At 47.0% G+C, this 72,089-nt stretch overlaps 1 protein-coding gene across 3 annotated transcripts; it reads left to right on the forward strand.

The window, feature by feature from the left end:
- Nucleotides 1-4,437: 4,437 nt before the first annotated feature.
- LOC119963747 (small integral membrane protein 31-like) lies at nt 4,438-54,858 on the forward strand. Of its 3 annotated transcripts, none has more exons than XM_038793052.1 (3): nt 4,438-4,454; nt 38,137-38,269; nt 54,127-54,858. In XM_038793052.1, exons 2-3 carry the CDS (start codon nt 38,158-38,160, stop codon nt 54,288-54,290), a joined length of 276 nt encoding a protein of 91 aa, XP_038648980.1. In that variant the 5' UTR covers nt 4,438-4,454; nt 38,137-38,157; the 3' UTR covers nt 54,291-54,858. The 3 variants fall into 3 exon arrangements, with proteins under 3 accessions (XP_038648980.1, XP_038648978.1, XP_038648979.1); XM_038793050.1 differs by lacking the exon at nt 4,438-4,454 and adding an exon at nt 16,343-16,566; XM_038793051.1 differs by lacking the exon at nt 4,438-4,454 and adding an exon at nt 16,343-16,561.
- Nucleotides 54,859-72,089: the final 17,231 nt, after the last annotated feature.

Consider the following 72,089-nt stretch of genomic DNA (forward strand, 5'->3'; position numbering starts at 1 on the left):
ATGTTCTATGTTCTAAATTGCCCCTTACTTGGAAAAAAAATTGGTTACTTTAAATTTATAAAAAATTAAATATTATTTTTTTTTTAAATTCGTGTTTAAAGAGAGTGCTAACAAACATGTCAGAGTTTGCACACACTTCCAAATGTACAACTGTGCAACAAGATGAATCCACTCAAATTAGTTGTGCAGCACCAAGCTTACCTCCAGGCAACAAATGATTTAATTCACCAATACTCCACACTTCCATGTTTCTTTCCAAGCTACTGCACCTCTTCACGTGAATCCATAGTTGGGGAGGTACAGATTGGAACCCTGTAGCACAGAAGCACCCTAGTTCAATTAAAGTAACTATGACTTTAGAGAGTTAGTTAACTCACTAACCATAACATCCCCACCCCAATACCATTATATTTACAATGGACATTTAAAGTCTATACACAAATACAGAAACAGGCAGAGACGTGCTGCCTGTCCGAAATATCTTTAATAAATTTCCGCAGCCTGGTGGACCAGAGGAAGCTACATTAAGTTCCTAAACTTAGGTTTGACAAAAAGACATCTTTGAATTCATAATGGCTTTTATCTTTAAATCAAAGACACAGCTGTGGGTAAGAAATGTGCCCCAGTCTATGAAACAAGTGGAAAGAGAATGTATTTAAAAAGTGTCCCAGGCTTCCTCTGTATTACTATACACATAAACAGAATTAGAAGAATTCATAATTTTCCTCACTAATCACCAGCCCTCCACTAAACTTTAAACCACCAACACACAAGGAACATGTTAATTTCCTCGACATCACTGTACTTAAATTGGCACAAGGAAGGACAGGCATAAGTTAACAATAAACATTTTTGTTTCAAAATAACTGACACACACATTGCTTTACAAACACACACACACACACCTCTACACACACCTTTACAAACACGCACACACCTTTACAAACACGCAAACATACACATTTACAGACACACACACCTTTACAAACACACACACAGATTTACACATACATTTACAGACACACACACCATTATAGACACACTCATGCACACACACCTTTAACATGCACTCTTACGCACACAAATACACACACAGATTTACACAGACACACACACACATGCAAACACACCTTTATACACAAGCACACACTCAATTTTACACACACACAAATGCACACCTTTACACATCACACACACCTTTATATACACATGCATACATTTATACACACAGACCTTTATGCACACACACACCTTTATGCACATGTTTACACACACATCAACACACACCTTTATGCATCACACACATACCTTTATACATCACGCACATACCTTTATACATTACACACACACACCTTTATACAAAGACAGAGCTTTACACACACAGATTAATATACATGCACACACCCCACCTTTACACACACAAACGCACATCTTTACACACACCTTTACATATCATATACCTTTACACATCACATGCCTTTATGTACACACATATTTATATACACACATCTTTATATACACACATAGCTTTACACACACATTTACACCATTACATATTGCACACACACGCCTTTATACATCACACACACATTTATACACACACTGCTTTACACACATGCACAAACCTTTACATATAAACACCTTTATACACACAGATCTTTATACACACCTTTGCACATGATTGCACACATACACACCTTTCAGTACACACCCACACACACAAACCTTCACGCACACAAAGAAAATCACCCTGAACACACTTCCCACAGACTGGTTGGATCACTGGGCATTGGGAAGGGAAGAGGTGAAGGTGCAGGTGTAGATTATAAATTCTGTATTTCCACAATTAAACGTGCTGCAGAAAGGATCTGCTACATGACTGACTAATTGACAGGCATTCCATTTTCACCATCTACAGATACATTTAAATTGCTGCCAGCTACCTAAGTGTTCCTTCTCCCTTGACAAGCTGGCTTAAAAATGTAGCATTTGACAGGGTTCATAGGAAGTCCCCTGATAGTTATTTTAGGCCACCATCAAATAAAGACAACTTCTAATATTCTATGTCAAATCAAACCCTTTCAGGATAAAAATGAGATTTGTTGCAATTATCATCATGGATTGAACACATTCCATTTGTTAGTTCCCTGTACCCTACTTGCTCATCATCCCCATCTTTGCAGACCTCGCTGTATCCCAAACCTTTGGCCGAAAACGAATGGCCTCGACGCTCCCGACTCGGGACCATGCCTCGCGAGGTCTAATGGGATCTTGCGAGACGTCACGATCTGGATCCTGGCCACAATGGCCGGAACCTAAATTTGCATATTTGAGTGTGCAGTTAGGCACACTTTAAAAAAAAATTTAGAGTACCCAATTACAATTTTTCCCAATTAAGGGGCAATTTAGTGTGGCCAATCCAGCTCAGCTGCACATCTTTGGGTTATGGGGGTGAGACCCACGCAGACACAGGGAGAATGTGCAAACTCCACACAGATAGTGACCAGGGACCGGGATCGAACCCGGGTCCTCAGCGGCGTAGGCAGCAATGCTACCAACTGTGCCACCGTGCTGCCCTCAGTTAGGCACACTTGATTGAATATGCACTAGCTGGATCTAACCAGTGCCCGGGATCAAATCCCCTTGCTGAGGAGACCCCAGCCGGGCTCCGGTTAGCGCCGGTCTTTACAAATGGGGACCTGGTGGAACGGCACTTGGTGGGGTCTTCCAGGCAATCAGAGACCCCCAGGTGGTCAGCATCTGGACAGGGTGGCACCCTTGTATTGCTGATGCTATCTGGGCACCTTGACACTGCAACCCGGGCACCCTGGCAGTGCCACCTGGGTGCCAGCCTGGTACTGCCAGGGTGTCCAGGTGGCACGGCCATGGTGACAGGCTGGCACCCAGGTGGCACTGCCAGGGTGACAGACTGGAACTGCCAAGATGCCATTTTGCCCATGTTGGGGATCAGGCCCGGGGTGCCCTGCCCTTAGGTGGGTGTGGGGGGGCTTGAGGACTCCCTAACAGGTACGTTGGTGTATGTGGGGGGGGGGGGGGGGGGGGGGTTGGTCTGGAGGTCATGTTGGGGGATCAAGAGATCGAGGTGCCAGTTTTAAATGGCGCTCTGATCACTTCCTGCACCGGCGAGTGGAGCTTTTCAGGTCAGGAAATGAAGGTAAGTGTGGCTTCGGCAGGGCACCCTAAAAAAAACAGAATCCCGTTCGATAGTGGGGTCATTCCCAGAAACACCCTGCTAAACCTGGCCACAATGGGATACATGGTTTTGTTAAATCTCTCCCCTTGTCTTTGTTTCAATCGCTTTAAGGCTTCTCCCCACCTGAATTCCACAATCTCCCCTAATCTAACAGCCCTTTCTGTAAACCTAATTCTTTCCCTTTCAGTCTTTTTGTGTACGCTTTTTCCTTTTGTTCCACTTTAGGTTTTTGAGCCTTCAGCTGTTTCAATTTTTTTTTATTTAAAAAAAAATTTAGAGTACCCAATTAACTTTTTCCAATTAAGGGGCAATTTAGCGTGTTCAATCCACCTACCTTGTACATCTTTGGGTTGTGGGGGCGAAACCCACGCAAACACGGGGAGAATGTGCAAACTCCACACGGACAGTGACCCAGAGCCGGGATCGAACCTGGGACCTCAGCGCCGTGAGACTGCAATGCTAACCACTGTGCCACCGTTCTGCCCAGCTGTTTCAATATTAATCTCCGGAACTCCTCTACTAACACCTTCCTGCTTTACACTAAAAGGAGTGATCAACCTTGTTAAAAATATAACTTACTTTAAAATCTGATAAATCTTTTTGTAAAGTGACTCCGGTCAAATAAATCTGATTTGATCCAGTGGCATTTTACATGACAGTCACAATGTAGCCAGTTTTATACAGATTTTTCTGATGTGGCTTCCAGCATCACTGCGCCATCTATTGTTTTTGTCTAAGCTACAGACCACTTCGGCCCAATACAGGAGGGAATCCTCTTCAAATCCAAATTCCTACCAGGGGTTGGCACTAGACAGGTTTGTAGTTTGATTCAAAGTCAGAGGTGAACCATAGGCTGTAAAATCCAGGTCATTATTGTTTGCAGAGGAACTAATTTCCTTTTGGATAATGTGAAAACAGGTAGAGCAGGAACATTTTGTAAATTGGTGACAATTTGTTTATATTAGGGCTTGGCTTGGAGTGCTTTTGCATATGTACAAGATGTGAATATATCTGGCGCATTTGTCTATTGCAAAGAGAGGATCATCTTCTGGGTCATCACAAAGTCATTGACCTCACGTTAATTCTTTTTTTCTCTCAGTGGGTACTGCATTTACAGCTGTTTTATTCCTGGAGTTGTGTTAAGATCTGAATGATAACCCTGCTTGACAGCAATTTTGTCCAATGCCAGACCTTCATATGAAACGTTGCTGCAGTGCATGTTTGTCTTCCTATTAAAAAGGTAAGGGCTGTTAAATTATTCAAACATTAATCACTCAGGGTTGGGCCTATACTTTTGGAATTGATTACTCAGGCAAAAGTCCAAATGCATCAGAATTCCAGCTGTTGGACTTTGTGCATTGCACCTTTATTAATGCTTCAATTTCTTTTTACTACGGCTTGCTTTTGATTTAATCGCACCATAGGACTGTCAAAGCTCTTCATTTTCTCAATAAATCTTGTGCAACTTATTTCTCCTGACGCCCGCACTTCCAGCGTGTCAACGGGGATAATGAGTTACTGATCGCTCTCCTGTCCAAAAATATGTCAAAGAAGTAAAAGGAAGCTCCATTCCATCTGTAAGTATGTTTAGGAAGAAATAGCAGTTACAAGCATCTACTTAATATCTTCACAACAGAACATAATAGCTAGGAATTATGAAAGCTCCTTCATCTGTGTCAACACAAAAGAATTGTTACCTGCATGACATTTCAAACAGGTGAGTCTGGTGGAATTTAAGTTCTTGTCACTTCTTGACTGACGTCCCAAATGATTCATTATGGTACTGGGTATATTCAATAGTGAATCAATTTCCTACCCTTTTTGCTCTTCCCTCTTGAGAAGGTGTTCTTTATCTTGTATTGAATCGTCAATATTTACTGCAAAAAATATATATATTATGTTCGTCTCTAATCACATTAAGGATTTAATTCCGTGTGCCTGGTTATTCAACTTTTGTTCCAGGTAAGGCTAATTTTTTTTTTCTTATATTATAATTTTGATAATTTGTGATAAAGAAATTTTCAACAAACCGGGCTGTCTCTTTTTCTAAGGGTCACCCAAAATGACCACTATGACTAGTATCAAATGAAAAACTGACACAAATCAAGTATCAGCATTTTGAGAATGAACTCAAATCAAACAGGAGTGTTAAACAGTAGATTTTTGTTTTATTCATCGCTAGCTGGGCAAACATTTATTGCCCATCACTCATTAACCTTGAACTGATCAACTGTGGGTCTGGCATCACATGTAAGCCAGACCGAGTAAGGATGGCAGATTTCCTTCCCTAAAGGACATTAGTGAACCAGATGGGTTTTCATGACAATCAACAATGGTTTCATGGTCATCACTAAATTTTTAATTCCATTTTGAAAAATTGAATTAACGTTTCACTATCTGCAGTGGTGGGATGCAAAACCATACTCCAGAGCCTTATCCTGGATCACTATTCCACTGCCTCCCCAATATACCGGCAGCATGGTAGCACAGTGGTTAGCACTGCTGCTTCCCAGCTCCAGGATCCCAGGTTTGATTCCCGGCTTGGATCACTGTCTGTGCGGAGTCTGCACGTTCTCCCCGTGTCTGCGTGGGTTTCCTCCGGGTGCTCTGGTTTCCTCTCACAGTCTAAAGATGTGCAGGTTAGGTGAATTGGCCATGATAAATTGCCCTCAGTGTCCAAAAAGGTTGGGTGAGGTAACGGGGATAGAGTGGAGTTGTGGGTTTAGGTAGGGTGCTCTTTCCAAGGGCTGGCATAGAGTCGATGGACCTAATGGCCTCCTTCTGCACTGTCAATTATATGATTCTATACCTTAAAAGTTGTTCTGGTGCTCTTTGCTAATATCGAAGGTAAGAAAGTGGAGTAAAGTGGAGCAGGATAGGAAGTTCAAGACAGTTCTTAGTTTGATTTATTGCCTGTGCCTAGTTATTTAATAGGAATTGTTACTATAATATCCAAGCAATGCAATCTAAATAACCAAGTAAGAGCATATAGAAAATTAAGTCTAGTAAATAGCAATTATTCTGTCTTGGGGGTGCAGAGTGTTGTGCAGGGGGTGGGGTGTGGGTGGTATAATTGTACAAGTGTGTGATCTTAATTCTCTGCTGTTTGTGAATGATTTGGTGGAGCATACTTTGGCAAAATGTATCTCTCGCTTGCAGTTAAACTACACCTTCCATGCATAAAAAAGCCTCTTTGAGCTGAAGTCTGCACCTTTATTCTCTGTTCTGAATGAGTTAACATAGCCCAAATGTTCAAATCAATTATGTATTGCTTTCTTAAGAATATTCTCTAACATTACCTTTGAAGTGTGAAAAATACCACATTGTTAGACCCCTATGTATAGACTATGGTGCTGTCCACACTTACTCAAAGAAAAATTTACATTAAAAAGTGTAAGGACAAGCAAGATTTAATTTAACATCAAAATCATCAAAATTGAAGGGCTGCACGGTGGCACAGTGGTAAGCACTGATGCCTCACGACGCCGAGGTTCCAGGTTCGCTCCCGGCCCTAGATGACTGTCCATGTGGACTTTGCACATTCTCCCCGTGTGTGCGTAGGTCTCACCCCCACAACCCAAAAGATGTGCAGGGTGGGTGGATTGGCCACGCTAAATTGCTCCTTAATTGTAAAAAAATAATTGGATTCTCTAAATTTATATTAAAACAAAGAAAACCAAATTAACACTTGGATAAAGTGCTTCAGCTGCTTAAAACAGCAACATCGATAAACCTTGTAGAATCTCCAGTTATCATCTGAGAAAAATAGTTTTGATGTTGATTATGTGAGGTAAATTTTCACTAGAAGCTGACCAGAAGAGCATTGGTATAATCAATCCTGGTTCTAAAATAAGTGTGGATGAAGACTACAAAAGCGGATATTCCTCCATTACAATAATCACTACATGTTAAAAGTACTGCATTGACTGTAAATTACTTTGGGACGTTCTGAGATGAAAGGCATTGTATAAACACAAGTATTTATAAGCTGAGACAGGAGCAGTGATGAGTGATATTATGTGGAAGTATGCAGTCTTAATGATAAACAGAACACGTGGTTGGAAGTTCAACTCAGGATAAGATAGAGTCCCAAATTAACAGGCTCAAGTCTGGAGTGGCTGCCAAAATATGTGCACAAAAGAACACATGGGAAATTCAGGCTACACAGGCATGACAAAAGTAAGACCAGCTATGGTCTGGTTTCAAATAAGTGGGAGATAGAGAAGATCGAAAGTTAAAATCATTGGCTGAAGTTGAATTGTAGATTGGGTGGGATCAGCTTGGAGCACTAATGAACTGGTTTTCAAGTTTGAAGGAGGGTGAGTGATTCCGAGTGGTGTTTCAGGACCAGACTATGGCCTGATTTCTTTCTGCGGAGGTAGTTCAGAAGCAGCAATTATGCTCTTGTGGGCAGAGTGTTGGTTTCCCAATGTGTAGCCCCTTCGGCGTGATTTTTCTGGAGGTAGCGTCGCAAGGAAAACAGCCACCTTGCTGGTAAGAATGAGCAGCCAATTATAATAATTTATCAGATAATTAAGAGCTACTTACCGGCAGGATACCAATTTTATTAGAGGTATGTGCCCCATGCTGTGTCAGTACCTTCACATAAGGCGCTTGCACAATGGGAACTAATTGACTAAAGAGGCAGCCATTAAAAACTCTGTATGAAAGGAGGGAGATCATGCACAGGTGCTGATTCGTCATGCTTCAAGCAGAGCTGTAGGATGGGACAGCAGGTCTTGGAGAAGAGCTCACTCGTCAAGGTCCAAAGGAAATCTTGGTTCCTGAGATCCTAATGCCCGAAACTCTCTCTGATTACTGGGCCCACATACTCAGCAGTGGGGATCATCAGCGACCCCAGCAAATGAGGGCCAACAAGAGAACAGGCTCATGCGGCGTCACACTCCCAGGATGGCAGGAAAGCCCAAGATGCCTGGATCCAGGATCGGTGTTCCTGAGAATGGCAGCTACTCCAGTGAAATAATCTGCTGGTTTATACATAGTGACCGCAGTCCAGTGTACAAAGACAGATCGTAGGCTTTAGCACTGATGGCGTAAGGAGTCTTTTGCAAGTACACATGGCCACCCACGTTATTCTCTCAGACCTCACACATAGGCAGGGCCGAGTGACGACATCACAGTTTCCCAAAACAAATGGCATGAGATAGGTTGGTTTTCGGCCATAGCCATCTCACTCACATTAAAGTGCACGCATTGAACAGAAGATCGTTCAACGACAGTGAAAGCAATAAGGTAGTCAGTAGAGACAATTCTTTTTTTAAAATAAATTTAGAGTACCCAATTAATTTTTTCCAATTAAGGGGCAAATTAGCGTGGCCAATCCACCTACTGTGTATATCTTTTTTGGGTTGTCGAGGCAAACACGGGGAGAATGTGCAAACTCCACATGGACAGTGATCCAGAGCCGGGATAGAACCTGGTACCTCGGCGCCGTGAGGCAGCAATGCTAACCACTGTGCACCGTGCTGCCTTAGCAGAGACAGTTCTGAGCTAGCTCAGCGTGGTGAAAAATATCTGCCAGAAGAACAGAAAACTAAGGATACAGCAGAAAGGCAGATAGTAGAGTCCAGGCAACTCTTGCCGAAAATGGCAGTGATGTTGGAGGTTACTATGATCCAGCCCTAAAGGAGTAGTGGATTCTCCCCCAGGACCCATACAGCAGCAAAGTAAAGCCCCTCCCCCTTTATTGCCTCTGCTGACAGTTTAGCTTTCTCCAAAGAAGTCAATAAACGACTGCCATCTCCAGACGAACCCCAACGTTGACCCTCTCAGGGCGAACTTAATTTTCTCAAGTCTGAGAAACCCAGCCATGTCGCTAACCCAGACCTCTGATTTTGGGTGCTTCGAGTCCCTCCACGCTAACAATCAATTGATGTGTTGGGTAAGCTGGGTCTAGGTGGACTGTGTTTGATGTAGTGTAGCGACAGACAGACTTCCAACACTTGATGAGATGCAACACGATTTTATTTAACATCTAACTATTTTACACATCCAACTGTGGGTTGACACTATGCTGACTTGACTGGAGACCTGCGCTAGTCTGACCAGACTTACTAGCTACCACATGGTGTTTGCACTGGCTATGCTCACGAGCTCTGACTGTATCAGAGGCTGGATCCCGAGAGAGCGGGAAAACTGGTGCCCTCTGGCTTTATAGTGGTCGTGTCCTGTCTGGTGATTGGCTGCTGTGTTCTGTGTGCTCACTGGTCATCCTGCGTGTCAATCACTGCCTGTCTGCACTCCATTATATACATGGATGTATATTATGACATCCATATCCGGTCTATCATGGAGGCAAAGGCCAAAATGTCAGCCTCTTTTGCCCCCTTGACTCCCGGATCTTCCAACACTCCAAAGATCACCACCTCTGGACTCAGCGCCACCCTTGTTTTAAGTACCGTGGACATGACATCCACAAATCCCTGCCAGTATCCTCTAAGCTTCGGGCATGCCCAAAACATATGGTTATGGTTTGCTGGCCCTCCCGCGCAGCCCGCACACTTGTCCTCTATCCCGAAAAACTTGCTCATCCGGGCCACCGTCATATGTGCCCGGTGAACCCCCTTGAATTGTATCAGGCTGAGCCTGGCACATGATGAGGACATGTTGACTCTGCTGATAGCATCCGCCCACAGGCAAGTCTCTATCACCCCCCCCCCCCCAACCCCCCCCCCCCCCCCCCCCCCCCCCCCCGCTCATCTTCCCATTTACCCTTTACCTCATCTATCTGGGTTTCCTCCCATTCCATAAGCACTTTGTAGATATCCAAAATCTTCCCCTCCCCCACATCCACTCTAGCAATTACCCTGTCCTGTATGGTAGGGGTGGAAAGGTCGAAACCTGCCTTCGCACAAAATCACTTATCTGCAGATATCGAAACCCATTCCCTCCCGGCAATTGAACTTCTCCTCCAAACAGGGAAAACTCCCATCAATAAATGGATCTCCCATCCTCTCAATCCCTGCTCTCTGCCATCTCCGAAAGCCCCCATCTAGCCTCCCCGGACGGTGATTAGAACAGATTGGAGCCCACACCAATGCTCCCTCCACTCTCATATGCTTCCTCCACTGCCCCCCAGACTCTCAGGGTCGCCACTACCACCGGGCTTGTGGAGTACCGGGCCGGCGAGAACGGCAGAGGAGCCGTTACCAATGCCCCCAAACTTGTACCCTTACACAATGCTGCCTCTACTTGCTCCCGCACCGTCACCACTGCGTGGCCTGGATAGAGTGGACGTGGCGAGAATGTTTCCACTTGTAAGAAAAACTAGAAGCAGAGGACATAATCTCAGACTAAAGGGACGATCCTTTAAAACAAAGATGAGGAGGAATTTCTTCAGCCAGAGGGTGGTGAATCTGTGGAACTCTTTTCCGCAGAAGGCTGTGATGGCCAAATCAGTGAGTGTCTTTAAAACAGAGATAGATAGGTTTTTGATCAATAAGGGGATCAGGGGTTATGGGGAGAAGGCAGGAGAATGGGGATGAGAAAAATATGATTGAATGGCAGAGCAGACTCGATGGGCCGAGTGGCCTAATTCTGCTCCTATGTCTTATGGTCTTATGGTCATATGGACCCCCCCCCCCCACTACCCACTTGCTAATCATGGCTGTATTTGCCGCCCAGTAGTACAGTAGTTACTAAAGTTCAGCAGTGACAGCCCACCTACCCCTCAACTCCACTCCAGCAGCCCATCCTTTACTCGCTGGGTTTTACCCGCCCATACAAAACCAAAGATCACCCTTTCACCCGTTTAAAAAAGGCCTTTGGTATAAAAATAGGGAGGCAATGAAAACAAACAAAAATCTCGGGAGGACCGTAATTTTCACGGTCTGTACCCTCCCCGCGCGTGACAGCGGGAGCATGTTCCACCTCCGGAAGTCCTCCTTCATTTGTTCAACTAACCAGGTCAAGTTTAACTTATGTAGCTGCTCCCATCCCCGTGCCACCTGAATTCCCAAATAACGGAAAGTCCCTCCCACCACTCTGAACGGCAGCTCCCCCAATCTCCTATCCTTTCCCCTTGTCTGGATTGCAAACACTTCACTTTTTTTTTAAAGTAATTTTTATTAAAGGTTTTGCAGAATTTTTCATAATAAAACAGTAATAACCATAATAACAAAACAAACTAGAGTGAACATTAACATAGTGCAAAAAGAGAACATACAATAACAATTAAATAGACATTACCCCACGCGACCCAGTCTTCCCACACCATCCCAATGAAGCACTCACCACCCCCCCCCCCCCCCCCCCCCCCCCCCACCCCCAGCGGATTGCTGCTGTAGCTGACATTTTAATTTTCCCCGAGAAAGTCGACGAACGCTGCCACCTCCGAGAGATCCCTAGCATAGACCCTCTTAAGGCAAACTTTATTTTCTCGAGGCTGAGAAACACAGCCATGTCGGTAATCCAAGTCTCGACACTCAGGGGCTTCGAATCCCTCCACATTAATAAAATCCGTCTCCGGGCTACTAGGGAGGCAAAGGCCAAGACGTCGGCCTCTTTCGCCCCCTGAACCCCCGGGTCTTCTGGCACTCCAAAGATCGCTATCTCTGGACTCGGCACCACCCGTGTGTTAAGCACCTTGGACATTGCCCTTGTGAACCCTTGCCAGAACTCTCTAATCTCCGGGCATGCCCAAAACATGTGGACATGGTTTGCAGTGCTGCCCTTGCACCTCATACAAGTGTCTTCTACACCAAAAAACTTGCTCATTCTCGCTGCCGTCATGTGTGCCCGGTGGACCACCTTAAATTGAATTAGACTGAGCCTGGCACATGATGAGGAGGAATTAACTCTGCCCAGGACCTCTGCCCACAGACCCGCTTCCAACTCCTCACCTAGCTCCTCCTCCCACTTGCCCTGGAGCTCTTCCACCGGGGTTTCCTCCAACTCCTAGTTCCTGGTAGATATCCGACACCCTCCCCTCCCCACCCAGGTTCCGGAGACCACCCTGTTCTGTATCCTCAGTGGCGGCAGCGTCGGAAAGGCCACTACCTGTTTTTTCAGGAAGGTTCGTACTTGCAGATATTTAAAGGCGTTTCCTGGCGGCAGATTAAATTTGTCCTCTAGCGCCTTCAAGCAAAAGTGGGAATGTTTAGACCCGATTAAGACAGGGATTGATCGGGTGGAGCAACGACTAGAAGCCCAGGGACTCGCAATCCAGCAGGTGGAAGAGAAGGTGGCTGAGAACGAGGACCAGTTAACCATGATGGAGGTGGAGATGGGGCTGATGAGGGACCACCAGAAAATGCTGCAGGAGAAGGTGGAGGATCTGGAGAACAGGTCCAGCAGGCGATGGACTTTATTAAGGACAAAAGACTGGCAGGTGATTGAGGACATTGAATTTGGGGGGGGGGGGGGGGGGGGGGGAAGAGAGAGTAATGCCATGCCTGTGCTGTTAAATTTATTTTTGTTTTGGCCTGTACATCGAGTGTTTTTTGTATCAAGTTTTGGGCCGTTGCTCAGTTATTTTTGTTTTGGCCTGCTGGGCCCGCTGCTGATGTATTGGCCACACTACAATTGCCCCTTAATTGGAAAAAATGAATTGGGTACTCAAAATCTTTTTTAAAAGAGGAAAAAGAAGAAAAGATAAAAGGAAAAAAAGGTAAAACAAAAAGAACTTGACTTTTTGAACACATTTGGGAATAAACCAAGAAGGGGAAAGCTAGGGTGGCACGGTGGCACAGTGGTTAACACTGCTGCCTCATGGTGCCGAGGACCCGGGTTCGATCCCGGCCCTGGGTTACTGTCTGTAAGGAGTTTGCACATTTTCCCCATGTCTGCGTGGGTCTCACCCCCACATCCCAAAGATATGCAGGGTAGGTGAATTTAAAAAAAAATGTTTTAATGTAAATTTAGAGTACCCAATTAATTTTTTCCAATTACAGGGCAATTTATCAAGGCCAATCCACCTACCGTGCACGTCTTTGGCTTGTGGGGGCGAAACCCACGCAAACATCTAGAGGCTGAGATGAGAGGGAGGCCCCAAGGATTGATCCAGCTCTATTCTTCCCCGCATCAAAGCTCCGTTGGTGAGAACCTCCAGACACTTACGAGAGCTCACAATCTGTTTTAATACAAGGAAGTGCCAGATTGACAGAGTGAAAACCCTGCGAACTTAACGCTTTTCATGAAATTTTTCTTTAACTGCAATCTCTGTAGAGGCCCTATTTGTTTGTCCTTTGTTTCTGTGTGTGCGTGTGGGCTGGGGTATTTTCAAAGGGATGGATAGTTGTGGTGAGTGTGCTTTACACTTAATTGCTCAGTTTTATAACCTTGCTCTAGAGTTGCCAGGTATCTTTATGATACCACCACGAGGTTCAAGTTCAAGTGCTAATCAATAACTTAATACACCAGTTAGTAAGGTTCAAATCAAAACACATTTATTATATACACAGTCAATCGCTACTCATGCATTAAATACTACAGAACTAGACTATTTCTACCACTAAAGGCCAATACTTAGCTTTGGAAAAGGAACCCACTGGGTCAGGGAACAATGGCCTCTCGTTCGATCCTGAGACTGCAGGCTTCCAGGTGGTATGGACTAAGGGTTAGGAGAACCTATCTCGTAGCATGCGTTGACTGGACACTTACTTGTTTGTGCAGCTGCTAGGCAAGTCTCTCCGAGTTGAGAGTCACGGTCACGAGTTCTTTGAGAGCTGCCAAGAAGACTTGCCAAGAGACCGAATTGAACTTGGGGACTCTATTTTATAGTCCCCAGGGCTTTGCGCCCTTTTGGGCGGACCCCGTACCTGGCTCCAATTGATTGGATCATGTTCCAATCGATTGGTTTGATTTCCCCAATACTGGGGCTGTTCCCTGATTGCTGGGCGGTTCTTAAGTGTCCGTTGGCTTCTTTTGTTTTGGACTACTGCTGGCGCCGAGGAGTCTGGCTTTATCTCGATCATCTTTAACTGTTTCTATTGTGCCCGGGAATCGCTCATTAATATGTAGATTGTCTACATTGTTTCAGTGCTGTCTGCTTTCTGCAACTCGAATATACAGGAAAACTTTGCAAACTGCTTGCTTCTCTGTGCCTGTCCATTTTTCCCTGCGTTCTTTGCGAATCTCCATTTTAAGTCGGGAAGTGGCCAACCCAGGTGGCTACAAGATTACAATTTTTTTTTCTCTTTTTATAAATTTAGAGTACCCAATTATTTTTTTCTCCAATTAAGGGGCAATTTAGCGTGGCCAATCCACCTAACGTGCACATCTTTGGATTGTGGGGGTGAAACCCATATAGACACGGGGAGAATGTGCAAACTCCACACAGACAGTGACCCAGGGCCAGGATTTGAACCCAGGTCCTCAGCGTCACAGTCCCAGTGCTAACCACTGTGCCACATGCCACCCAGATTACAAATTTGTAATAATCTTTATTGTCACAAGTAGGCATACATTAACACTGCAATGAAGTTACCGTGAAAAGCCTCTAGTTGCCACATTCTGGCACCCAGTCGGGTACACAGAGGGAGAATTCAGAATGTCCAAATTACCTAAGAGCACCCAGTGGAAACCTACGCAGACACGGGGAGAACGTGCAGGCTCCATACAGACAGTGGCCCAAGCCGGGAATCGTACCTGAGGCCCTGGCGCTGCAAAGTAGCAGAGGTAACCACTGTGCTACCGTGCCGCCCACACATTTGTTATCCAGTTCTTATAACTTGTTTTTATTGAAAGATACCCGGTTAAAGTATAGCAACATAGGATTTAGGAGCAGAAGTAGGCCATTCAGCCCTTTGAGCCTGCTCCGCCATTAAATCAGATCATGGCTGATCTCTTCCAGGTCTCAAATCCACCTCCCCACCTGTTGCCCATATCCCTTTAACCCATTTTTAAAATCAGAAGTATATCTATCATTCTTGAAACCATTTAATGACTCAGAGTCCACCACACTATGAGGCAAAGAGTTCCACAAATTCACCACCCTCTGCGAGAAGTAGTTCTTCCTCATCTCAGTTCTAAATCAACTGCCTCTCAACCTTTAATCTGGGCCTAACAGTAGTGAAGGTGAACAATTGGTCATTTTGGTGAGCGAATTAAGCATTTACACTAACAGTGTGACCTGTGGAGTAGTCGGGATAGATAATCTGCAGACCCCTGCCATTCTGGTCCTAACAAAACAGAAAATGCTCAACAGGTCAGGTAGCAACTGTGAATGGTGAAACAGAATTAACATTTCAGGCAGGTGACCTTTCATCTGCTTTTAATCCAGGAGTTGAATACGTATATTTTCAGCTACAATTCACCCACTATTACAGCCAGGGGATGTCACATAGTGGAGAACAGGAAACGGGGGAGGAAGGGCAAAGGATGATCAAGTACAAGTACAAGCAGACGCGAGGAGCTGAGGAAGGGGCTGCCGGTCCTGTTGCTTTCAGTTCTTCACAGATGTTAAAAGCAAATTACTACGGATGTTGGAATCGGAAACGAAAGAGAAAGTGCTGGAAAATCTCAGCAGGTCTGGCAGCATCTGTAGGGAGAGAAAAGAGCTAACGTTTCGAGTGCAATGACTCTGTCAAAGCTCCGTTGACCACTGGGCTGCCAATCCCAGCCCCTGTACCTCTGTCAAGTTCTTCTGTGCTGCAGGTTCTACACCCCTTCTTTTTTGTCCCGCTTTGCCCAGCTTTGACAGAGTCATTGGACTCGAAACATTAGCTCTTTTCTCTCCCTACAAATGTTGCCAGACTGCTGAGACTTCACGGATGTTGTTTGACCTGATACATTTTTCCAGCCTCTTCTGCTTCTTGTTCCAGATCTCCAGCAACTGTTGCTTTTGCATTTTGTTCACATGAACAATGTCTGGGTTGAAGGAGGAACCAGCAGTCACCTGGTGTCTGGGGCATTACACCCCAACAGCAGTCGACACCTGTAGAAGAGGGTGAAAATTGGCTTTTTAAAAAATTCCTTCTGAACCATGATTGTGGTTGACACGTAAATAACTCCACCTGTGGTTACAGCCAGAGCAATTAAATAATCCAGTAGCTTCATTTTTGCTTTAAGCAGTTAAACCAGTTTTCTTCCACGTCACCTGGTGATCTAGCAGATGATGTCCAATTCACTGCCAACGTTGCACTATCGAGTTCAGTAACTCCTCCCAGTTATTTCCTCAGGTCTATTTTACTTTTTTTATCTGTGCTATTGTCACATGGATGACTTTGGACTCGGAAAGAATAAGACTTCCCTGCTTAGCTTTGAATACCTTTACTTCACACACGATCAGTAAAGGTTAGCTGCAACCGAGTTACAATGGAGGACTTAAGGAGCTGCCAGAAACCACATAGGTATAGTTTACAACATGACCTGGCCTCTGGGATTTAGGTACAGTAAGTATTTCACACACTTATTGTCATTTATTGGATTGTTTATCGGCTAAGAAAACTTTTCCTTTTTCTTTTTATCTTTCAGTCCTTTTATTTCGAAACTAGGCTGCTGTTTTGAGGAAGAAATTCCAGGCAGCGTAACCAGGCAACCTGCAGGGTTTTTTTTTTCATTAATAAAACAGCAATAGTTCCTCAGGTATCTCCAGTTGTTACTGGCAGTGTGTCGCTTAGCCAAACAGCTGAACAGGTCACAGGTTTGCCTTGTGAAATGTCAGCAAGCTATACAATCAGGAACAACTTGTGTCTGCACACATGACCTATCAGCAGGGGTCACAGGATGTAGGTCAGGGCGAGAAGACTCGGCAATTATTTCCTTCCTTACTGAGGAGTGTAGAGGCTAATTGGGGCGTTTGCCACCTTCTGGTTAAATCAGTAAATTCAGTTCAGGCTCTGGCTCTTTCTTTTTGCATTCCTGAAGAATGGAGGTCTCCTTCTGAAACTTTCAGTATTTCAACAACATTTCACAATGTTGGTCAGGTTGATTGTTTAATCCAGGGGTGGGCAAACTACGGCCCGCCAAAGGTCTTTATGCGGCCCACCAAGTCATTAAAAAAAAAAATTTGTGGGGGGGGGGGGGGGGGGGTGCTGTTGGATTACTTACTGGTATAGGGTGGATACATTGACTTGAGTAGGGTGATCATTGCTCGGCACAACATCGAGGGCCGAAGGGCCTGTTCTGTGCTGTACGGTTCTATGTTCTGTATGAGGCGCCCAGAATCATAACCGGGTGAAGTAATTATTTTACTTAATATACTATGCGGCCCTTTAAAATTGTGAATTTCTGAATGTGGCCCTTGCACGGAAAAGTTTGCCCACCCCTGGTTTAATCCCCACGACTGACAACCGCTGAATAAATTCCCTGAGCCTGCACACCCAGCAGGTCGCATGTGGGACAGCAGCAGGGCTACAGCATTGTTACGTTGATTTCCTGAACCGGCTCCTGCTGCGAATGTGGGATCAATAGATTTACTATACTCTTATTCATAGATCTGCTTCAGGGACGCAGATCCATAGAATTCCTCCAGTACAGAAGGAGGCCATTCGGCCCATCAAGTCTGCACCGACCCTCTGAAAGAGCACCCTACCTAGGCCCATTCCCCCAGCCTATCCTCGCAACCGAATAACCCCATCTAACCTGCACATCTTTGGGTACTATGAAATGAAATGAAATGAAAATTGCTTATTGTCACAAGTAGGCTTCAAATGAAGTTACTGTGAAAAGCCCCTAGTCGCCACATTCCGGCACCTGTTCTGGGAGGCTGTTACGGGAATTGAACTGTGCTGCTGGCCTGCCTTGGTCTGCTTTCAATGTCAGCGATTTAGCCCTGTGCTAAACAGCCCCTGTACTAAGGGGCGATTAGTCATGGCTAAGCCACCAAACCTGCACGTCTTTGGACTGTGGGAGGAAACCGGAGAACCCGGAAGAAGTCCATGCAGACATGGGAAAAAAGTGCAAATCCCGCACAGACATTCACCCAAGACCAGAATTGAATCGGGTCCCTGGCGCTGTGAGGCAGCTGTGCAAACCACTGTGCCACTGTGCTGCCTTTGAATTAGATACCCTTGGGAAATTGCTGGAAATAGAAAATAATAAACTTCCATTTATAAGTTGCCTTTCACATTCTCAGGACATCCCAAAGTGCTTTACAAAGCAATTAAATATTTTTGAAGTGTACTCACTGTTGTAATATAATTCAAAATGACAGTCAATCTGTGTACAGCAAGATGATTTATTTTGATGTCCCCCTCTTCACTCCCCGGGTCTGCCCTGTACAGCTCCTTTTAATAATCCCTAAATGGGCAGCACGGTGGCACAGTGGTTGGCATTGCTGCCTCACGGAGCCAAGGTCCCAGGTTCAATGCCGGCTCTGGGTCACTGTCTGTGTGGAGTTTGCACATTCTCCCCGTGTTTGCGTGGGTTTCGCCCCCACAACCCAAAGATGTGCAGGGTAGGTGGATTGGCCACACTAAATTGCCCCTTAATTGGAAAAATGAATTGGGTACACTAAATATATATATTTTTAAAATAACTAAAGGAATAAAATAATAATCCTTAAACGCCTAATTTATCTTCCCCGCTACGACACCACATCCCCAGCACCAGTCCGTATCATCAATATTTCCCTGGACGTGGCCTGTCTCCACAGCTGATTCGCTAATATTTGACTTGCCTTCTCTCCGTATTCGTCCTGCACCCCTCTTGCCCTACGAAGCTGTCGTACCGCCCTCCCATTGTCAGCCTATCAAATTGCCCCTGTAATTATTTTCCTCTTTGCCAATCCCTCTATGGTGGGCACCCTCGAGTACTCCCTATCTACCTCCACTATCTTGTTTATTAGCCGTTCATACTCCTCCCTCCTTTTCCTATCCGCAGTGAGCCTTGAATGGGATCATCTCCCCTTGGACCACTGCTTTTAGTGCTTCCCAAAAAGTGGCTACCGGTAGCACAGTGGTTGGCACTGTTGCTTCACAGCTTCAGGGTCCCAAGTTCGATTCCCGGCTTGGGTCAGTGTCTGTGCGGAGTCTGCACGTTCGCCCCGTGTCTACATGGCTTTCCTCCTGCCACAGTCCAAAGATGTGCAGGTTAGGTGGATTGGCTCTGCTAAATTGCCCTTAGTGTCCAAAATGTTTAGCTGGGGTTACGGGAATACGGTGGAAGTGGGCTTAGGTAGGGTGCTCTTTCCAAGGGCTGGTGCAGACCCGATTGGCCGAATAGCTTGCTTCTGCACTGTAAATTCTATGATTCTGTGAGACCTTCCCATTTTGGTTCAATTCTACATAATCTTTAATCACAGCCCGCACTTTGTCACAAAACCCTCGACCTGCCATCAACCCCGAATCGAGCCTCCACCCCGTCCCCTGCTCCCGTCCCAATCCAAGCTAAATCTCCAGCCAGTGGAGCACATGATCTGGGATTACTATCCCCGCATACTCTGCCCCCTCCACCCCGAACAAAAACACCTGGCTCACCACAAAAATGTCAATTCTGGAATATACCCTACACACATGCGAAAAAAAAGGAATACGCCCTTCCCCCTGGGTTCTTGAAGCATCACAAGTCCATCATATCCTTCTCCGTAAACCCACTCAACGCGGGGAAGCATGGTGGCACAGTGGTTAGCCTTGCTGCCTACGGCGCTGAGGACCTGGGTCCGAATCCCGGCCCTGGGTTACTGTCCGTGTGGAGTTTGCACATTCTCCCTGTGTCTGTGTGAGTTTCACCCTCACAACCCAAAGACGTGTAGGGTAGGTAGATTGGCCACGCTAAATTGCCCCTTAATTGGAAAAAATAATTGGGTACTCCAAATTTATTTTTAAAAACCCACTCAATGCTTTTGCCATACGTATCCTGCCCTTTGACCTGGGGCTCGATCTATCTACCCTCAGCTCCAGGACGCAATTAAAATCTCCTCCCATAATCAACTCATGCGTGGCCAAGCCCAGGATTGCTGCCAGCAACCCTCTCATAAAACCCACATCATCCCAATTCGGTGCATACACCTTCACCAACACCACCGGCATCCCTTCTAATACCCTACTCACAATCACAGTTCTCCCACACGGGTCCTTCACTTTCTTTGTGCACACAAATCCCGTTTTCTTACTCATCAAAATTGCCAATCCCTGTGACTTTAAATGAAACCCTGAATGGAAACTTGACCCACCCACCCCTTCCTTAGCCTAACCTGGTCCTTCAAGCGGAGGTGCGTCTGATGCTGAAAGACCACCTCCGTTTCCAAGCTCTTAAGGTGCGCAAAGACCCGTGATCTTTTAACCGTTCCATTGAGCCCTAGCACGTTCCACATTATCAACCTTACCGGGGGCTTACACCTCTATTCCCCTCTACTGTCCACCATCCTTCCCTTTTGGCTCTACCCCCTGTTAATTTCACCCTATATCTAACCCCTCCAAGATAGCCCCTTTCCCCGCCCCGACCTTGTTTCTTCTCCAACCTCACCTCATTGCGTCACCCTCCCTTCCCCTCCCTCTTGGGGCTGGTTTAGCACACTGGGCTAAATCGCTGGCTTTTAAAGCAGACCAAGGCAGGCCAGCAGCACGTTTCAATTCCCATACCAGCCTCCCCGAACAGGCGCCGGAATGTGGCGACTAGGGGCCTTTCACAGTAACTTCATTGAAGCCTACTCGTGACAATAAGCGATTTTCATTTTTTCATTTTTCTTCCCTCTTGCCTCCCCCCTAGGGCCACCTCTCTCGGCCTTCTCCCCCACCTCACTTCCATTCACCAGCATTGCCTGCCAGCATGGCAACTCCTGCGTAAAGGCTTCTCCCACTGACCCCTCACCCCTCCCCCGCCCTCAACTCTCTGTTCTTAGAAGAAGGCTCCCTGCTGACCTCCCCCTCCCCCATCCAAGCAAAGACCCATCTTGAACCAAAATCACCCTCCTCAAGAACAAACAAACAGAGAAAAAAAACCTTACAGCTCCACGCAGCAGGAGGGGGGATGGGGACAGCTGTCCCTTACAAATTTTCTCCACTGCCTCCCTCTGTCAATCCATCATTAAAAAAAGAAAAAACCGTGTCTGCGTGGGTTTCACCCCCACAACCCAAAGATGTGCAGGTTAGGTCTATTGGCCACGTTAATTTGCCCCTTAATTGGAAAAAATTAATTGGATATTCTAAATTTATATTAAAAAAAAGAAAAAACCCTCTACATCGGAGGAAAATAAAATTGCGCACTCCTTCCAAACCCCACTCTACCTGTATTCCCAATTATTTCAAAGTGCCAGTACCTCAGTCTCCCAGAATTGTTCAGTTCAGTTCTCCCGCAGTTTATGCTCCTTGATAAAATAATTGACTGCCTCTGGAGTCTGAAAATAGTATTCCAGGCCTTGATAGGTAACCCAAAGCTTCGCTGGGTAGGGCACCCCACACCTCATCTGCCATCGATATGACACAGCCTTGGCTTTGTTGAACCCCGCACGTCGTTTTGCCAGCTCGGCTCCAATGTCCTGGTATATTCGGACAATGTTACCCTCCCATTCACAGTTGCGCTTATCCTTAGCACATTGAAGAATCTTGTCTTTCTCTTTTTTTAAATAAATTTAGAGTATCCAATTCAGTTTTTCCAATTAAGGGGCAATTTAGCGTGTTCATTCCACCTACTCTGCACATCTTTGTGTTGTGGGGGCGAAACCCACGCAAACACGGGGAGAATGTGCAAACTCCACACAGACAGTGACCCAGAGCAGGAATTGAACCTGGGACCTCGGCGCCGTGAGACTGCAATGCTAACAACTGTGCCACCGTGCTGCCCTAATCTTCTCTTTCTCCACAAACTTATGAGCCTCACGATCACCGCCTGTGGTGTCTCCCCTACTCAAGGCCTCAGCCTTAGAGACCTGTGTGGTCCACCAACCTCAGGGGCCTTATCCAACACCCCCTCCACCGTCAGCCCTGCCAGCATCCTCGAAACGTACCTTGTGGCACTCGCAGCTTCTAGTCCTTGAGGCAGGCCCACTATCCACAGATTCTGCCTTCTCAATCTGTTTTCCTGCTCTTCCACCTTTGCTCTCAATGTCTTACTTAAGTCTCCTAAGAGCCCCACCTCCGCCTCCAATGCCACCACCTGATCGCTGTGGTCCGAAATCATCCTCTCAGTCTCTCGGATCTGCGACCCCTGCGCCTCCAAACATTTCTCCATCCCCTCCATCGAGCCCTTCAGGGGTGCCATAGCCCCTTCGATGGCCTTTGAGTGATCCTCCTGCATCTCCTTCTTCTGCTGGCAGAACTCTCCCTTGATGAAGGCCGTCAACTGTTCCATCTGGGACTTTCCTACTTGCACTGCCCCTTTCCTCTCCGCCATCCTTCCACAGGCTGCTGCACCACAGTCTCTTCCAACTCCTTGGACCGGTCTTTCGCCTCCTTCGGCCGGGTTTGGTAACCAGCAGACATACCACTCCTGGGGGGGGGGGGGGGGGGGGAACTTCTCCTCTGAACTTCAGCTATGTCAAAGTTGCTCCGAATTTCGGGTAAAAAGAGTTCTTTTCTACGCCTTCAAGCAGGAGCTGCCCTGTGCGCGACCACTCACACCATGGCCGCCACCGGAAGTCCTGGTGGCCAACCCCTTTAGCACACTTGTGAACCTACCTGCATCTGTTTCTCCTCAGGTTTTGAGCAACCCCTCTTCTTTGGCAATCATTCCCTCCTCCTGTTGACTTATTTGCTGCAATGGAATCATAGAATTTACAGTGCAGAAGGAGGCCATTCAGCCCATTGAGTCTACACCGGCCTTTGGAAAGAACACCCTACACAAGCCCACATCTCCACCCTATCCCCATAATCCCATAAACCCACCTAACCTTTTTTTGGACACTAAGGGTAATTTAGCATGGCCAATCCACCTAAACTGCACATCTTTGGACTGTGGGAGGAAACCGGAGCACCCGAAGGAAATCCATGCAGACACAGGGAGAACGTGCAGACTCTGCACAGTGACCCAAGCCAGGAATCGAACCTGGGACCATGGAGCTGTGAAGCAACTGTGCTAACCACTATGCTACCACGCTGCCCAGTGGCTTTGGATTTTGTGAGCAGTCTCCACGACTGCCAGTTTCGCAGTTTCAGGTAAGCAGCACAGTTCCTCTGCATCGCCTTACCGGCATTCAACTGCTGTTGGTGTCTCTGACAAAGCTCTTTCTTGCCAAAACGTCTCTGCACAAGCCTTGGAATTCAATGATGAATTCTGTGATCTTAAAGTTTCTCTTCCTCAAGATGAGCCAAGACACCAGCATGGAAGAAAATCTTACTCTGTTTAATGCAGAACAGATTACGATCCAAAACACTCAAGAAGCCTAGTGGTGGTAGGAGCCATGCTCCAAAAGTATCAGATGAGTCAACACTTTGGTCTAACTGAAATGTCCACTATGGCCCCCATCTGTAACAACTACAGGTTCATGCCTGCAGCAATGAAAGCCACCTTCAAAAAGTGTAGACAGAACGAGGGGACACTGATGGTTAGAGACATGTACACATGGGGCACCTCACAGCGCCGAGAACTCGGGTTTGATCCCTGCCCCGGGTCACTGTCCGTGTGGAGTTTGCACATTCTCCCCGAGTTTGCGTGAGTCTCACTCCCACAACCTAAAAAGATGTGCAGGGTAGGTGGATTGGCCACACTAAATTGCCCATTAATTGGAAAATAGGAATTGGGTATTCTAAATTTATAAAAATAAATAGAGACATGTACACAAATGACAGATTAGCGACCCTGGAGGAACTCAGGGAGCGATTCCAACTACCTAAAGGAAACAAGATTAGGTATATACTGGTTAAAAACTTCCTCTGTAGGGAAATGACAATGTAACCCCAGACACCAAGACACTCGCTAGTTGAGGAACTGTTCCACGCAGGCGACCTAAGGAAGGGGAACAGTGGGGATCTGTACAGGCGACTGTTGGCGGAGATCCACTCTCCCCTGGATGAGACAAGGGAAAAATGGGAGGAACAACTAGGCGTAGGGGACTCTGGATCGAAGCACTACACAAGGTGAACTCCACCTCCACATGCGCAGGGCTGAGCCTAACGCAGCTAAAGGTGTTACACAGAGTGCACCTAACAAGAACCCAAATGAGCAGTTCTTCCCGAGGTGAAGAACAAATGAGAGCCCACATATTCTGGCCCCGCCCCAGATCTGGTGGGTTCTGGACGACTTTCTTTGAGGCAATGTTCATGGTGGGGGGGGGGAGGGGGTTGGTGGGAGATAGCCTTTGCCTCTCTAATCGCCCGTCGAAGAATCCTGCTCAGCTGGCGCTCGGCAGCACCACCCAAGGCTACAGACTTGTTCTTCAACCTGTTGGAATTCCTCCAACTGGAGAAGATAAAGTTTGCCATCCGTGGGTCGGAAGTGGAATCTGTTCACCAACTTGTTCCAGGACCTGTTCGTAGCCAGCAACCAGTAGGGTGGAGGGGAAGGTGGGGAAAGCACAAATGAGCCTCGGAACCTAAAGGAAGGGGAGAGGGGGAAGGGTAGGAGGCATGGGGGAACAAAGGAAGGGTGCAAAAGCCCATAAAAAAGACCACGAGGATGTAGGGGACAGGCCCTTGACCACTGTAAAACCAGAAGAAGCAGCAAAACACTGATTAATGCACGCTTGGGCCACCACCGGGAAGAGCAGCTGAGGTGGGCCAAATGGGGTCCACAGGCCACGGGGGGAAGGGGGGAGGGGAGAGAGAAAAGTAGATGTAAATATTTACAGTGACCTTTGTTCACATTTTCTTTCTCACTCTTTGATTTAACTTTCTTTTGTAAATGGTTGCTTTTGCTTGATATGATGGGCGGTTGTGAAACTTGGAATTTAACATAAGAACTTAAATGTGTAGCATAAAATGTGAAAACCAATAAAAACATTTTTTTTTTACTTGAGCACACAAGCCTGCTTTTCATCCATAAAATCTTTAGGGATGGAGTGAGGAGTAAGGATTTTCTTTGGCAGAGTTCCTGGAACACAAATAGTTTGGGAATCACTGTTGTCAGATACAAATAAACTCAAGGACACTTTTGCATTATAGCTGATCTAAAGCAGCTTTTATTTCAGCAAAGATGCAAGAGGAAGACATGATGGTCAGTGGCAAAGGGGGATGGTAGCTTGTTGGACCATTGCTGAATGGAGGTTGGTGTTGCGTTCACCAGTACTGGTGCCGGATGAGTTGATCATGGACAGATTGGATGGAAAGAGGACATGCTGGTTGCCTCCTCCCTTCCTCCACAGGTTATCACCGTGTAGCTGGTGGCAGGGACTGTGTTTTCATTTAAAAAAAATAAATTTAGAGTACCCAATTATGGGGCAATTTATGGCCAATCCACCTGACTTTCACATTTTTGGGTTGTGGGGGTGAAACCCATGCAGACACGGGGAGAGTGTGCAAACTCCACACGGACAGTGACCCAGGGCCGGGATTCGAACCCGGGTCCTCAGCGCCGTGAGGCAGCAATGCTAACCACTGTGCCGCCGTGCTGCCCTGACTGTGCTTTCATGGTGGTGACATTGTGCAGAATACAGCAGACTCTGATGGATCATGACACACCATCTAGTGAGAACTGTCAAGCTCGCCTCGGGCAGCCCGGGCTTTGCGATTGTTAAGCAGCCCAATTGCTGGATGATGTTTTGAGTTGCAACACAGTTCTCATTAATACATATGCTGCCCACGTGAGATATGCATTGGAGTCGTGAGCCAGATTAGCAGATTGTCCTTGTTGTCCATTTGACATCGTAACTCAAATAGACCGGCGCACAATAAATGCAGCCAAGATGATGGGAACTCACCAACATGAAGTGTTGTGGTCGCGCACCATTTACATATTTGTGGATTAAAACCTTGCTGTTCTAGTAGGTCTCTGAATTTAGATGCAATGTCACAATCAATGTATGTGCGTGCAAACAAGGTCAACTGCAACACAGAGAGGGAGGACCCATATCCTGGAAAAGCCAAATGAACGCTCCACTTGCTTCTCACTGAACAGCAGTGAAGTTATGTTAACTTGTATCTAACCTTGGGTTGTGCACAGTCCTGCTCTTCATATTGCAAAAAGGGACACTGGAAAACATGCAAAAGGATTTGCAAGGATGATGCCAGAACTGAAACCTATCAGGGAATGCAGAACAGGCTTGTCATGATATGCAAACATGCAGCGAATGAACACTTAGAATAGGATACGACCAATGAGCAGTCAGGACACTCAGGGGTGGTATCTCACTATAAAAGGGATGAGGCACTCACACCCCTCCTCTTTCCACAGACCAACATCTACAGAGTGAGACAGGGTGTATCTTCAGCATCACACCCCAGCACATGGCTTAGAGCAAGGCTGGTTCAGTTAGATTGAGTTACTACAATTAAATTAGCAGAGAGTCGATCTCATTGAGAACTGTGCTAATAGTTCAATAAACACATTGAACTCATTTCAAAGTCTGGAGCATCTTTTACTTAAAACTGCACCAAGTGGCAGCCTGTGTTATTCCAAACTACATAACACAACAGGTACCCGGAGTCTGTTCAATCTAGTTAGTTCAACTCAGCAAGATCTGTGGCGACCAGCGACTGCATTCCGGCACAATGGAAAAGATTCAGGCTCCTCACCAGCTCAGGACCACCGCAATCTCACTGCCAACTGGTGGACATTCAAACAGAAATTTCAGCTTTACGTCGATGCATGAGACCTCAATGGTGCGTCTGATGCACGGAAGATAGCTCTTCTTCTCACCACAGCGGGTGATCATGCCGTAGAAATATACAACTCCTTTCACTTCGTCGAAGACCAGGACAAGACAAAGTACCAGACCATCCTGGACAAATTTGACAGCTGCTGTGAGATAGACACCAACAAAATCTTCGAGCACTACATATTCAAGCAGTGATTGCAAGGTAAAGACGAATCCTTCAACTCCTATATAACTAACCTTAGACTGCGAGCGCAATCCTGCAACTTCGGTGATATCACTGACTGCATGATGAGAGACCAAATCGTTTTTGGAGTTCACTCTGATCCTCTGAGAGAGCAGTTACTGAAGATCAAGTATATGACCCTGCCAGTTGCGATTGCAATTTGCACATTGCATGAGCACGCTAAAAATCGCTATTCCAAGTACAAAACGGCAGAACGTAAAAAAACTAGCTACCCACGAGGTGGAGAGTGTGCAGGCCATCTCCCGGATGCAGCACCTCAACATTGACGAAAGCGGCCATTTTGTGTGCTCTTCCCGGGGCCCAACGCATGCGCGATGTGATCGGGATAACAAAGCGGCCGAAACCCGCACTGCGCAGGTGCAGACATCCGGCAACCGCACTGCGCATGCGCAACGACGCACGGAGCGTCATGACATTTTTCATTCATGACGCCGACGTCATGACGTGGGCGAACTGTGTGAAGAAGACCACCCATTTAAAGAAACACTGCCCTGCAAGAGGCAGACGCTGCGGGAAACCAAACCACTATGCAGCCTTGTGCAGATCTGTACCACCAGTCAGGAGCCAGCGCTCCCAATTCTGACAACGGCGCACCCGGAGTGTGCAACACTGCCTACAGGATTCTGATCCCGGCAGTGCAACGGATCCAGATAATGAATGCCTGGACAACACTTACCGTGTGAGTATTATTACAAAGTGTGAATATGTCGCAGCAGACGCATTGCAAATCCAATCAATCCTAGCTGTGGATTCCGAGGACGAATGGCAGGCAGTGATGGAGGTCAACCACTGCCCATCCAGTTCAAGCTGGACACAGGTGCTTCTGCCAACCTACTCTCACAGGCGGACTTTAAAAGAATCAAGAAGCCCCCCACGGTCCTTCCAGCTGCCTGCAAGCTCCTGGATTACAATGGGAATGCCATCACGGCACTGGGGTCCTGCCATCTGAAAGTATCCAAGCGACACACACAAAGCAGGGTTACGTTTCAAAATTGTTAAGCCAGACAGGGCATCCCTACTAGGTGTACATGCCTGCAAGCAGCTGAACCTCATTCAAAGGGTTTACACCACGACGTCCTCCCATTTGGATCTTCAGGCCAGCATCGACGACATCCTCGCCCAGTATCCAGATGTGCTCAATGGGATGGGCACGCTGCCGTATCGATACAAGATTCTGCTATGACCTGGTGCCAAGCCAGTGGTCCACGCACCACGATGAGTCCCTGCTCCACTGAGAGAGTGCCTGAAGGCAGAGCTCAAGAATCTTCAACAAAAAAGCATCATACCCAAGGTCACCGAACCGACTGACTGGGTCAGCTCGATGGTGTGCGTAAAGAAGCCTTCGGGGGACCTGCGCATCTGCATTGACCCCAAGGATCTCAATAAGAACATCATGCGGGAAAATTACCCCATCCCAAAGCGGGAGGAACTCACGAGTGAGATGGCACATGCGCGCTTCTTCACAAAATTGAATGCATCCCAGGGATTTTGACAAATCCAACTGGAAGAGTCCAGCAGAAGGCTCTGCACCTTCAACACGCCTTTTTGCAGATACTGCTACAATTGCATGCTATTTGGCTTCATCTCGGTATTGGAGATATTCCATCACATCATGGAACAGATGATGGAGGGCAATGAAGGGGTTCGTGTGTATGTGGACGATATCATCATCTGGTCCACGACCCCTGAAGAACATGTGTCCCATCTCCAGAAGGCATTCCGCCGTGTACATGACTACGGCCTAAAGTTAAACAGGTCCAATTGCTGTTTCGGAACATCCAAGCTCAAGTTCCTAGGCGACCAGATCTCGCAACATGGTATGCGCCCGGACACAGACAAAATCAAAGCCATAGAGGCAATGAAAGTCCCTGAGGACAAGAAGGCTGTACTGCGCTTCTTGGGTATGGTCAATTTTCTTGACACGTTCACCCCGAACTTGGCCACATACACCTACGCAACCTGGTGAAAAAAATCAACTGCCTTTGAGTGGAAGACGGAACACCAGGCAGAATAGCTGGAGCTGAAAGCCAAGCTCACCACTGCACCTGTCCTAACATTCTTTGACCCAGACCGGGAGACAAAGATATCCACAGAGGCGAGTCAGGATGGCATTGGCGGGGTGTTACTTCAACGAGATGGCACATCATCCTGGGCACCAGTAGCTTACGCGCCACGGGCAATGACGTCCACTGAGACCAGATATGCACAGAGAGAGAAGGAGTACTTTGGTCTTCTCACCGGCATCCTCAAATTTCATGATTATGTCTACGGCCTGCCGACATTCACTGTCAAGACGGATCATAGGCCTCTGGTCCGCATCATCCATAAGGACCTGAACGACATGACGTCTCAATTGCTGCGAATCCTGCTTAAACTTAGGAGGTATGACTTCAACTTGGTGTACACACCTGGCAAGGAGCTCATCATCGTTAATGCATTGCCCCGCTCCGTCAACTTGCCCAGTGAGCCGCTGGAGATCATCCAGCACATCGAATCGCAGGTACAACTGTGTGTAAGCACTCTCCCGGCATCAGATGAGAAGATTGTTCTCATCTGAGATGAGACAGCGAAAGACCCCCTGTTACAGCGAGTCATCCACAACATCACCAACGGCTGGCAGAAAGGGCATTGCCCACAATTTTACAAACTCCACACGGACAGTGACCCAGGGCCGGGACCTGACAGTGATCGATGGTATCCTCCTCAAGCTGGACAGGATTGTCATTCCGCTCAGTCTCCAGAGCTTGGTGCTGCACCAGATTTATGAGGGACACCTGGGTGTTGAGAAGTCCAGACGCAGAGCCCGGCAAGCTGTCTACTGGCCCGGCACCAGCCAGAACATCACAAACATGTCCTGAAATGTGCACCTGTCAGCGGTTCCAGCCAGCGCAGAGGAAGGAGACGCTCCAACCGCATGAATTCGCGACTTCTCCGTGATCCAAGGTTGGCATCGACCTCTTCCATGCGAATGGTCACGACTACATATTGATCATCGACTACTTCTCGAATTACCCTGAGGTGCTGAAGCTACCAGACCTCACCTCATGGACCGTCATCAAACCTGTAAGGAGACGTTCTCAAGGCATGGCACCCCAATCACCGTCATGAGCTACAATGGCCCGTGCTTTCACAGTCGAGAATGGTCCACATTTGCCAGGTCATACAATTTCAAGCAAGTCACCTCCAGTCCGCACTATCGGCAGTCCAATGGAAAAGTTGAGAAAGGGGTGCAGATTGTTAAACAGCTCATCTGCAAGGCTGCGGACTCTGCTTCCGACATACATCTTGCACTGCTCGTGTCCAGGGCGACTCCATTGTCCACTGGCACGTCGCCGGCTCAACCCCTGATAAACAGGGACCTGCGGACGACGCTTCCAGCCATACACCTGCCCAACCTTGATCACCGCCCGGTGCTGCAGAAAATGCAGCAGCTTCGAAAATGTCTAAAGCAGGGCTATGATGCCCATGCCACTGATCTGGCCGTTCTATCCCCGGCAGACACTGTCAGGATCAAGATACCGGATGGTGGGTGGTCTGCTCTGGCTGTCATTGTTCGACAGGCCGTGCCCCGCTCTTATGTTGTACGTACAGCTGATGGCTCCATCGTGCAAAGGAATTTTTTTTTTTTTAGAAGTCTTTTTTTTTTAAATTTAGATTACCCAATTATTTTTTCCAATTAAGGGGCAATTTAGCATGGCCAATCCACCTAAACTGCACATTTTTGGGTTGTGGGGGCGAAACCCACGCAGACACGGGGAGAATGTGCAAACTCCACACGGACAGTGACCCAGAGTCGGGATCGAACCTGGGACCTCAGCGCCGTGAGGCAGCTGTGCTAACCACTAGGCCACCATGCTGCCCTTCGTGCAAAGGAATTGACGGGCACTGCGCAAAGTTGCTTGCCCACAACTACTTTCCCCTCTGAAGTGTTGGTCACTGTTGTCTCATGAAGCAGACATATGCCACCAACACTGAAGAAGGTTCAACACTATTTTATTAACTCTTATAAAATACTAGACGTACTATAACTGTGGGTTTACACAATGTTAGCTTGCCGCGCCGTTTCAGCGGCCTGGATGCGGGAATATCGCGTGGAGGCGTGCTCGTGGAACACGCAGGTCTCTATGGCAGTGGACAGGGTGAGCTGTTTGACGTTAAGAAGCTGCTGGTGAAGGGGCTCCGACTGCACACCAAACACTATCTGGTCACGTAACATGGAGTCAGAGGCGGACCCGTAGTTGCAGGACTGCGCAAGGACATGGAGATGGGTGATAAAGGACTGGAAAGGTTCATCCTTACCCTGTAAGCACTGCTGAAAGATGTAGCGCTCAAAGCTCTCGTTTACCTCGACCTCGCAGTGGCTGTCGAACTTTAGGAGGACCGTCTTGAACTTTGATTTATCTTCCCCGTCAGCGAAGGTGAGCGAGTTGAAGATGTGGAGGGCATGGTCCCCGGCTGTGGAGAGGAAGAGAGCAATCTTCTGAGCGTCCGAGGCTGCTTCCAGTTCCATGGCCTCGAGGTATAGCTGGAAGCGCTGTTTAAAAATCTTCCAATTGGAGCCCAGGTTCCCGGTAATGCGGAGGGGCGGCGGCAGGCGAACGCTGTCCATACTGCAGGATGGCTGAAGACTGGTGGAAGGCTGATCACTGGAAGGTAGGTCTCAGAAGTACTAACATCCCTCAACTACTGGTACCATGAAGTGTTGGGCACTGTGGACTTGTGAAGCAGACATATGCCACCAACACATAGAAGGTTCAACACTATTTTATTAACTCTTATAAAATGCTAGACATACGATAACTGTGCGTTTATTCAATGTTAGTTTAACTAGAGACCTGTGCCTGTCCGAACCAGTTGAATCACTCAGCACGTGGTGTGAGTCTATACTATACTTGATGAGCTCTTGTGCTTCTGAGAGGCAGCGTCCAGAATGAGCAGGAAAAGTGATGCCCTCTGTCTTTATAGTGCGTGTGTTCTAACTGGTGATCGGCTGCGGTGTTTGTGCATGTTGATTAGTCCTAGTGTATGTCCATCAGTGTGTGTCTGCACCATGATATACTGGTGTATATTATGACACCCTCCATTTCCACATGTTGAATTGCCACCTCCAGATACCTCGAACCACGAGGCCACCAGTCAGGCTTCCATCCCCTGGCAAGGCGCTGTCATCCCCTCCACCACCTCTCCGGCAGTCAACCAGGATCAGACGCAAGCCTCAGAGACTGGACTTATGAACGTTTGTTTTGTTTGCTCGGTTCTATATTCCTCAGTCAGTCACGTTAGACAGACTCATTCACAGGTACATACATTCACATACAACAACAAACCATAAAAAAAAGGGGAGATGTCATGTGCTAATAGTTCAATAAACACATTGAACTCATTTCAAAGTCTGGAGCATCTTTTACTTAAAACTGCACCGAGTGGCAGCCTGTGTTATTCCAAACTACATAACACAACACGGCTGAGGCTTTTATTGCCAGAGAGGCTGAGGGGTAAGCTTATAGCGGTCTTTAAAATCATGAAGGCACGATATTTCCAACTATGGGGAATCCAAAACAAGTGTCATAAATTTTTAAAAATTAAAATTAAGGGGCAATTTAGCGTGGTCGATATACCTACCCTGCACATCTTTGGGCTGTGGGGGTGAGACCCACACAGATACAGGGAGAATCTGCAAATTCCACACGGACAGTGACCCAGGGCCGGGACCGAACCCGCGTCCTCAACGCCGTGAGACAGCAGTGCTAACCGTTGTGCCACCATGCTGCCAGTGCCATAAATAAAATGTAGCTACTCATAAGTCCAATAAAATATTTTGGAAAAACCCACAGAATGTCAAACTTACTACCAGATGACATGAAATGAATTGCATAGCTGAATTAAGGGGACGCCAGATGAGCTTGAGAGAGAAGGGATTAGGATTTGCAAATCAAGTTAGATGAAGTAGAACAAGCTTGTCTAACCTTTTCTCTCCAGCAGCAATATTTGCATATTTTCCTCATTCAAGAGCCAATGAGCAAATTTTGGAAAGATAAGGTATGGCGGGGGCGGCAAGGTGGTGCCGTGGTTAGCACTGCTGCCTCATGGCGCTGAGGATCCAGGTTCGATCCCGGCCCCGGGTCACTGTCTGTGTGGCGTTTGCACATTCACCCGTGTCTGCGTGGGTCTCACCCCCACAACCCAAAGAAGTGCAGGGTAGGTGGATTGGCTATGCTAAATTGCATCATAATTGGACAAAGTTTTTCAAAATAAATGACCAGGTGAGAGGGTCGGAGTGGGCGGTTGGATCACATCCAACTTCCCTGCCTCCTGGGCCTGTTGCAACTTCTCTGAGCTCCCCTCACTGCAATGGGCAGCACAGTAGCACATGGGCGGCATGGTAGCTCAGTGGTTAGCACTTATGCTTCACAGCACCAGGGTCCCAGGTTCTTTTCCACCAGGTTTCTTTTGGCCTGGCTGCTGAATTCTGAAATGGTGAAAATTCAGGTGACTTCCAATCTTACATCCCAGAAATCTCAACAGTAATTATGTATACATAAGCCCTACAATGCTGTATCCTGATGGCAACCAACCTTGGAGCGATCAATTACCAGCAGTGACACAGTAAATCGACAGTACAACAGCCAGCACTTTAACCTTGCTATGGATGGGCAGCACGGTGGCCTAGTGGTTAGCACAACCGCCTCACGGCGCTGAGGTCCCAGGTTCGATCCCGGCTCTGGGTCACTGTCCGTGTGGAGTTTGCACATTCCCCCCGTGTCTGCGTGGGTTTTGCCCCCACAACCCAAAAATGTGCAGAGTAGGTGGATTGGCCACGCTAAATTGCCCCTTAATTGGAAAAAATAATTGGGTAATATGGAGGCCTCTGTCCATCTTATTGGAAAAACTCTCATTATCAGCTGGTGGTACAAGGAATAAAGGATATGAATGTAAGGTTTTGGGCGAGAGTTGTAGGGCAGATATGAGAGAGAACATTTTAATGGAGTCAGTGATGACCTGGAACTCACTGCCCACAAGGCTGGTGAAACCAGTGATGATCAATAATTTCAAAAAGAGGGCAGCACGGTGGCGCAGTGGGTTAGCCCTGCTGCCTCAAGGCATCGTGTCCCAGGTTCGATCTTGGCTCTGGGTCACTGTGTGGAGTTTGCACATTCTCCCCATGTTTGTGTAGGTTTTGCCCCCACAACCCAAAGATGTGCAAGGTAGGTGGATTGAACACACTAAATTGCCCCTTAATTGGAAAAAAAAATTAATTGGATATACTAAATTTTTTTTTTTTTAATTTCAAAATGAAATTGGATAGGTACATAGAACATAGCCGGGTCTGCACCGACCCACTTTATGCCCTCACTTCCACTATCCCCATAACCCAATAACCCCGCCGAACCTTTTTGAATACTAAGGGTAATTTAGCATGTCCAACCACCTCACCAGCACATATTAAGCTTGGAGGGCTGCAGGGGTACAGTGGGGGAATGTGATTGACTGGTTTGCTCTACAAAGGGGCTCCATGGGCCAAATCACCTCCTTCGATGCTGTAAATGACTTTATACACCAATGCAAGATGTGCAATCCAGCTCGCCTTTTATCAAACAAAGGAAATCCTCACCTTTCATTCCGGTTTTAAACCTATGGTATTTAAGAAAGATTTACTTTTGCATGAAGGAAAAATGGCATAACAGAAATTTCCAACTGGGAACTGTCTATGAGGAGCAAACCATTCCTTTTTAATCACAAGGTAAGAAGCACTAGTGCGTGTACTGATCAATATCCGCAGGCTACAGTACATCTCAACGATGTCCCAGGACTCAAGTCAATTCCATCTGTTACTCAAAGTTTGCATTTGGTGATACGAGAATGCAAACCTAGTCCACCGAGATACATGGTGTTGCATAGCAACAGAGAGAACTGTTACAAAGTCAACTCAATAATGAGTGCATGTGATGAACTCTTTACAATCTGAAAAGTTAATGCATTCATTTTTGCCTGCCCAGATCACACTCTTCAATATACCCAAACATGTGAGGGCACTTGGATTAAAGGGAAGCAGAGGGAGAATAGGAATAATTAAGCTTTCCTGGACTATGTTGAGTTAGCTGATCTCAGTTCGTGTGGACATTGAGCTAGTGCAATTGATCTTAGGACTTCTACTTTGGAGAAGGGGAAATAATCAGGCAAGGGCCCTGCCACTGATCACTGTCCAGTACTTCATGCTGGAAAGTGCTGAAATTAGGATCAGGTTTTTCTGTGACACATTTTGTAGCTGTCTATTCCAAACTCACTGTCGGTTGCCTTGCCCCAACCTACATCGGCAAAACTCTCCAAATTTACATCCCCTTCTATGTCCTCTGATCTTTTGACTCTAGTCTTTTGTGCAATCCCCCACTATCGGAGCAACCACCTTTGGCCTGCTCCCTGAATTTCCCTCCTTTGGCCCATCCATCTCACCACTTTAAACATTTCCTGGCAACCTGCCTCTTTGACCGAGTCTTTGATTATCCCATGCCTACCGCATAGATGTGACGTCAGAATTTGTACTTTATAATTTTAATATCACTGTACACTTCATTACAATAAAGAAATATATGGCTGGATTTTATGGAGGTCATTTTCTCCCCTCTCCCACCCCATCTACATAAATATGGCGGCATGACATTGGGTTGGTCATCTACCATTTTCTCAATAATACAGAAGGCAAGTGGGTCCCAAAATCGGAAGCCTGCCTGCCTACAAAAAACATCAATCAACAAGTTATAGAGCTTGTTCTGGTGTGAGGTGCTCCGGAGATCTGATGTGAGGTCCGGAGTTCTGGTGTGAACGCCTCTACCTCGTGTGCGAGGTTGGGCCTGATGCAGCTGAAGGTGGTATATAGAGCACACCTCTCAAGGGCGGGGGTAGATGATGTGTGTGAACGTTGCGGGGGGAGCCCTGCAAATCACGTTCATATGTTTTGTTCCTGTCCAAAGCTAGAGGATTACTGGAAGGAAGTGTTTAGGATAATCTCTACAGTGGTGCACGTGAAACTGGACCCGGACCCTTGGGAGGCCATATTCGGGGTGTTGGACCAGGCGGGGTTGGAAACGGGTGTGGAGGCAAATGTTGTAGCCTTCGCCTCGTTGATCGCCCGAAGGCGGATCCTGATGGGATGGAGAGCAACCTTTCCACCCTGCGCCTGGCGGGCAGGGGGACCTGTTGGAATTCTTGACTCTTGAGAAGGTTAAGTTTGAAATGAGGGGAAGGATGGAGGGGTTCTACAATTCATGGGCGTTATTCATTATGCACTTTCAAGAATTGGATTACATCGAACATTAGTTGGAAGGGGGGTTGGGAGAGTTGGGGGGAAGGGACTGTATGTGTTAATGGTGACTATGGGTGATTCCTGATTCCCTTTTGTAATTTGTTTATGTTAACATGCAGGCTAATGTTTGGGGGTTTGGTGGGAGGATGGGATTTTGTTGTTGATATGGGGATTGACATTATATTTGTTACAGCTTATTGTTTATTGTTGGTGGGTACAAATTTGGGGAAAAATGTGGAAAAAGGCGGAGAATAAAAATATTTTTTAAAAAACAAGTTATTGAGCTTGTTGATAGACTGCAATTCTGCCTGGCCCATTCCATTTAACGGGAGGCGGATGGGAAAAACATTAGGGATGAGTTACGTCAATTACGTAGGGATGTCATAAGGATGTATGATGAGACCACAAGCAGATTCATGTAGCAGCAGAGTCTGCTGCTGCAAGTGACAGCTTGTGGCTATTCGTACACTTGATTAGTTCAATTTTTAAACAGTTGACAGAACAATGAATGATATGGAGCACGAGGGCAGTGTGCCTTTAAATTAGCAGCCAGGACTGACTTCCGATTCACTACCTAACTCCTCCCCCACTCGCCGATTTTCCGCGAATGCTCCTGGATTACATTAATTGACCGACATTCCAGTTGGCCAGTGCCTGATTGGTCAGCCAACGCTTGATTCAATGTGATGCAGCGGTGGGGGTGGGAACGAGTGGACCATGCCGTTCCACCTCCTCTCTTACCCTACCATCAAGTTTAAAAGGATGCCCACAGTTTTCTCTTTTTTTAAAATAAATTTAAAGTACCCAATTTATTTTTCCAATTGAGAGGTGATTTAGCGTGGCCAATCCACCTAGCCTGCTGACTTGGGTTGTGGGGGTGAAACCCACGCAAACACGGGTAGAATGAGCAAACTCCACACGTACAGTGACCTAGAGCCGGGATCGAACCTGGGACCTCGGCGTGTGAGGCAACAGGGCTAACCCACTGCGCCACCGTGCTGACCTGTCCACAGTTTTCTCATAAAATATTAGAACATACAGTACAGAAGGAGGCCATTCGGCCCATCGAGTCTGCATCGACCCACTTAAGCCCTCACTTCCACCCTATCCCTGTAACCCAATAACCCCACCTAACCTTCTTGGAAGCCATGATGTGGAGATGCCGGCGTTGGACTGGGGTGAGCACAGTAAGAAGTCTTACAACACCAGGTTAAAGTCCAACAGGTTTGTTTCAAACACGAGCTTTCGGAGCATGGCTCCTTCTTCAGATTCACCTGAAGAAGGAGCCGTGCTCCGAAAGCTCGTGTTTGAAACAAACCTGTTGGACTTTAACCTGGTGTTGTAAGACTTCTTACTGTGCCAACCTTCTTGGACACTAAGGACAATTTAGCATGGCCAATCCACTGCACGTCTTTGGACTGTGGGAGGAAACCGGAGCACCCGGAGGAAACCCACGCAGACACGGGGAGAACGTGGAGGCTCCGCACAGACAGTGACCCAGCAGGGGATTGATGCTGGGGCCCTGGCGCTGTGAAGCCATAGTGCTATCCACTTGCGCTACCGTGCTGCCCTTAAATATTGCACAGCTCTAACTTCAGTCCCAATAGGGCAATGAAGTACAAGCAGAAAAACAAGTTTGTTCACTGAAGCAATTAGCTTCTCACTCCTTCATGCCACAGCTACTATAGATATAAAAGCTGTTCTCATGTTTCCTGCCTGGCTGCTTGCGCCACATTTCAATAACCTTCATGTTTTAATACTGTGCATTTTATCAAAATCCCTTCTAGACTCTTGACGCCAATTGCTACATGGAGCTGCCTTTCACAAACCTTGAAGTGGCTTTCATCTTGCTGGCTTTTGTGATTTTCTCTCTGTTTACTTTGATGTCAATCTACAGTAACCCACAGTTGGAAACCACAGGTACGTGTTTTTCAGCATATATGTCATATACCATTGTGAAAGGAAAAACTTCTGAACTTGAATGATTATGTAAGCTGCTATTTAATGATGGGCCATATCCAGGATGAACTATGTTCTTACAATGTAAATATAAGATATTGTTTAAAAATAGCGCACAGAGGGCAGCACGGTGGCCTAGTGGTTAGCACAACCGCCTCACGGCGCTGAGGTCCCAGGTTCGATCCCGGCTCTGGGTCACTGTCTGTGTGGAGTTTGCACATTCTCCCCGTGTCTGCGTGGGTTTCGCCCCCACAACCCAAAAATGTGCAGAGAAGGTGGATTGGCCACGCTAAATTGCCCCTTAATTGGAAAAAATAATTGGGTACTCTAAATTTATTTTTTAAAAAATAGCGCACAGTTCCTCTGGTGATTTAATGAACGAATATGTAACAGGAAGTTCCCAGCTATATCATTAGCTGATTCTCTGAGGGGTTGTAATACAATACCTCAATTGTCCCCCATAAGAGTGGGGGAAATCAGTCAGGATTCCTGTTCTTTTTTTTAATAAATTTAGATTAGCCAATTATTTTTTCCAATTAAGGGGCAATTTAGCGTGGCCCACGCAAACACGGGGAGAATGTGCAAACTCCACACGGACAGTGACCCAGAGCCGGGATCGAACCTGGGACCTAGGCGCCGAAGTTCAGATTGCCCGGGGCGCCAGCAACCCTAGGGCCGGCGCTGAGCTGAGTTGTGTTCCCCAGTTGGTGAATAGCTGATTTTTCTGATGCGCTGTATCATCTGGCAGCCAGTGAATGTATTCTGATTGTGCTCATCTTGGAATGACAGGCCCGACATCTTTGAATTCAGCTCATTGTTAGGCTTGCTATTTGGTAGGGCCTAGCACATAAGAAAAAGGGTATCAAAGCAGTCAACAATACAAATAAAACGGTGGCCCCCATCTTAAGGGGACTGGACTACAAAGGTAGGAATTAATTTATATAAAACGTTGGTTGGACTTCATCTGCTGCAATGCAAACAAATTTATGCACCTGACGTCTTAGGAAGAATACACTGGCTTTGGAAGAAGATATACAGCTCAGATTGACCAGAATGGTACAGGGGCTTGAGAGGACAAGTTGCATAAAGCTGCCTTGTGTGTAGAAGATGATATGTTAGAGATTTTAAAAATATTTAGAGAACCCAATTATTTCTTTCCAATTAAGGGGCAATTTAGAGTGACCAATCCACATACCCTGCACATCTTTGGGTTGTGGGGGTGAAACCCATGCAGACATGAGGAAATATGCAAATTCCACACGGACAGTGACCCAGGTCCTCAGCGCAATAGGCAGCAGTTCTAACAGCAGTGTTAGGGTTGTTTGAAATGTTAAAAGGATGTTAGAATGGACACTGAGAAGCAAATTCTATGAATCAAGAACAAGGGAACATAATCTTAAAATTAGAGCAAGGTCGTTCAGGAGTGAAATCGGGAAGTACTTTTTCACACAAAGGGAACTGGAAACCTTGAAGTCTCTCCCCGTAAAAAGGTGTGGGCGTTTGGAAATTGGAGCTTCCCAGAATGGTTCAGATAGATTTTTGTTAGGGAAATGGATTTGAGGTGTGGACCAGTCATAATCTAATCAATAGCCTGAGGTCTACTCCTTTTACAAATAGTTGTTGCCTTCAAGGCCACTTGCTGAAAAACAGATCTGAAGCAGATTGGGGAAGCTGAAAGAAAGGGTCTGCAGGCTTTGCTTATTTTATTTTTCCTCCTTAATTTTCTTTCTGGCTCCATCTAAGGGAGAGCAAGTACAAGATCCTTAAGCAAATTCTTTAGGTGCCCCTCCAAGTGTGTAGTTTCCCAGTAATCTCCAAGAAGGTTGAGGTAGGGGGACAGGGATCAGCCTCCAGCTTCATCACCATGCCTGCTCTTTACCTATGCCTGTTGTAGGCTCACACCTGATGAATAGCCACGTGACAAGGTTTAACTAGTATGTCTGTAAGTTTACTCCAGCAACGAGTCAATTCATTACAGCAGTCATGGTTCATTCATCTTGTGCCATTCCACTGTGCCAATAGTCTTCTTGTCATCATGGCAAATTGTGGTGGTTGCTCGGCAACATGGGTTATCCGCTCAATACCTCAGCTCTGCAGCCCCACCACATGTGGCCAACACTCACGCAATGAGAGCCCTGCTGCAACGAGAAATGTTATTCAGCAGACCATCGAGGTGCTGAAGGAATGGTTTCGGTCCCTGGACTTCTCAGGGTCCCTCCAATTACTCAGGAAAGTGGGTGTCCCTGAATCATGATGGTCTGCTGCATCTTCCACAACCTGACAATTATGAGGCTACTGCTAAAGGTGGTAGAGAAGGAGGAGGAAGAGGAAGAACACAGGAGGCAGTCAACTTATGCACATCGCAAATGGGCTGTTCGAGAATTCCTCAGAAACTCCAGTTCCCCAGAACGCAATCCCAGTTACTCATTGTGCATCTCAATTCCCCACTTTATCGTCCCCGGTGACAGACCATCACAGATTTTTATTCCTGTAATTTGAGCATCTCTGGCAAGGCCAGCATTTGTTGCCTAGCCCCATTCGTCCTAGAGAAGGTGGTAGTGAAATAAAACAACTTTCCAGATCAACTTTATTGAACAACACATCCACTATGTGGTACAATACTCAACTACACATTCCAATCCATTCACTTGTGCCTTTCTTGTGGGTGCTTTTGCTTGGCCTAGTGCTTCTCAGTGGTATCCTAGTGGCTGCAGCATAGTGAAGACAGGATGACCTTCTGTAGCTCATGACTGTAAAGGCCTAACTTTAGATTGCACCACCTCAGCATTAGCAGCAGCAATTGGTTGGCAGAGCAGAGCAGCAGCAAGGACACAATCTGTCCAAAATGCAGCAAGACCTGGACAATATCCAGGCTAGGGCTAAAGGTGGCAAATAATATTTGTGCCACACAAGTACCCAGCAATGACCATCTTCAGCAAAAGAGAACTTAATCATCTCTCCTTGACATTCAGTGGCATAACCATCACCGAATCCCCCACAATCAACATTCTGGAGATTACCATTGATCAGAAACTGAACTAAGGGCAGCACGGTGGCGCAGTGGGTTAGCCCTGTAGCCTCACGCTGCCAAGGTCCCAGGTTCGATCCCGGCTCTGGGTCACTGTCTGTGTGGAGTTTGCACATTCTCCCCGTGTCACGTGGGTTTCGCCCCCACATCGAGGGCCGAAGGGCCTGTTCTGTGTTCTATGTTCTATGTGCAGGCTAGGTGGATTGGCCACGCTGAATTGCCCCTTAATTGGAAAAAATGAATAGGGTACTCTAAATTTATTTTAAAAAAGAAACTGAACTGAACTAGCCATATTAATACTGTGGCTACCTGGGCAGGTCAAAGGCTAGGAATCTTACGGCGAGTAACTCATCTCCTGTCCCCTAAAGCCTGACCACCGTCTACAAGGCACAAGACAGGAGTGTAATGGAGGCAGAAGCCCCTTCACCAGAATTCCTCAAACCCAACAGCTGAACAACCCATGACCATTCAGTCTGTTGCCTATACTGGGAGTGCAGAGGATCTGACACTCCCTGTTATATACACAGAAAGGGGTTCCCTGATTGGGCCACTAATCAGGGAACTCGTATTCTAATTGGCCAACCTCAAAGGTCTGGCCTAAGTCATTACCCCCCCCCCCCCCCCTGCAAAGTCTGAGAAGCCCCCATGGTTCTTGTGTGTCATGGGCCTCCTGCATCATTTTTGAGCCGGGTCCAGATCCTCCACTTCGGCCTCCGACATGGGGGGGGGGGGGGGGGGGGTTTAATGGCTAGGTGCCTGTCTTTTCCGATGTGAGCGCCTGAGGTTTGCCCCTTTCCTCCGGCGGCAGGGGTACAGCTGTGACATTATCCATGATGTCCTTATCCAAGTCCGATGTCTTCACCAATGGTGTCGGGGAGGGGGCGTGAATAGTTAGTCGGGGAGGACTCTCCATGGACCTTGGCACGCCGGTCTGAGTCAGCTCCGGGGGAGGAAACAAATCTGAGGCCCGCACCTGGTCCAGGTGTTTCTTTATAACATGTTTTCCCAAACGTATCTCAGACGACACAGGTCATGTCCTGGCCTTGACTGTTCCTGCTACCCATGTGGGTCAATTCGCATAATTTCTGACCCATACATTTTCACCCGCGTTAAACTGCCTTTCTCGGCGAGTGTTGTCATGGACCCTGCATTGGGCCTCTTGGTGTCGCTCTATTCTGCCACACAAATTCGGGAATAGTCGACTCAGCCAGGTTCGGAGCCGTCTGCCCATGAGTAGCTCCGCTGGTGCTATTCCCACTGTGGCATGTGGGGTTGTTCTGTAGTCAAATAGCCAGCGCGACAGTCTGGTGTCCAATGATGCTGCTGACTGTTTCTTCAGCCCGACTTAAGGCCTGGACGGCTCTCTCCGCCAAACCATTTGATGTTGGGTGGGTATGGTACCGTCCTTGCTTGCTGAATGCCATTCGACATTATAAATTTTATAAAGTCCTGGCTGGTGCAAACCGATCCATTATCCAAAACTAACACCTCCGGGATACCATGAGTTGCGAACGAGGTGCGGAGTTTTTCAATAGTTGTTCTTGAATTTGCAGAGTTCATTTTGTAGACGGCCCGCCATTTGGAACGGGTGTCTACAATTATAAAAACCATTGAACCCATAAACGGGCCTGCAAAATCAACATGAAGTCGCAACCATGGTCTACCTGGCCATTCCCATGGGTGCAGCGGGGCTGCCGGTGGCACCTTCTGCCCTTGCTGGCACCGACCTACCAATGCCGCTATGTCCGTGTCCAGGCCTGGCCACGAGACATTGCTTCTGGCCAGCATCTTCATTTTTGTGACTCCAGGGTGCCCCAGGGGGTGGCACGGTAGCATTGTGGATAGCACAATCGCTTCACTGCACCAGGGTCCCAGGTTCGATTCCGGCTTGGGTCACTGTCTGTGCGGAGTCTGCACATCCTCCCCGTGTGTGCGTGGGTTTCCTCCGGGTGCTCCGGTTTCCTCCCACAGTCCAAAGATGTGCAGGTTAGGTGGATTGGCCATGATAAATTCCCCTTAGTGTCCAAAATTGCCCTTAGTGTTGGGTGGAGTTGGTGGGTTATGGGGAAAGGGTGGAGGTGTTAACCTTGGGTAGGGTAGGGCACCACGGTGGCCTAGTGGTTAGCACAACCGCCTCACGGCGCTGAGGTCCCAGGTTCGATCCCGGCTCTGGGTCACTGTCCGTGTGGAGTTTGCACATTCTCCCAGTGTCTGCGTGGGTTTCGCCCCCACAACCCAAAAATGTGCAGAGTAGGTGGATTGGCCACGCTAAATTGCCCCTTAATTGGAAAAAATAATTGGGTAATCTAAATTTATTTTAAAAAACCTTGGGTAGGGTGCTCTTTCTGGGAGCCGGTGCAGACTCGATGGGCCGAATGGCCTCCTTCTGCACTGTAAATTCTATGTAAATGATGTAGTTCAGCCAGTATGGCACAATGGCCTTGACTTGTAACTATTATTCGACCCCCCCATAGCAGGATCCTGTCTTCCACGGTGATCTGCTCTCTTCTGCTCCAGTAAGGGTGGAATTCTGCCTGGACCGGTCTTTCCGTCTCCCACTGAGCACCATGTGTTTTATTTTTGATAAAACCGGATCCCTTTGGGTCCATCAACGAATGTTTCGTGTGGCCACTGGAAGGGTGTCCAGGATATGTAACATCATTACCGTTTCCTCTATTTTGGGTACTAATAGCGGGACGTCGGGTAATGGTCGCCTGCTTAGTGCATCGGTGTAGGGGGTCCAAGATGGAAGCTCTGCTCTGTATCAACTTTCCGTAATATGACACCAGTCCTAAATAAAGACCTTAACTCCTGGATTGTGGTGGGGGCCAGGGCATCTTTAATCACCCTCACCCGATCCTCCAAAGGGTGTAGCCCTGATTGGTTAACCTTGTACCCAGATAGGTTACTTGAGGTGATAGGAAAACACATTTCTCTCTCTTTAGGTGCCGCCTGCTGCTGAAAACCTCAGGACTTCCTCCAGGTTTTGCAGCCGTTCTGCCTTTGTGTGTCCTGTAATGAGGACATTGTCTAGGTAAATGGCGACTTGTGGTAGTCCTTGCAATATCGTCTCCATTGTCCTCTAGAATATCACACAAGCTGATGATACCTCGAAGGGTAATCTTGTATACTGAAAAAGGCCCTTCAGGGTGTTTATTATTGAGAATTCTTGGGACTGTTTGTCCAGCTTCAGCTGTAGATTTGCGTGGCTCATATCCAGCTTTGAGAATAGGATTCCTCCAGGCAGCTTTGCATACAAATCCTCAATTCGGGGAATTGGGTATTTGTCCAGTTATAGTGATTAATAGTTTGTTTGTAATCTCCACAAAGGCGGACCGAGCCGTCCAGCTTAAGGATAGGCACCACGGGTGGCGCCCACTCTGTAAACTGGACCGGTTTTATTATTCCCTCACGCTCCAATTGTTTTATTTCCATATCGACTTTCTGCCTTAATGCAAAGGGTACTGGTCGGGCCTTGTAGAATTTTGGGACTGCTTCTGGATCTAAATGCAATGTCGCCTTTGCTCCCTTTATTGTCCCAAGCCCTTCTCGGAAAACCTCTAGGTATTTGCACAGGAGTTTGCTCAGGCGGCCATTTTCCAGCTGGAAAATGTTTACCCAATCCAGCTGGATCTCTTTTCGCCAGTTTTGTCCCAATAAGCTTGGCCCCACACCTTTCACTACCATTAAAGGCAGCCTAAGCAGTTGCTCTCCATAAGCCACAGTTACATGTGTTGTGCCCAACACTCTCAGTGGTTCCCTTGTGTATGTCCTCAGTTTTGCTGAGGTCCTAGTTCGGAATAAGGGTTGGAGTCCGGTGAGAATTTTATTGAATACTGTTTCGCCTATCACTGGTACGGCTGCTCCAGTGTCGACTTATCAGTGTGGGACGTCCATTCAACCTTATGGATAATTTAATGGGTTTTGATTTCACCATTGTTACACAATTTAGTTGTTCCTCGTTGGAGGTAGGTGGGGCTTCTAGGCTATGCATTCTCCTGTACCTACGTGACCTTCTCCAAGATGATGGTTTTGGGGCTTCTATTTCTCCTTTCTGGCTCCGATCTCTGGCAACAACTACAATATTTTGCCGAACGAAAGTCTGTCTGGACCCAATTTTCCCTTGCTTGGGAGGGCTTCTGCAAGTGGGCCTGGTCAACTTAGTATCCGAGTCATTCCTGAGGGTGGCTATGCAGTTGCCTATCCCCCAGCGGTAGTCCCTTAACTCAGTTTCACTGGTATGGGTGTCTACCTCCATCGGAGTACCCTGTAACTCATGGGCTCCGCTTGCTGCTTTTTCTGAGGACAAAGCCAGCTGCTGTTTGCTATCCAGCTCGGCCTCTGCTAACAGACGTTTTTCTCTTGCTAAATTATTTAGTCCATATACCAAACGGTCTTGGAGCATCTCATTTAGCATCAGGCCAAATTCGCAAACCCCTGCTAATCGCCTTAATCATGTTTAAAAAGTTTGTAACTGACTCCCCCATGTCTCGGAATGCTGAGTAAAACCAGTACCTTCGCAGGATAAGAGGTGGCTTAGGGTTATAGTACTCTTTTACTACTCTTTTACTATGTCCATTAATTCCTGGAAAGTTTCGTGTCCGATGCCTCCGGAAAAGTGAGACTGCGCATAATGGCAAAGGCTGCTGGCCCACACGCGGTCAGCAGAATGACCCATTGCTTTTTATCCGGAATTATATCGTTTGCTCTAAAGAAATACTTCATCCGCTCTACAACTTGGGCCCGGTCTTCCACTGTAGGGTCAAAAGAGTCCAACTTTCCGAATAAAGGAATTTTGCTGGTCAGTGGCTTACCCTCAATATGCAGCAGCTGCTGACAAGAAGGTTTCTTCAGGTTGTTCCGTTTTCCTCATCGCCAGTGTAATAAGTCCACAGAGGCAGAAGTACCCTCAACAGAATTCCTTTTATTTACAAACCCAACAGCTGACCAACCATGACCATTCAGCTTGCTGCCTACATCGGGAGTGCAGAGGATCTGACACTCCCTGTTAAATACACAGAAAGGGGTTCCCTGATTGGGCCACTAATCAGGGAACTCGTATTCTAATTGGCCAATCTCAAAGGCCTGGCCTAAGTCATTACACTCACCACCACCTTCTGAAGGACAAATAGAGATGAACAGTAAATGCTGGCCTAACCAGCAACGCCAACATCCCATAAATGATTTAAAAAAAAAAACAAAGGCAGCAGATATTGGGAACTCCACCATCTGGAATTTTCGATCCAAGCCACTCACCATCCTGACATAAATATATTGCCGTTCCTTCACTACTGCAGGGTCAAAATCCTGGAACTCCCTCCCTAACAGCATTGTGGGTGTACCTGCACCGCATGGACTGCAGTGGTTCAAGAGGGCAGCTCACCACCGCTGTCTCAAGGGCAATTAAAGATGGGTAATGAATGCTGGCCAAGCCAGCGACGCCCACATCCCATGAATTAATTTTTAAAACCCTGGTTGAGGGGCAGTGTTGGGAGCACAAATCCTTTGATACCGTGAGAAGACAGCAGGTTCACATTCCATAAAGCCACTGCCACTCCCCCAGGGCAGGGCCTCAGTAATCTGAGTTATCCAATGAAAGGCACATTGTTGGACAACTGAAAGCCGATGAGCGTCTTTGAACATCGGGATCTGCAGCCATGATGTCATCAGTATGGGCCCGAATGGCAAAAGCTGGGCTTGTGCGCACCAAGCACTGATCTGAATAACCTTCCCAAACACACTATCTGGGTTCATACATCAACATTCACCACATGAGCCATGTGTCAGAGGATATTTGCTGCCCCATCTAACCCAACAAGACCAGAGATGAAACCAACAAAGAACTGATGCCTTTAGATGAAGAAAATACATCAATTTGTCAAATAAAGTTTTTCATTTTTCATAAAGGAGGAAGAAATTCTATTTAGAATAACTCAGATTTTAATCACCTCAGCTTTTGGGAGAGCTTGCTTACCTGAATAATAAAGAAATCCAGACTTTGAAACTGGACTCAATGAGAAAATCATCAGGATTGTTGACTTGGATGTAACTTCATCTGCCACTCAAGATCAAGCTGTCGCCACCATGATTTTACTGCACCACTTAAACTCACACAATTAAAAACCTAAACATGGGACAGATGCCCAAAGTGCTCTCTAATTCAAGGTTAGGCACCTTTTGAGTTGTGTTTCCTTCTTTGGAGTAAAAATGCCAGTCTTGGCGCAGTGGATTAGCCCTGCTGCCTCACGGCGCCGAGGTCCCAGGTTCGATCCCGGCTCTGGGTCACTGTCCGTGTGGAGTTTGCACATTCTCCCCGTGTTTGCGTGGGTTTCGCCCCCACAACCCAAAGATGTGCAGGGTAGGTGGATTGGCCACGCTAAATTGCCCCTTAATTGGAAAAAATTAATTGGGTACTCAAAATTTATTTTAAAATTTATTTTAAATGCCAGTCTCAGCTAGTTATTGCATTACCTTTCAATATGTGGGATTCTTTCATGTGATGAATTTTGTTCTAAGTGATTGCATTCTCTGAAGCAGAGCTTATATAATGTCCATATTACCAAACTGTGCTGCTATAAAATCAGCTCCCACTGTCATTTAATGAATGCCACAAAGAGAAGAACAAGGGTCACTTGTATTGACAATCTGAAGTAATAAAAAACAAATATTCCCTTGAATTGCCCATCGGGGTCACTGCTGCTTTGTGAAGTATCTATCTCTTAGTAGCCCCAACTTCCAAATTCAAAATCTTGCTTTGGTCTTTTTATAGCCCATGTAGGAATGCCATTCCTGCACAATTTTTTTAACTTGTAATTATTCTGCTGGAATGTTTCACTCGATATCTTGTGCGTTCTGAGGAAATTATGCTGATAATCAATGGTTGTTTCACTGAAGGGTGACTTTGTCAAATATTGACATACCTTTCTAAAATGCATTGCACTGACAAACAAGCTGTTCATTGATTGTCTTTTTGGGACTGTTGTAGCCAGACAGCTGGGCAAACTTATGTTGCTTCATACAGCTAATTGTAGCTGTGCCATACTTCATAGATAACTGGCGTGGTGTTTATGGATCCTGTAAACTGACACCCAAGTCCTGGAATATTTGGCACAGCCCTTCAATTTCCACGTCTCTTTTCTTTTTTTAATTTAGATTACCCAATTATTTTTCCAATTAAGGGGCAATTTAGCTTGGCCAATCCACCTACTCTGCACATTTTTGGGTTGTGGGGGCGAAACCCACGCAGACACGGGGAGAATGTGCAAACTCCACACGGACAGTGACCCAGAGCTGGGATCGAACCTGGGACCTCAGCGCCGTGAGGCGGTTGTGCTAACTACGAGGCCACCGTGCTGCCCTTCCACGTCTCTTTTTAGCATATAAATGCAGCCACCTATGGTGTTACCATACTGGCAAAAAAAGCGTAAAATGCAAAGGAACGTCCAGATGAAATTAATATAGATCACAGCATATAAGTCAATCAGTGAAGCCCTGAAAAATCCTTCCAAAGCTGAAGGTTGACTTCTACGCTGAGTATAAACTGCGAAGCATGAGAGTTGATGTAGGTGGTCACTATTCTGAAATATGAACAATATTATAACATTGATAATTCACATTAAATCAATGTGATAATTTTATTGAATTCATTAAATTGACAAGATATTTAATCACAATCAAAATGTTTTAAAAATCGTGAAATTCGTTGTGTTCGGCATCCGTGATGCAAAACTTTTGTCAAATACATTCTGAGTCACTTTGGCATTATCATAAAGAACCACTCTGGATCAAACGTGGGGCCTTCAGTTTCAGAATCATTCCTCCGCATCTTCCTCTCCATTCATTGAATTGAATATTCCATAGTTTTTGAGCAATCTGAATACAGTTTATTACATCCCAGCAGGGGCTGCACGGTGGTGCAGTGGTTATCACTGTTGTCTCCCGGCATCAAGGACCCGGGTTCGATCCTGGCCCCGGGTCACTGTCCGTGTGGAGTTTGCACATTCTCCCCGTGTCTGCGTGGGTCTCACCCCCACAATCCAAAAAAGATGTGAAGGGTAGGTGAATTGGCCCTGCTAAATTGCCCCTTAATTGGGGAAAAAAATTGGGTCTTCTAAATTTAAAAAGGTGAATAAAATCCGAAGATTTGATGACAAAACCATGCAAAACATCAAGTAGGGCAAACTGTACTTCGCTCTTTATGAAAGCTTTTTCATCAACCATCCACCGATTCTATTTGATACGAGCATGATCCTTGAATGACTTGCTGAAGTAAACATCCATAGGCTGAATTGTGAATGTTAGTCCCCTTCCCATGGCTGTAATTTGGGCGTTATTTCTTTGCACTCGCCGTTTTATCTCATCAGCTTTATGGGATCTTCAGATGTCCCACACTAATAAGCTGTGTTGTTTGCATATGCCACTGGGATACCTATAATTAATGATCCACAGCTTCACTTCATCCTTATCCATCCATCCGTTGTCATGAACATACACAAAGCTCCTGCAGGGAATTTGCTTTTCAGCATGGTTTTACATTAAAATTTTACCACTGGCTTTAATATCATTCTGTCAACCATGCTACCAAAACCACCGTGAATTGTTGTCTTCGCACATCTTTTGGTTTTCAGTTGAACCTTTCCACCTTTCGGTTGCAGGGCATAATGAAATTTATTGGGCATTTCATCCAAGTTGCCAATGTGACATAATGGGTACTCGCATTTTTGCTGTTGTCTAATGATGGATTGTTGGAAACTGGTCAATTTGGCATTTGGTAGTTTCTGAATGACCTTAGTCTTCTGCAACAACACTAGACATTTTTATTCTATAAAGTGGCTACACCAACTGTTAATAATAATCTTTCTTGTCACAAGGAGGCTTACGTTAACACTGCAATGAAGTTACTGTGAAAAGCCCCTAGTCGTCACGTTCCAGCGCCTCTTCGGGTACACAGAGGGAGAATTCAGATTGAATTCAGAAACCCAGTCACATGGAGAGCGTGCAGACTTCACACAGACAATGACCCAAGCCGTGAATCGAACCTGGGACCCTGGAGCTGTGAAGCAACAGTGCTAACCACTGTGCTATCATGCTGCCCAATTATCTGTTGCTCTGAAATCTTTGTTGGACTCAGTGTTTTATTTGTTCCACTTAATTGCATATATACTCATTGCCCTTCCTTGTGACAATGGAACCATTCAGATGATTTTTGAGGACCCATTCTGATACATGCTTCTCAGGATCAGGCGAGTGGCCGGTCTCCAGTTTCATGCCACTTTTGGTCTTAAATATTCTCTTCAGAGCAGATTCCTTCTTTTTCCGTTCTTGCACCAGGTTTCCAATAACACCAAATTCCCCTGGCTGCAGCACAGTTATTTGACAATAACTTGAAACCAGTTTTGTACTGCATGGTGGCACATGGTTAGCACTGTTGCCTCACAGCGGCAGGGTCCCGGGTTCGATTTCCGGCTTGGGTCACTATCCGTGTGGAGTTTGTAAGTTCTCCCTGTGGCTGCATGGGTTTCCTCCGGCTGCTCCTGTTTATTCCCACAAGTCCCGAAAGATTTGCTGTTAGGTGATTTAGATATTCTGAATTCTACCTCCGTGTGCTCAAACAGGCGCCGGAATGTGGCGACCAGGAGCTTTTCACAGTAACTTAATTAAAGTGTTAATGTAAGCCTACTTGTGACAAAGGTTATTATTATTACATCATTCTTTTTGCCAGTGGATCCATTGCTGTTTGTCATTCACCATGTGCCGTCTGCTCTGAGTTGCCATATCTTAAACTCCCAAGCATCCACTTGGCAACATGTCCTGTATGGCATGGCGTGGGTTTCCTCCAGATGCTCCGGTTGCCCCACACAGTCCAAAGACATGCCGGTAAGGTGGACTGGACATGCTAAATTGCCCTTAGTGTCCAAAAAGGTTAGGAGGAGTTATTGGGTTACGGGGATAGGGTGGAAGTGAGGGCTTAAGTGGGTTGATGCAGACTCGATGGGCCGAATGGCCTCCTTCTGCACTGTATGTTCCATGTATCACCAGCTTGATCCCATGCGCTGACTTATAAGGTCAGTAAAACATGCATTTCTGAGGTGGAAATTTGAGGCAAACACCCAAAGTGATTATAGCATTTGTAGAAGAGAAGAGGAGGGGGTTGATTTATATGCCACATATAGACCAATATATGGATTTTGCTGCTGAACAGATATTGTTGTCTTATACAGTGGGTTGATTTACATGCTGAGATCTATGGTAAACACACAACCCATTATTTCCAGCCAAAATGAGTATTACAATGAATTAAAAATGCATAGGGCAGCACGGTGGTGCAGCGGGTTAGCCCTGCAGCCTCACACGCCAAGGTCCCAGGTTCGATCCCAACTCTGGGTCACTGTCCGTGTGGAGTTTGCACATTCTCCCCGTGTTTGCGTAGGTTTCGCCCCCACAACCCAAAGATGTGCAGGCTAGGTGGATTGGCCATGCTAAATTGCCCCTTAATTGGAAAAAAATAATTGTGTACACTAAATTTATTTTTTAAAAATGCATTGCATATAATGTATGACATAGAAATGGGTCACCTCACCCAACTGCTCCATGCTGGTATTTACGCTCCACAGGAACCTCCTCCTACTCGTTTTTTTATCTAACCCCATTAACATATCCTTTTACTCCCTTCCCCCTTGTTTACTTATCCTAGCTTCCCCTTTAAACCCTCTTTAAACCCCATTGGTAAAGCAGTTTCTCCTGAATTCTTATTGGATTTGTTGGTGACTGGCTCCTAGCTTTTATCTCTTAACAAGTGAAAACACCTTCTCTGTTAGAACTCAGAGATCCAGGCAATGAAGTTTAAAACACTGGAGCAAGGGCGGCAAGGTGGCGCAGTGGTTAGCACTGCTGCTTTATGGCACCGAGGCCCCGGGTTTGATCCCGGCCTCGGCTCACTGTCCATGTGGAGTTTGCTCATTTTCCCTGTGTCTGCCTGGGTCTCACCCCCACAACCCAAAGATGTGGAGGGCAGGTGGATTGGCCACGCTAAATTGCCCCTTAATTGGGAAAAAAAGATTGGGATATTCTAAATTTAGTTTTAAAAAGTTATATCTGGTCTGCCCATTTACGTTCTCTCTTTTGAACTCTATCCAATATTGCTTTCTTGTCATTGTCATGGTGACTAGTTTCTCAAGTTTCAACTTGTTCCTAACCGTAAGAACGCTGAAAGCATCAATAACATCCCCTGTCTGTCTTCTCTAGTGTAAATAAACTAAACTTTTGTAGTCTTTCTCTGTAGCTTTGATACCTGATGTCTAATGATAGAAAGCCAGCCCAGTGCTGTACCATTTCCACTATCATTGGAACCTTCCTGTAACATAGCAACTAGAATAGCACATAATATTCCAAATGGGGACAAACCAATTAATGCCCTATATAAACTCAGCATCACAACCTGGGATTTGTGTTCTCAACCCAAGCTTCTATTTATATTGATTACCATTACACGGGCAGTTCGAATGATCTCTAAATTATTTTCCTGAACTGTATCCTATCTTAACCACTAATTTATAATCCAATGTTTGTTCTCTTTCACTGGTCTTACTTACCACTTCGCACTTAATTATATTCATTTTAATTTGCCATTTCCCACTTGAACATTCATAGTCCACCTAGCTCCAGCTTCACAATATCTAAATTTTGATATTATCAGCAATTTTCTTTACAGTTCTGGTTCTAAACCCAATTAAAAATTATTGATGTGGAACCTAAATAGCAATAGTCGCACAACTGTTCCATGGGACAATAAACAATGCTTCCTGCCTCTCCAAAGCATGACCAGCCTCTGTTTCCTTTGATGCAGCCGTTTGCAAATCTACTTTAATAATTGTCCAGCTATTCTATGCTCTACGTTGCGAACCAATCACCTACATGGCACTATCTCGAAGCCATTCTGAATTACCATAAATCCAATCAGCTTTTGAAAGAACAGAAAGCACACCAATTTTTTTTTAAAAAGGCCTATCCTCACACAGGCCAATCTTAATCGGAAAGATATCCACTGGTTAGAATTTTGCATATGATTTTAGGGGAGCAACAATATTTCAGAAACTGGGTTTTGAAACCCGCCGGGTATTTTTTTTTCTTTTAAAAAATAAATTTAGATTACCCAATTCATTTTCTCCAATTAAAGGGTAATTTAGTGTGGGGGAGAACGTGCAAACTCCACACGGACAGTGACCCAGAGCCGGGATCAAACCTGGGACCTCGTCGTCGTGAGAAACCAGTGCTAACCACTGCGCTGCCCACTAAACCCACCAGGTATGTGTATGCAGGGCCGGCTCAAGGCACCGGCAACTCGGGCAGTCGCCCGGGGCGCCATGTGCTAGGGGGCGCCAGAGACTCGGGTCCCGCGCATGCGCAGTTGGGCCGGTGCCAACCAGCGCATGCGCGGTGGCCGCACTCCCCCAGGGCGGCCCCCCCCTCGGTCCGCTCCCCCCCCCCCCGCCTCGGGTCCCCCCCCCTCCCGGTCCGCCCCCCCCCTCGGGTCCGCCCCCCTCGGCCCCGCCCCCACCCTCGGCCCCCCCCCCCTCTCGCCCCCCCCTCTCGCCCCCCCCCCTCTCGCCCCCCCTCTCGGCCCCGCCCCCTCTCTCGGCCCCCCCCCTCTCGGCCCCCCCCCCCCCCCCCCCAAGGGCGCCGAAGTTCAGCTTGCCCGGGGCGCCAGCAACCCTAGGGCCGGCGCTGTGTGTATGTGTAGTCAGGCTGCAGTAAAGCACCTGATTGAAATTTCCCACATTTCTTTCTTTAGAAGATGAAGAAACTAAAGGAGAAGATTGCGAGAAAACCAAGAAGGAAGATGACAAACAAACAGTGAAAGTAAAGCTATCTGATTCCATTGAAGCCCAATCAGGACAAGTCACCCAGTGTCAAGCATCAGAAATGCCATCTGTATGTATTTCAGTACAACCATAGCTAAACCACATGAAGAAGTGAGGATAACATTGTTCCAGTATTGTGATTGCTGGCTGTGGTGAAATCAGGCTAAGCAATAACAGTTGTTGTGTAAATGCCTTATGGGTGGTACACTCTGTATTTATAGTATTTATAGACTACATAATTATAAACTGAAAGATTTCTAATTCGCTATGGAACACACCAACAGAAATGAAAAATACCTTACACTGGATCGGAAATGTCTGTTATTTTCAAGTTGAGCAAATGAGTCAATTTGGAGGAACTACTTTTCAAAATCTTCAACAGGATTGGATCCAATAATGCTAAACCCAGGTCAATCTTAAATCCATCATCACTGTCTTCCATCCAGTTTCCTAATGTGTTGCAGTATGTCAAACTGTGCCTGTGCTGACATCCTGGAGTTAGACATTCTGGCAAGCTGCTGAAAGAAACAGGATTCCTGCAAACAACAGTGGCAATTCAACCATCATGCCTTCATTTAAGTCTTGTTTCTGGATGCAGCTGGATATCAATGTAAACTGACGCAGAAAATGTTCTCATCATTGGGTAGAATTAGGGCAGCACGGTGGCACAGTGGTTAGCATTGCTGCCTACGGCGCTGAGGACCCGGGTTCGAATCCCGGCCCTGGGTCACTGTCCGTGTGGAGTTTGCACATTCTCCCTGTGTCTGCGTGGGTTTCACCCCCACGACCCAAAGATGTGCAGGATAGGTAGATTGGCCACTCTAAATTGCCCCTTAATTGGAAAAAATAATTGGGTACTCTAAATTTAAATTTAAAAAATCATTGGGTAGAACTTTGACTCGTGACGAACAATGATAAATCACTGGATGAAGAAAAGAAAGCACTAATCCACCGACATGGAGAAGGCCGATTAAATATTTTCTATTCACTGAATCCTTGGACCAATTTGTAGTTGACAACTGGTGAGTTTGGAAAATTAGGAGTGCACAGTGATGAGCATGGAAGAACCTGAGGACTGTAAATGGCACAGTTTGGAAAATGCTCAGTCAGAACATAACCGTTCAAAATCAGGGTATACTTTCACCCCCCCCACACCCACCCACCCACCCACCCACAAGTGAATTTTTAAACAACATGATAATTAGATGCTTACTGCCAAACAACCTCTCGTGTTCCTTCAGAATTTAATTAGTATTGGAGATTTACAATTTGTTTTTACATTTTCTGTCTTTTTTATCTCTCTTTCTCAATCCCATCTTTCCCAATCTTTATTTCACTTCTTGTACATAATTTATTTCTAATTTCAGTTTTGAGCACGTTTAGCTCAGTGTTTCTCAGTGAATGCAGCACCAGGAAAGAACCAGTTATTCAACCGTACTTTGCTGTTTTTTTTTGTCTCGGCGGGGAATGCCCTGTTGAGGACACACTAACATTATTCCCTGCACTCGTGGATCGGGCGCCATTTTAAAAGGCCACCCTTATCTTTTGACCCCCTAAGGGATCCCACCATGGCCTCTGGACCCCCACCCCACCACCACCACTGCATCCAACCTACCTCTTTCAGGGTCTGCAACCCCCCCCTCCCCCAAAGACACCATCTTTAATGGGCAAGTTACCCTGGACATGACCCCTGTCATAGATAACCTGGCATCTGGATACCATGGCACTGCCAGACTGACACACTGGCAGTGCCTCTGCCAGCCTGGTAATGCCAACTGGGCAGGCTGGCAGTGTCAGGGTGGCAGAGCCAGGTTGCCCAGGTGACACAGGCAACGTACCAGGCTGATGCTGCCTGAGTGCTAGTGGGAATGCCAGGTACCACCCTGCCCAGAGTCTGACTACCTGGGGGTCTCTAGTGGCCTGGGAGACGCCCCCAGGTACCATTACGCCTGGTCCATGTTTGTGTGGACCAATAAAAAATGGTGCCCTGACAAGATCTCTCAGGCGTGCTCGTTAGGTTCCAGAAGAATCCGGCGCAGACATATTTAAATGGGCCTAATGGTTCATTTAAATATGCTCATCTGGATCACACCCAGTGAGGGGGACATCCAGATCGTGACGACTCACAAGATTCCGTGTATCTCACAAAACATTTTGAGCGTCACGAATCTCGTGAGGAGCCTCTCGTGAGATTCAACGGCCTAGTCCCGACAACAAGTCAGCGTGGCGAGGCTGCTAAATTGAGCCCTGCATGTCTCATTGAGGATTCTTCAAACTTATTGGTTGAGGACTCGCTCTATTGTTTCCCCTATACGCCAGAGATTCTCATGAAAGGTGCTGCAATAAATCAAATGCCCGATCACAGTAAGTGTCTGCTCAAGAACCCGCGAAGACACTATGGACAGCTATCAGTGTAATAAACAATTCCTTTTCACTGTCCAAAATTCTGGTCATGACTAAAGACCCTGTAATGGGCTTACACTTCTCGATCATAAACTGCAATGGTGTCATATTAGCCATGTTTTACTGTCAATGCTTACCATACCTAATTGCTATGTCAACATTTCCCCCTCAATTTTGCCATATTAATTGTTATGCTGCATTTTTGGACTCTGATAGTGATGGTGGAGCAAGTTTCTGAAGCTTGTCTCCAAAATAGATTTGTCAAGTATTAAAAAAGCCCTATATTCATGAACTGATCATGCCATCGCAATTTACAAGTCTGTTGCTAAATATCTTGGATGAGGCACACACTTCCAATCCACAGCCCTTACATGCTTTTATCACAACTTTGGTCACACTTTTGTTTCAACATTTACAATTACGAATTGTCACGCCAACATTTCTTAATCAATTTAACTATGTCAACTGTAAGTGTGTAGTTGACAGTTCTGGCCAGTAGGTGGCACCGTGGAGTAAGTTTTTGACATTTCTTCCCTGAATCAATCCCTGTCTTGCACTGATTTGTCAAGAAAATAAACTTGTTGTCAACAACGCGTTGATGAATGCATCATGGACAATTCATTAATAATATGTAAGTATTTTTACAATTGAATTTTAAATATTAAAACAAAGGAAAGACACGTGTTGTCAAGAGCATCGAAATGCTTATGCAACCTGTGTTTTGTTTTCTATTTTTCCACTGTGAAAATATAATTTCTGTACTAATATCAAAATTGAAACATGTTAGAGATTTTCAATTGTTTTCTAAATGTGTCGTAATCTGAAGTATGTATTGCTGATATTTTGGTCAGATTTATGTAGGCGGGCAGGATTTTCTGGTCCCAGTGCTGATCCACCAAATCTTCCGTCCCATCCGTGACCATTCCCCCTGGGGGCAGGACTGGAAAATCCTGAATTGTTGTGTTCCCTGATGCAGGCTAAATAGGATCTGCACTGTCCCCGCCATTGTGGAAAATAAGATGAATATATTTGCTTTTCAGAATGCTTTCAACACTCAATGATGGAGATGTAAAGGCAGATAGATAGGATAGTCTAATCGTTATGCAACCCAGCAACTTTGTGGAACACTGTCCAGGTGATACTTTCTGATAAAGACATACAGTAAGGCCCTGCCAGTGGCACAGATGGTACATTGTAGAGATAAAATACTTGTGTATATTTTGGTACTTATGCAAAGGTTATTGGGTACACAAGGAGGTTCGGTATATTTAAGGAGGTCAGATATATTAAGTATATTTGATACATTAAGAAGATTTGAGTTCTCGTGCAGCAGGATGTTAGTGTATGTTACATTGAGGCTAGTTACTCAGTGGAGGTCTGAGTCCAATTGGCTATCACTCAGATCACTTTCATTATATGATTAAAATAAAGCCAACGAACAGATATTCAGTATAATCTACACTCAGTGAATGCAGATATGACAAGTCTATTTGCAAGATTCTCTGTTATTGGGCATAAGACGTCTGCATCCAACATCAAAGTATTTTGAAACAGCTTTAAGGAATGCACAATCTCATGCTGCATTGTATATGTGCCAACATGCTTGCAATGTATTTAAATGTTGGGAGGTATGATTGTTGAAAATCTGTAATAAAAAAAGAAAATACTGGAGTTAAACAGTGGATTTGCAGTAGTCTGAAAGATGCAATTTTGAGACAAGAAAAATTTTATAACCTCATTCCTTTTTTACTGATTTCTGACTCCCAAAGATTCCCAAATATGCCCAGCATTATTGTTTTTTATTTATATAGTTGTACTTGGGTTTGGCACTAATGATGAAGGGAAGTAATGAGCAGAAATGATGAAGTGGATGCACTCATTTATTTTATTATCTGTAAAGGGTTGAACATTATGTAGTGAGACATTAGTAGGTGAACACTTAACATGTTTATCAGAACTTCCTTTCTCTGCTGTATTTGTGGAGGCATTAAATTATTTAAAGTAAGGCTAACTTTGTGGAAAGGAATATTTGGGATAAATATGTTAATTTTTTTGTACTTCAGAATCTCTTGTTTATTACACCCTGCAAATTTCTAGGCCAATGCTATCTTTTTGTTTTCCACACCTTGAATAATAATTCCCTGCCTATAATGCATGTGGCAAAAACTGTGCGCCTCAGCAGTCAACCCAGTTGAGTTGCATTGTGTGCAAAACAAGTGTCACATAATACTGATCATGTTAATTTATTAAGCATTTTCTATGATGATTTGGCTGCATATTCTGTTTACTAATCAACTCCTCGTGGAACCATCACAGAGATCAAACATTCTCAGAGAGGGCAAAGAAAGGGCAGAAAATTAGAGAGAAGCAGCGGAAAAAGAAAATGTACTTTGATGCAAAGGCACAAAAGGTTTCTCCTGCCTTAACTTAAACTGATGGAGCCGCCAAGGGAAGAGGGAAGACTTGTTCATGTCAAGTCTCCCCTCTTTCTGGCATTTTCCTCATGGTGAAAGTTCCACTCCTCCATTAAAAATCAAATACTGAGTAAGGGTTTTGGACTTCCTGAGCTGTTTGCTTCTGCCATTGAGTATGTCAGGATCCAGTGTTCCAGTGGCAACAGGTTCACTGGAGGAGCTGAGTCATATCAGCCTCTAAATGTGTTTTCTTGGCCTCCACGAATACATTCTCGACCTGACACGGGTCCTTAACTCCTGAAGAGGCTCTTTTAAAAAAGCAAATGCTTCCAGTATCTACCTCGATCACATATAGCTTTATATAAATAACTGACCATGTTATAAATGGATAATTCGTATCCCATTGGACATGGATTGTCCTTAGAATGTGGGATTGCTTGATTTCTTCAGAAAATTGCTGTAAAATCCTGATATCGGAAAATGGAAGGTTAAGAACTCCAATAATCTGTCTGTGTGGAGTTTGCACATTCTCGCCATGTCTACATGGGTCTCACCCCCGCAACCCAAAAGATGTGCAGGCGAGGTGGATTGGCCATGCTAAATTGCCCCTTAATTGGAAAACAAATTGGGTACTCTAAATTTTTTTTAAAAAAAAGAAAAAATAGAACTCCAATCATGCAGGATACAGCCTGTTCACAATCAATACACATTGTAAAGATGTTGAATGATATTTTATATCGCAGATTCTTACCAGGATGTTTTGTATGTGTTTTAGCATGTCACAAATTTGTAACTTTAAATGTAACTTTGTCACTTTCATTAAATATTTGGACACAACAAGCTTAATTTTACCCTTGTGCGATCATATAAAACACGTACCATTGATTCAACTGCTCGTTATGTGTCTCTTAATTTAAAAATTTTTTAACTTTAATGGAAGTAATGAATTCTGCAAAATTTTGTTAATAGTGTAATTTAATCTCGGAATTTCTGATGGAGTCAATATAAAAATGCTTGACAAGATATTAAATAAAGTTTATTGAAGTGGGTTGAGTCCCAGTTTCCTTGTTAATTTATTTAATTTGACATTATTGGGACTGGTCATTCATTCATGACTAAAGTCTCACAGATCTCAGTTCTGGGCTTCTGTCTCCACTGTAAGTGGTGTGGTGAACTGGAACCCCCCCCCCCCCCCCGGGTGCATTGGCAAGAAAGTTGGAGTCGAACACTTTAATGGACAGCATGGTAGCACAGTGGTTAACACTGCAGCTTCACAGCACCAAAGACCTGGCTTTGAATCCCGGCTTGGGTCACTGTCTGTGCGGAGTCTACATGTTCTCCCCGTGTCTGCGTGGGTTTCCTCCGGGTGCTCCGGTTTCCTTCCACAAGTCCCGAAAGACGTGCTTGTTAAGTGAATGGGACATTCCGAATTCTCCCTCAGCATACCTGAACAGGCACCAGAGGGTGTCGACTAGGGGATTTTCACAGTAACTTCATTGTTGTGCTAATGTAAGCCTACTTGTGATGCTAATAAAGACTATTACTATTATTATTCTCAAATCCTGTGGACGGGTCACGGGTCACAAAACTGGTCATGACAAATGCTTGCAGGAAGTAATATTATCTTTATGGAAAGGAATTTATAGGACTAAGAGGACACGCATTTCTCCCAGGCAAATGGATTCCAAGTATTATACAGATCATTGAGATTAGCTGCCGCAAGATAGTGGTGTCCTACGGCAATCCACCCTTCATCCACCTTGTGCAGCTGCACATCATATTGCCATCCCATTCCACACAACATGTCACATTGGCACTTGCCCACAAACTGTTTCGTGCTTTCACAACAAAATGTGTTTGACAACATCCACCTCATTTTGTTTTGCAAAAGTATACTTTATTCACAAAGTATCTGAAAAAACATCGCAAACATTTCATAATGGCTATCACACATGGTGCAATAATATTCAGGTTTTCTACATACATCATGTTGCACTCTTGAGGTGTTTCAATACAATCAAAGAAACATTACAGGGGCAGCACAGTGGCGCAGTGGTTAGCACTGCTGCCTCACGGCGCCGAGGACCTGGGTTCGATCCCGGCTCCGGGTCACTATCCTGGTGGAGTTTGCACATTCTCCCTATGTCTGCATGGGTCTCACCCCCACAACCCAAAGATGTGCAGGGTAGGTCAACTGGTCACGCCTCTTAATTGGAAAAAATGAATTGGGTACTCTAAATTTAGCTGAAAAAAGTTTCTACCTTGATCAAGTTGCATTCTTGAGGTGCTTCCATATAATGGCAATATTCACTGTATATATTCAATGTGAGTCATACAGTCTGAGCGGTTTCTGTGCAATTCCCCTCCCTTCAGTTAACTATGGTTGAAAGATCTTAGACAACGATCTTCTCCCATTGTGCCTCTGCAGCAGCTGCCCCATGTGCATCCCTCAGCACGTAGTCTTGGTCCACGTATTCCATAGAATCCCCACAGTGCAGAAGGAGGCCATTCGGCCCATCAGATCACCGCCGACCCCTCGAATAAGCACTCTGCCCATCCACAAGTGTCCACCCCTACCTATCCCCGTAATCCCATAACCTAACCTGCCTATCCCTGGTCACTAAGAGGCAATTAGGCAAGGCCAATCCACCTAACATGCTGGGATCGAACACGGGTCTCAGTGCCGTAAGGCAGCAGTGCTAACCACTGCGACACCATGCCACCCTCACTTTACCCAATTAATTTTTTCCAATTAAGGGGCAATTTTAGCGTGGCCAATCCACCCACCCTGCACATCTTTGGGTTGTGGGGGAGAAACCTACGCAAACACATGGAGAATGTGCAAACTCTACACGGACAGTGACCCAGAGCCGGGATTGAACCTGAGACCTCGGCGCCGTGTGGCTGCAAGGCTAACCTACTGCGCCACCGTGCTGCCCTCCGCCCTCACTTTTAAGGTGATGAGGATATGATTCAGAGGGACCAGGGCATGTGTTAGAAACTGGAAGGACTGGGGCTTCCAGTAGCACCATGTAGGTGGAGGTCACCGGTTAGGTGGCTCCTGCCAGAGTCTTTGTTGTTTTGGGGTCTTTAAGCCCAGACACAGTGGGCGCGATTCTCCGCAAAGGCGGAGAGTCGTGAAGGCTGCCACGAAACTGGGTGTGTTTCACGGCAGCCTCCGCGCCCCCTCCCGGGACCCGATTCTGCTCCCCGGTCGGGGCTAGCATCGCGGCCCCGTGAACCACGGCATCGTGGGCTTAACGAATTTCGCTAAGCCCGCGCGCCAAAGTTAGCGACGGCTGACGCATATGATGACGTCAGCCGCGCATGCGCGGATTGGACGACTCCAACCCGCGCATGCACGGATGACGTCATCCGCGCATATATGTCAGACCTGCGCATGCGCGGTCCGTAATGCCCCTCAGCCGCCCCGCGGACTTATCCTGCGGGGCGGCGGAGGGAGAAAGAGTGCGCGGGAATCGGACCCGCTGCCCGTGATCGGTGCCCACCGATCGCGGGCCCATGCCACCCTTGCCATCCGTAGTGCGGCCGTGCCAATCGGTGGCATGGTTGTGCAGAACGGCACTTTGCGGCTGTTTTCACGAACTGGTATAGCAGGTGTATTAAAAATCGTGAAAACGGCCGTAAAGGCCTTGGAAATCAGCCCATCGGCCAGGGGAGAATCGCTGCTCACCGTAAAAAAACGGCGAGCAGTGATTCGTGTCGGGGGGCGGGCGTGGGGGGGGCGGGGGGGGGGGGGAGAATAGCGGGAGGGCGTCGGATCAGCGTCGCCGTAAAAATTTGCGCCGCCCGCTATTCTCCGCCCCGTCGTGAGTGCGGAGAATCGCGCCCAGGGTTACTTTTTGGATGAGCTGGTGTGGGGAGTCATAAGGAGTTGGTGGAAGGTTGAAGTCCCAGAAAAAAGGTCAGGGAAGGAAGGCAGCAAGCGAAAGTCTGCCGGCGAGTGTTGCTGTGAATCCAACAGGAGGAAAGATGGCGGGGGGCTGTTTCGTCGGGTGGGGCTGCACCCATCATGGTTGAGACTCTGACCGAGGTGGTGTCAGGGGAGTTTGAAAGGATGTTCGCCCAATGTTTAGAGGTGCTTCGAGGGGAGATGAGGGCTTTGCTTAAAGAGTGGGAGAAGAAGGTGCTTGCCCTGATCGAGGTTGAGGTGCAGGAGCAAGGGGGGAAGATGAAGGGGGTGGAGGAGGCATTGTTACAACATAGCGACCAGTTCATCTCAATGGGTGAGGAGCTGCAGAGGGTGGAGAGGTCAATGAAGGGCTAAAAGCCAAAGTGGAGGACCTGGAGAACAGGTCGACAAGACAAAACTTTAGGATCGTGGGTCTGCCCGAGTGGGTGAAGGACCTGAGGCCGACCGATGATTTTACAAACTTGTTCGGCAAGTTGATGGGAGATGAGGGCAGCACGATGGCGCGGTGGGTTAGCACTGCGGTCTCACGGAACTGAGGTCCCAGGTTCGATCCCGGCTCTGGGTCACTGTCTGTGTGGAGTTTGCACATTCTCCCCGCGTTTGCGTGGGTTTCGCCCTCACAACCCAAAAGATGTGCTGGTTATATGAATTGGCCACACTAAATTGCCCCTTAATGGAAAGAAAATGAATTGGTTACTCTAAATTCAAAATAAAAAAAGTTGATAGGAGACGGGGAAGAACCCTCCCTCTATAAGCTTGACAGGCTGCATCAGTCGCTCCGGTTGAAGACGAGTACAAATGAGCTACCAAGGGCGGTCAAGGTCAGCTTCCACAGCTACCACGTGAAGGAGAAGGTTTTGAGTTGGGTGAAGCAGAAGCAGGATGTGAAGTGAGAAGGCATTGGTATGATATGACAGCGGAGTTGGTGAGAAGGCAGGTGGCCTTTGGACGGGTGAAGGCAGCATTGCACAGCAATGGGGTGAGGTTCGGTGTGGCCCACCCAGCGAAGCTGAGAGTGACTCACAACTTGAAGGGCTTTTATTTTGAGATGGTGAAGGCGGCAGAGGCATTCGTTAAGGCTGAAGGACTGGAACTGAGATCAAAGTTGGGATCTGGACTTTGATGGTATGGACTGGGCATGTTTTATCTTTTCATAAATAATGTTAGGGTACCCAATTCTTTTTTTTTCAATTAAGGGGAAATTTAGCATGGCAAATTGACTTACCCTGCACATCTTTTTGGGTTGTGGAGGTGAGACCCACGCAGGAATGGGGAGAATGTGCAAACTCCACATGGACAGTGACTTGGCACTGGGATGGTACTCGGGTCCTCTATGCCATGAGGCAGCAGTGCTAACTACTGCGCCACCGTGCTGCATCCGGAATGTTTTTTCTTTGAGTTTTTTTCCTGGATTGGCAGGGGTCACCGCACTAGCAAACAAAGGTTGGCTAGTGAACAGGAGTGTGGAGGGGGTGTGAGGCCACGGTCATTAGGACCTGGTTGAGTGGGTTTCGATGGACTTGGGAAGTGTGAATGTTGGGGGAAGGGGACTGATACTGGGTGAGGGGTTTGCGAGAGGAAGTGGATGGGGGGATTCAGGGAGGGTGGGGGTCGACAGTAACAAAAGGATAGGATCGGTTCGGCTGGATGGGTGGGACCTGGGTTAGTGGTGATGGTGGTTAGGAGAGGCGGGGGCGGGGAGCCAGTGAGAGTCAGTCGGTCAGAACTGTGACGTGGCAGGGCAGCATAGTGGCGCAGTGGTTAGCATTGCTGCCTCACGGCGCTGAGGTCCCAGGTTCGATTCCGACTCTGGGTCTCTGTCTGTGTGGAGTTTGCACATTCTCCCCGTGTTTGCGTGGGTTTCACCGCCACAACCCAAAAGATGTGCAAGGCAGGTGGATTGGCCATGCTAAATTGCCCCTTAATTGGAAAAAATGAATTTGGTAATCTAAATTTATTGAAAAAAAGAATAGTGACGTGGCAAATGAGGGGGTTAGGAGGACTTGAGAAGAGAGCGAGAGTTTATGCACATTTGAAGAGTTTAAAAGCCAATGGGTGATGCAGCAAGAGGCCCATCTGAGGGTGAAGGGTCAGATGAGGCTGAGGAAGGGTTGGGTGAGCCGGGCATTTCATTCGGGGTTTGATAGTAGGGGGGTGGTGACCTTGGTGGGCAAGTGGGTGAGGTTTCAGATAGTGAAGGTGGTGGCGGTTCAGGGGGCAGGTAGGTCATAACAGATGCGTCGGAGGGGAGTTTGTTTTTGTTTGTAAGCGCATGTGCCCTCATTTGGGATGACGCGGGTCCAGCTCTGGGATCTTTGTCAAAACCCGCTTCAAAAACTCTCCATCGTCCCAAATAAGGGCATGCACATTCATGAGCACCAGGGGCGTCCCCTCCAACCTCCCGTTTACCATCACAAATCTACCCCCAGGGTCTGTTACTATACTCCCCACCTCAAAAGCCTTGCTCTTATTGATCAACACATCCACCCCACCTAGCCTTTCCTCAGGCTCGTCTGGATTCCCCACTTTCAAATGCCTCTCCTGAAGAAACACCACGGGCGCGATTCTCCGCTGCCCACGACGGGTCGGAGAATAGCGGGAGGGCCTTCCCGACATTTTTCCCGCCCTCCCGCTATTCTCCCCCCGCCCCACGGCCGCCCCACGACACGAATTGCTGCTTGCCGTTTTTTATGCCGAACAGCGATTCTCCCCAGGCCGATGGGCCGAGTTCCCAGGCCTTTATAGCCGTTTTCATGAACACAAACACACCTGCTCTCACCGTTCGTGAAAACGGCCGCAAAGTGCCGTCCCGGACAACCATGGCACCGATTGGCACGGCCGCATCACGGCCGTGCCAAGGATGGCATGGGCCTGCGATTGGTGGGCACCGATCTCGGGCAGCGGGTCCGATACCCGCGCACTATTTGTTCCTCCGCCGCCCCGCAGGATCAGTCCACGGGGCGGCTGAGGGGCATGACGGCCCGCGCATGCGCGGGTTTGACGCATATGCGTGATGACGTCATCCGCGCATGCGCGGGTTGGAGCCGTTCAACCCGCGCATGCGCGGCTGACGTCATCGTGCGCGTCAGCCGCCGTGACACTTGGCGTGCGGGCTTAGCGACGGTCGCTAAGCCCGCGATGCCATGCTTCACGGGGCCGTGCTGCTAGCCCCGCCCGGGGGGGGGAGAATCGGATCCCGGGAGGGGGCGCGGAGGCTGCCGTGAAACACGGCCAGTTTCACGGCAGCCTTTACGACTCGCCGGATTTGCGGAGAATCGCGCCCCACGTCCGCCTTCAAACTCCTGAAATTAGTGAAAATGCGAGACCTCTTAATTGGCCCATTTAATCCCCGAACGTTCAACGTAATCAATCAGGTCGGGAGGCAGCCGAACCACACCCTGTCCGATCTGGCATAACCCTCTTTAACCAGCTCCCACAGGTCCACGCCTTACCCACCATCGGGGCATCCCCAAGATGTCTGCCGCCATCGCCTCCTTAACCAACTGCTCCAGATCAACTCCACCCACATCAGCATCCCCCTCCCCCACCCAACTCACCCCACCAAATAAAGAAGCAGAAAACCAACCCACCCCACCCCCTCCACACTCCCTCCATTGATCGACCCTCCAATTCACTCCCGTTAACTGGCCCACCTGCTAGCATGGTGCCCCCACTCGAGGCAACCATGTACCCCCTTCCCCCCTACCATCCCTCATCTGCAATTCCCCAAGTAGAGTTGAACACACCTACCCAGTCCACGCCCAAACACAGTAAATTCAACAATCCGCCCAGCATACACACCCACATTCCCTGTACTGGCATCTCCAAAGTTTAATGTCCTCACAAGTCCCCCAGTCCATGGTCTCTCATGGATTTATTCGCCCCCTCTGGTGTACCAAAATCAAATTCCTGTTTATAGTGCATGACCCACAAACGAGCAGGATATAACACCCTGAGCATCACTCCTCTCTTGTATAGGGCGGCTTTGACCCGATTAAACCCAGACCACCGCTTGGCCAAATCAGCACCCATGCCCTGTTAGATACGCACCACATTTCCTTCCCAGGTACACTCACTTGTCTGCTTCACCCACCGCAGAATCTTCGCCTTATCCAGAAAGCCAGGGGCTGGTTTAGCACAGTGGGCTAAACAGCTGGTTGTAATGCAGACCAAGGCCAGCAGCGTGGGTTCAATTCCTGTACTGGCCTCCCCAAACAGGCGCCGGAATGTGGTGACTAGTGGCTGTTCACAGTAACTTCATTAAAGCCTACTTGTGACAATAAGTGATTATAAGGGCTGTTATAGCACAGTGGGCTAAACAGCTGGCTTGTAATGCAGAACAAGGCGAGTCGCGAGGGTTCAATTCCCATACCGGCCTCCCCGAACAGGCGCCGGAATGTGGCGACTTGGGGCTTTTCACAGTAACTTCATTGAAGCCTACTTGTGACAATAAGCGATTATTATTATTATTAAAATGATGCAGCTGCACCACCATCGCCCTTGGCTGCTCCCCTGCCTTTGGCCTCCTCCTCAATGCCCTGTGTGCTCGATCCATCTCGGTCAAAGACCCCGTCCCCCACCAACTTCTTGAACATATTTGCCACATACTTTGTGGCCTGCAGTCCCTCAACCCCTTCAGGCAGCCCCACAATTCAGAGATTCTACCTCCTGAAGAGATTCTGCAGGCCCTCCACCTTCTCCCTCAGCTGCTTTTGGCCCTCTGCCACGAGCAGTGTCTCTGCCTCCAACGAGGTCAACCGGTCCTCATCATCCAGCACCAACTCCTCCACCTTCTGGAGCACCGATCTCTGCACCTCCAGTCTCTGCTCCACCCTCTCAATAACCGCCTTGATAGGCTCCAACACCTTAGACAGGTCTTCTGAGGTCTCTTGCCTCTGCTGTTGGAACTTGGCATTAAGAAACTCCACCAATTGCTCAGTAGTCCATTGGGCAGGCAACAACGCCCCTGAGCTCTCTGCCATCTTCCCCTCTGTCGCACTTTGAAAGCCCTTCCGGCCAGACTGCTGCCTCTTGATCGCTGCACGCCTCATTTGGAAAGCCAGAAACAGGCCCCACCAGAGGAAAATTTCTCTCAGTGTTCCTGCACTTTGCACTAGCTTCGGACGCTGCGACACATCAGGGAGGAGGTGAGGTATCTGGAAAGATTCTTGCTCCCTGTGTGGATGGGAACCGGGATTGCGGGAGGGTTTTAAAATAAATTTAGGGTACCCAATTCATTTTTTCCGATTAAGGGGCAATTTAGCATGGCCAATCCACCTACCCTGCACATCTTTAGGTTGTGGGGGCGAAACCCACGCAAACACAGGGAGAATGTGCAAACTCCACATGACAGTGACCCAGAGCCAGGATCGAACCTAGGACCTCGCCGCCATGAGGCATCAGGCCTAACCCACTGCGCCACCGTGCTGCCCTACTGCAGGGAGGTTGGCCAAACTGACCACAACATCGAGGTACAGGGAGCTGTTCAAGTGGGGGGAAAGAAGGAAATGTAGTCGTAATTGGGGATACAGTAAGAAGTCTTACAACACCAGGTTAAAGTCCAACAGGTTTGTTTCAAACACGAGCTTTCGGAGCACGGCTCCTTCTTCAGGTGATAGTATAGTTAGGGGCAATGATACTATTGATGGGGCGGTCTTCATCTGAATCATAGTGGGGGGAGGGATCAGTTCTATGGAGAATTAGAAAATCAAAGTTAAAGGAGAAGGTAGAAGTGCAGGTTAATGATGAGGACTTTGAACTGGTTAAAGGAGCTGAGGGCTCAGGAGAGTTTAGTAAAGTTTCCAGAGCGCATAATAGAACAGAGAGTATAGAAGGTAGCAGGAATCTAACTTCAGGCAGAGCAAAAACCGGGACAAATATGAGAAGGGAGGTGGACAATGCAGGACTGAGGATGTTGTGTCTAAAGGCGTGCAGTATACAGAACAAGATAAATGAGCTTGTTGCGCACATTGAAATTGGCCGTTACGATGTTGTGGGCATCACAGAGTCATGGCTGCAGGGGTATCAGGGCTGGGATCTACATATCCAAGGCCTATCGAAAGGACAGACAGATGGACAAAGGGGGCAGGGTTCCATTGTTGGTAAGGAATGAAATTAAATCGATATAGGATCAGAAGGCAAAGAATCTGTGTGGGTAGAGTTGAGGAATCGCAAAGGTAAAAAGATCCTGATGGGAGTTATGTGCAGTAGTCCCCTAGCAGTAGTCAGGATGTGGGGCAGAAAATAAATCAGGAGGCAGAAAAGGCATGTAAAAAAAAAGGCAATATTACAATAATCATGGGGGACTTCAATCTGCAGGAGGACTGGGTAAATCCGGTTGGTAGTGAATCCCAAGAAAAGGAATGTCTGGAATGTCTAAGATTTTTTTGGAGCAGCTTGTGACAGAGCCCGCTATGGGAACAGAGAAATCTGGATTTGATGATGTGTAATGAGGCAGACTTGATTAGGGAACTTAAGGTGAAGGAACCCGCAGGCAGAAATGATCACAATACAGTATGCTAGAATTTACCCTGCAGTTTGAGAGGGAAAAGCTGAAATCTGAGGTAATGGTTTTACAATTGAATAAAGGTAACTACAAAGACATGGGGCAGGAGCTGGCCAGCGTTGATTGGAAGGGGAGCCAAGCAGGGAAGACAGTGGAACAGCAATGGCAGGGGTTTTGGGGGATTATTCGGGAGGCACAACAGAAATTCATCCCAAAGAGGAGGAAACGTGCTGAGGGAAGGATGAGGCACCTTAGAATCATAGAATTTACAGTGCAGAAGGAGGCCTTTGGACCATCGCTTCTGCACCGGCCCTTAGAAAGAGCACCCTGGGCAGCACGATGGCCTAGTGGTTAGCACAACCGCCTCACGGCGCTGAGGTCCCAGGTTCGATCCCGGCTCTGGGTCACTGTCCGTGTGGAGTTTGCACATTCTCCCCGTGTCTGCGTGGGTTTCGCCCCCACAACCCAAAAATGTGCAGAGTAGGTTGATTGGCCACGCTAAATTGCCCCTTAATTGGAAAAAATAATTGGGTAATCTAAATTTATAAAAAAAAATAAAGAGCACCCTACTTAATTACACACCTTCACCCTGTCCCCAACTAATCTTTTTTAGCATGGCCAATCCACCTAACCTGCACATCTTTGGACTGTGGGAGGAAACCAGAGCACCCGGAGGAAACCCATGAAGACACGGGGATAACATGCAGACTGTGCACACACAGTGACCCAAGCCACGAATCGAACCCAGGTCCCTGGTGCTGTGAAGCAACAGTGCTAACCACTGTGCTACCATGCCACCCACTCACGTGGAAGGCAGTACGGCGACACTTCATGGTCAGGTATTCCTGGTCCAGGGAGCAGTAGGTTGCCAGGGCCGCCACATCCAAGCACCAGGAGGAGTTCACGAGGAGGTAAACCCCTCCACCCTTTGCTTTGAGGACGTCAAAAGGAAGTTAGATAAAGGAGAACCAGTGGATGTGATCTATTTAGATTTCCAGAAGGCCTTTGACAAGGTGCCTTATAGGAGGCTATTAAATAAGTAAGAGCCCTTGGTGTTAATGGTAAGATACTGGCATGAACAAAGGATTGGCTGACTGGCAGAAGGCGGAGAGAGGGGATGAAGGGGTCTTTTTCAGGATGGCAGCCGTTGACACTTGGTGTGCCTCAGGGGTCGGTATTGGGACCACAACCCTTCACAATATACATTAGCTCTCTGGAAGAAAGAACTGAGGGTACTGTTTCTAAGTTTGCAGATGATACAAAAATATGCAGAGGGATGGGTAGTATTAAAGAAGCAGGGGGGCTGCAGAAGCACAAGTGAACCGCACCTTCGGGAATTCGGCCCATCGGAGGAGGAGAATCGCCCAGGCCTCGGAGAATACTAGGTCCGGCCCGCTAATGATATGCAAACAGTGTTTACTGTATGTTGGTTCCGGAACACAATTCGGCAACAGCCAATGGAGAACCCCGCCCATTGTCTTCCAATCGGAGAATTTAGCCCTCCTGTTACCAAATACATCCGGCTGGATTCTCCATCGGTGGGATCCTTCATTTCGCTGGCAGTACACTTATACCTGTGGATTTCCCGATGGCGTGAGGGTGCCCACAAGGCCAGCTGCCGGGACGGAGAATGCGCTGTCGGCGGGGGGGGGGGGGGGGGGGCGCACCATAAACGGGTGCAGTGGGATGGAGAATCCCGCCCATAATGTTCTATATCGGAGCAGGCTCGATGGGCTGAATGGCCTACTCCTGTTCCCTATGGTCTAACACAGCCAATCTATTAATTAACATTAGTATGAAGTGGGTAATTGGGAATACTAGCTATTGTCATCGTTGTGCAGTAGTTATGTAAATATAAGGAGAAAGTTCATAGTGGGTAAAATGCCACTTGTTATGATGGCTCCTGGTTCAGTTTGAGTCACAGTACAGCAAATTCAGATTCTCTCATATTTGGATCTTCATTTGCCCTTCAGCACCACCAGATCTAAGAACCATCATTCAATCACTTTCAAACAATCCGTGGCACTGTTTCAGGCTCCCCCTCAGGACTTAAAATAAACAGACCCATTTAATTGTTTCTTCAGTGAAACACAATGGTCCCCAGTCAAACGTGGAAATACTTCAAGGAGTGTAGAATTTAAGTATTACCCCTCTATCCATAGCTTTGTACATTAGCCATGCAGCCAAATTTCCCAGAATTACTTTAAAAAAAATTTTTAGATTACCCAATTATTTTTTCCAATTAAGGGGCAATTTAGTGTGGCCAATCCACCTACTCTGCACATTTTGGGTTGTGGGGGCGAAACCCACGCAGACACAGGGAGAATGCGCAAACTCCACACAGACAGTGACCCAGAGCCGGGATCAAACCTGGGACCTCAGCGCCGTGAGGCGGTTGTGCTAACCACTAGGCCACCGTGCTGCCCACCCAGAATTACTTTTAATGGTGAGAGAATCCTGTGGGATAATTGACCTCTGCCTGTGATTGATCATTCCTGTAGCAGGAGCACAATTTTGTAAAATGTATCTTCATATTTCATGTCAGACCAACAGGAGAAAATAGAGGTCACAGTACAATGGTGAAGATGCAGACCCTCCTGTTGGAGCACATGAACAGTTCAAATGCCTATGCTCCAC

Source organism: Scyliorhinus canicula, chromosome 3 (assembly GCF_902713615.1).
Source record: "Scyliorhinus canicula chromosome 3, sScyCan1.1, whole genome shotgun sequence".
In the NCBI taxonomy this organism is placed as follows: Eukaryota; Metazoa; Chordata; class Chondrichthyes; order Carcharhiniformes; family Scyliorhinidae; genus Scyliorhinus; species Scyliorhinus canicula.

What these genes read in the sequence shown, in the direction of transcription:
- LOC119963747 (XM_038793052.1), top strand. Translation starts at nt 38,158, where the DNA reads ATGGAGCTGCCTTTCACAAACCTTGAAGTGGCTTTCATCTTGCTGGCT. An exon ending in CCCACAGTTGGAAACCACAG is followed by an intron (nt 38,270 to 54,126) that starts GTACGTGTTTTT and finishes TTCTTTCTTTAG; the next exon opens with AAGATGAAGAAACTAAAGGA.